This window comes from Pelmatolapia mariae, linkage group LG22, assembly GCF_036321145.2.
Source record: "Pelmatolapia mariae isolate MD_Pm_ZW linkage group LG22, Pm_UMD_F_2, whole genome shotgun sequence".
Taxonomy (NCBI): domain Eukaryota; kingdom Metazoa; phylum Chordata; class Actinopteri; order Cichliformes; family Cichlidae; genus Pelmatolapia; species Pelmatolapia mariae.
The window spans coordinates 2,018,068-2,090,156 of record NC_086245.2 but is presented as its reverse complement, the minus strand read 5'-3'; the positions used below and the strand labels follow the sequence as shown (position 1 = coordinate 2,090,156).

General features: G+C 41.3%; 2 gene segments (V, D, J or C); both read right to left on the bottom strand.

Annotated features, from left to right (window-relative positions):
• Positions 1-37,358: 37,358 nt before the first annotated feature.
• LOC134619794 (Ig kappa-b4 chain C region-like) lies at positions 37,359-38,683 on the bottom strand. The segment is given in 2 exon segments: positions 37,359-37,816; positions 38,632-38,683. A coding segment is annotated over 1 exon segment (264 nt).
• Positions 38,684-55,184: 16,501 nt separating this feature from the next.
• Positions 55,185-56,528, bottom strand: LOC134619868 (Ig kappa-b4 chain C region-like). The segment is given in 2 exon segments: positions 55,185-55,757; positions 56,446-56,528. A coding segment is annotated over 1 exon segment (267 nt).
• Between the last annotated feature and the right edge of the window lie 15,561 nt (positions 56,529-72,089).

The window sequence follows — 72,089 nt, the reverse complement described above, 5'->3', positions numbered from 1 at the left end:
TTATCCTTTAACTCTCACATCAATAATATCACTCGCTCAGCATATTTCCAACTCCGTAACATCAACCGCCTCCGCCCCTTCCTCACTCCACATGCCACTGCTATTCTCGTCCATAGTCTCGTTACCTCTCGGATTGACTTCTGTAACTCACTCTTATTTGGCCTTACACAAAAATCCATCAACAAGCTTCAACGTGTCCAGAACTCTGCTGCCTGTATTATTACTAGGACTCCCTCTACTCACCACATCACCCCTATCCTGAAGCAGCTTCACTGGCTCCCGGTTCAACTCCACATTAATTTTAAAATACTCCTTTACACATTTAAGGCTATTCATTCTCTCTCCCCACCATATCTCTCTGATTTGGTACAGATGTCCATCCCATCCCGGTGCCTCAGATCCTCCTCTTCTCTTCTTCTTTCTGTTCCTTCATTTCGTCTTATTACCATGGGGGCGGGGCTTTTAGTTGCTCTGCCCCTCGACTTTGGAATTCCTCACCCCCTGACCTCAGAAACATCAGTTCTTTCCCCCTTTTAAAGTCCACCCTCAAAACCCACCTGTTCAAGATAGCCTACTCTGTATAACTACTCCATGCTCTTACTTTGTTTTATTATTGTGTTCATTTCCTGCTTTTATGCTTGTTTTATTTGTTCTGTAAAGTGTCCTTGAGTGTTTTGAAAGGTGCTTTTAAATAAAATGTATTATTATTATTATTATTATTATTATTATTAATTGGACACTGTTGGTCAATATTATCATGAAGTGATTGATCCAATGATAGAAATCATCAGATTGATCCAAGTCTCTGTGTGAGTCAGATCATTGATCTGCAGGTCCTCAGTCATCCAGATCATGGTAGTGTGAGGAGCTTGAAAAGAAAACAGCTGGACTTCTTTAAGTTTCTTCAAGATGTTTCACCTCTCATCCAAGAAGCTTCTTCAGTTAAAATCATCTTTGTTAGAAATGTGTCTAAAATGTTTTCTCTGTTTATAGAGTTTCACCTTTTTCACTGGTGGAAATCAAATTTATGTTCTTCCACAAGATGCCATGAATTATTTAATCAATCAGGAACCACTGAGAGGGAAACAGTATGTTATGTTGAAGACAGCTGTCCTTCATATTATTGCTACATTAAGGAAGAACATCCTGCTGTACAAACGAACCTGAGGAAGAATCCAGAGATGTGCAGAATGGAAGTGCTGTCAGAGAGCTGACCGATGGAATCAGAATCTATTTATAGAACGAATGTTTGTGTCTGAAAAAAACAATAAGAGAGACAGATCTATATGCTATCATGTTCCTCATATTTTTATGTGACCAAAAATAACAATATCGAGAGTTGTTACAGAATACAAGAAAATAGTTGGACATTAAGTTTGTACGTCAGCTTTGTTCACCATAATTACCTCCACCTAATATAATATAAACTAATATACAGATGAAGAGACTGATCAACAATTTGCATTGAAATGAATATTTGTATTTCTCAATTCTTTATTTCTTTCTTTATTCATTTGTTTTTATACAAAGAAAAACAACATCATAAAATGTGTGAGTCAGTCAGATCATTTCCATAGAGAGGCACTTTGCATCAGCAGCACCATGCTCCAGTGCTCTGGGAGAGTTTATAGTCCTGAGAGTTGAACACTGGATGACTGACAGCTGTCCTTCATCACAACAGAAGCCACAGAAATCCTCCTCATCAAAAACATGACTTTGATCTGCGTCCTCATCTGGACTCTCCTCTGCTGCTGCTTCACAGGTAAAGTCCAGAGAATCAAACTCCTCTCCTCTATCAACATCTGTCCCTCTGAAATGAAGCCCACAAAACCATGAAGCTGCTTTATGTTTTTGTCTCTGTATCCTCAGAGTCCAGAGGACAGATCACAGTGACTCAGCCTGGAACAGTGAGCTCTGCTGTGGGAGGAACTGTGAGCATCAAGTGTAGGACCAGTCAGAATGCTTATACCAATTTAGCCTGGTACCAACAGAAAGATGGAGGAGTTCCTAAACTACTCATTTATGGTGCTAGCACTCGACAATCAGGGATTCCAGCTCGTTTTACAGGCAGTGGATCAAACTCTGACTTCACTCTGACCATCAGTGGAGTCCAGGCTGAAGATGCAGCAGTTTATTACTGTCAGAGTTATCACAACATCAACAGTCAGCGTGTGTTCACACAGTGAAAAACAGTCGTACAAAAACCTCCCTCAGTCAGACTGAACAGAAACTGAACTGACTGCTGCAGCTGGAAGATACTGCAGAGACTGATACAGTTCACTGAGGACACACACACACACACACACACACACACACACACTTTTTCAAAAGACTTCACTTACATTTATTCATGAACAGTTAAATGAACTTCAGTAAATATTTTCCCATCACTGCTTTTCTCAGTTGCTTTGGTGAAAGTCTTACATCAGTAACGTCATTCTCACCACTCTTAATGCAGTTCTCAAAATATGTAATCTATGCAAAAGACACTTCATAAAACACTTTCACCATCGTTTTAAGACATCAAAACCTTACCGACTTTGGAAAGAGTACTGCAAAAAATGTAGGCCTAATGTCACAAGGGGCCAAAGGCCTGTACGAAACTGGACTCAAGTGCTGGACCACATGTGGAGACGGTTGAGTTTGCTTTACACAAATCTTTATTTGGCACAAAAACACAGAGTTATACTTGACGTGGGATTCCTGACAAGAAAATGTAGCGTGGTGGCCTAAGGTGGTGTGGTGATCAAGAGGAAGAGAGGAAAAGGAGCTTAGCGGGTTCACAGACTTCTCCAGGTGTGGATGAATTTTAAAGAGGAGTATGGCTTATGTTGGAGGTGGAGTTGGTGGTTCTTTGAGGGGAGTAGGTGAAGGTCCAGGTGGGCTGAATAGATTTAAGATGGGCTGACCTGAGCTCCAAATGATCCTGTGTGAAGCAGTGGCAAGAGGGCAGACAGATGTGATATTGAAATCCTTCCCAGGAGACGGAGCATGAAACTGCAGTGAGTATGGCCGAGTGTCCGAGTGGCAATCTTAACTGAAGAGTGGAGCAGTGGTGTGACCAGAGAGCTGTAGCACATGAAAAACGAGGTAGGTACATAGACTTGGGCAAGGAGCATGAAGCATGGTAGCCTGTTACCACCGTGGGTAAGTTGGCAAACTAGCAGTGAAGAGACGGCAACGCTGGTCTTAAATATCCTGAGTAGATTGCTCCAGATTGGCTCCATGTGAGGAGATGACAGCTCTGCCCAGGGGCAGACACAGCAGAACATGGACTTAGTGGAAATTTACCAGCAGCTCACCCGGACTGTGACAGTTAATGAGAAGTTTAAAAAACTTTTTTCAGAAACAAAAATCAAATCTGATGTTTTTTTGTTTGTTTTTTTAACTTTACAAAACTGGTGAAATGGAGAAAAGCAAAATAATACTCATTAAACTATATGTGTCAGGAAAAGAAAATGTATACAATCTGAGACCACAGCACCAACTACTGTATAGTCCAGTAAAGTCATACTGCATGTGTTTATTAGGTTATTAAGTACACCTGTTAAACTGCTTGTTAATCCAAATATCAGCCAATCACATGTCAGCAGCTCATAGCATTTACACATGTAGACATGTTGAACACAGCCTGCTGAAGATTAACCCAAACATCATTAAGAAAGGTAATTAAAAGTGTCATGGTTGTTGATGCCAGACAGACTGATCTGCTGGGATTTCTTTACACAGCCATTTGTAGGGTTGATGGGGAATGGTCTGAAAAAGAGAAAATATCCAGTGAGCTGTAGTTTTCTGGGTGAAAATACCTCATTGATGTCAAAGGCCAGAGGAGAATGGCCAGGTCTAATGGCCTGCAACAGACTGGACAGGTTGTCAGTCTGTTGCAGTGTAACCTGTTCAGTTAAAATAGAATTAAGACTGACATTGTCATCAGGAACCTTAATGATCAGCAACATTGCAAACAAAACTAATGAAATGTTATGCTTAGTTTAAAAATGTGTTTCCATTAAGTCAAACAGCATGTCTCACTTAATAGTACTATATATACAGTGAGTATAACTGCATTTATACAAATAATATAGATGGATGGATATTACATTCTCTCCAAATACCAACACAGTGGCACAAGTGGTTTAGAAAACAGTTTCTTCACAAAGACTGTATTCCCATTGTGAAGCTTTCAGTTAGGTCACATGATCTTCACCAGCAAGTAGAATTTACTCAGAAAAGTTACTTGAATCAATGTAAATCTATAAATGTAAGTGTGACCCACCACTGTACACCACCATAAAGTCACTGACTAAATGCTTTCCATGAAATATTTAATTCTACAAACATGAAAGAAGGAATTCAGGAAAAACTTGAATTACTAACATCTCTGCATCTTGGCAAAGAGCAACTGTTAAATGAACTTATTTTAAATATAATTAATTAGTAGTTCTACACAACCCATCAGGACCTACATGGCGTACAGAATGTTGTAAAAACAAATGGAGAAGTCCAGACCTTTACTTTTTCACATTGTGCCTTTAAACTTGGTCAGATGATTTCCATAGAGAGGCACTTTGCATCAGCAGCACCATGCTCCAGTGCTCTGGGAGAGTTTATAGTCCTGAGAGTTGAACACTGGATGACTGACAGCTGTCCTTCATCACAACAGAAGCCACAGAAATCCTCCTCATCAAAAACATGACTTTGATCTGCGTCCTCATCTGGACTCTCCTCTGCTGCTGCTTCACAGGTAAAGTCCAGAGAATCAAACTCCTCTCCTCTATCAACATCTGTCCCTCTGAAATGAAGCCCACAAAACCATGAAGCTGCTTTATGTTTTTGTCTCTGTATCCTCAGAGTCCAGAGGACAGATCACAGTGACTCAGCCTGGAGCAGTGAGCTCTGCTGTGGGAGGAACTGTGAACATCAAGTGTAGGACCAGTCAGAATGTTTATTATGTTAGTGTGCATGAGTTACACTGGTACCAACAGAAAGATGGAGAAACCTTTAAACTGCTCATTTACCTTGCTAACAACCGAGCATCAGGGATTCCAGCTCGTTTTACAGGCAGTGGATCATATTCTGACTTCACTCTGACCATCAGTGGAGTCCAGGCTGAAGATGCAGCAGTTTATTATTGTCAGGGTACTCATATGATCAACAGTCAACGGGTGTTCACACAGTGAAAAACAGTCGTACAAAAACCTCCCTCAGTCAGACTGAACAGAAACTGAACTGACTGCTGCAGCTGACAGCTGTGCTTGTGTGTGAGAGCCACACGAGAGCGATGGTATTCTTTAAACACGTTATCACTCTACAGCAATGTCTTAAAAACTGGTAAGATTTACATAACTGTTTCTTTTGTTTAGTTTTTCATCATAAATCCATCACGATATCTGATTTTTAAATAAAAGGGAACTCATGAGAAAAGGCTTGGCCTTTGTTAAATATCCCAAATCTTTCATCTTTGGGCTGAAGGAAGAACAACACTCGGTGTATAAATGCTCAATCAACAATCTCTTTATTCAATATTACATACAACCCTTTGAGATCTGGTGGACACCCTCCGGTCCACATCTCCCGTCTGGACGTTTTTAAAGCTCAAAGTGTCTGACCGTTTCTCACATTTGTTAGAGTGAATTGTTAAATGGTTGTCATTTTTATGCTTACCATTTCTACATTGTTTAACTGTGGGATGAAAGCAGTTCCACAGTCCCCCTCCCCAGATTCTTGAGTTTTTGGGTGAGGGGCTGTAGGTTTGATTACAGACACATTCTATCTGGAAGGTCTGTTTGATGTAAGCTTCCTGCCCAGCAGGAGGTCTCACACACACACACACACACACACACACACACACACACACACACACTGCCTCGTCTTTGTAACCAAGGGGGGGTTAAGAGGGGAGGTACGTGTTGTAAACTATTGTGTGAACTGTAACAGTTTGTCAATAAATAGCTGCGAGGGAAGCTGCTCTTTGAAGGACTTTGGGCTGGAGACAGGTTAGGAGCGTGAGCTCCAAGAGCTGGTTCTTGACCAAAGGCCTCCCTTGCGCAAGTAAAAACGATCGATCGCTGTTGCCTTGTTTTTCTTTCATGGGAATAAGTCCTGGATACAGCGGGGTCTGAGTTTAGACCCAACAACATTCTTATAGCTTTGGCTCCCCTTCCAGAGTCATAAAACCTAAACATCCACATTCTTTCTCTCTCTCAGTGAGCCTAAGTTATGACCTTGGCTTCCTGTGCAGTATGTTCTGTTCTTTCTAATCAGACAAATAAGGCCATGATTCTGTGAAAACAGTATTTCTTATAAATCAGCAGTATAATGCATCATAAAACAATGTAATTCATTCACAATAAATCAGCAGTCTAATGTAATACAAATCAATCTAATAAATGTAATAGTTATCACCTTCTTCTAAGTCAGGAGAATAATGCAAACTAAAACTACATAATGATTTCACAATCTTTAAATAAAGGTATAACGTTGCATAAGATAGTATAATAATCTCACAGCCTTCACTTTTAATATCACTTTAGCATAACAACTGAGGTGCTTTGAATCACTTAAAAAAAACCTCCTGTCTCCTTTTCTTAACCAATTTTCCTTAACCTCAGTGGGAAATATTATAAAGTCAAGGAAAGGTGTATAGTTACGAAAGGTGATAGTGAAAAGAGCAACACTGTGGCTGTGTCCCAATTCAGGGTATGCACGCTTGAAGTACGCATTTCAAGTGCGAATACGTCACCGCCACGTGACGACGGCTGTCCCAATTCAAAGTGTACTTCAAATGCGCCGTCGATTTCCCCAAATATCAAGCGTGGTCCGGTGCACGCTTCGTGGTCCCATATATCCCACAATTCATAGCGCAGCGGTGGGTGTGGATAATTTGGCTGAAGAGTGAACTGGCAAAAGTAAGTACTGAATATTATGTCACTTATTTATGTGCGAATGTTTAATAATGAAGAACATGAAAACATTACTGTTGGCCACATGTCGGCAAAGTTATGTGACATTAGTGATGTTTGCACTTTCACTTGGTTTTAAAGCCTTTACTCCTATATATAAAAACACCCAGCACGCCCCTACGGGCGGTTTATCCTTCAAACTCGGGTCCTCTAACAGAGGCCTGGGAGCTTGAGGGTCCTGCGCAGTATCATAGCTGTTCCCAGGACTGCGCTCTTCTGGACAGAGATCTCCGATGTTGTTCCCGGGATCTGCTGGAGCCACTCGCCTAGCTTGGGAGTCACCGCACCTAGTGCTCCGATTACCACGGGGACCACCGTTACCTTCACCCTCCACATCCTCTCGAGCTCTTCTCTGAGCCCTTGGTATTTCTCCAGCTTCTCGTGTTCCTTCTTCCTGATGTTGCTGTCATTCAGAACCGCTATATCGATCACTACGGCCGTCTTCTTCTGTTTGTCTACCATCACTATGTCCGGTTGGTTAGCCACCACCATTTTGTCCGTCTGTATCTGGAAGTCCCACAGGATCTTAGCTCGGTCATTCTCCATCACCCTTGGGGGCATCTCCCATTTTGACCTCGGGACTTCCAGGTTATACTCGGCACAGATGTTCCTGTATACTATGCCGGCCACTTGGTTATGGCGCTCCATGTATGCCCTGCCTGCTAGCATCTTGCACCCTGCTGTTATGTGCTGGATTGTCTCAGGTGCATCTTTACACAGCCTGCACCTGGGGTCTTGCCTGGTGTGATAGACCCCAGCCTCTATGGATCTTGTGCTCAGAGCTTGTTCTTGTGCTGCCATGATTAGTGCCTCTGTGCTGTCTTTCAGTCCAGCTTTGTCCAGCCACTGGTAGGATTTCTGGATATCAGCCACTTCCTCTATCTGCCGGTGGTACATACCGTGCAGGGGCCTGTCTTTCCATGATGGTTCCTCACCTTCCTCCTCTTTCTTGGGTTTCTGCTGCCTGAGGTATTCACTGAGCACTCGGTCAGTTGGGGCCATCTTCCCAATGTATTGTTGGATGTTCGTTGTCTCATCCTGGACTGTGGTGCTGACACTCACCAGTCCTCGGCCCCCTTCCTTCCGCTTAGCGTACAGCCTCAGGGTGCTGGACTTGGGGTGAAACCCTCCATGCATGGTCAGGAGCTTTCTTGTCTTTATGTCAGTGGCTTCTATCTCCTCCTTTGGCCAGCCTATTACCCCAGCTGGGTACCTGATCACGGGCAGGGCGTAGGTGTTGATAGCCCGGATCTTGTTCTTACCGTTCAGCTGACTCCTCAGGACTTGCCTGACCCTCTGCAGGTACTTGGTGGTTGCAGCTTTTCTAGCGGCCTCTTCATGGTTCCCATTCGCCTGCGGGATCCCCAGGTACTTGTAACTGTCCTCTATGTCTGCAATGTTGCCTTCTGGTAGTTCGATCCCCTCAGTTCTGACTACCTTCCCTCTCTTTGTTACCATCCGACTACACTTCTCCAGCCCGAATGACATCCCGATGTCATTGCTGTATAGCCTGGTGGTGTGGATTAGTGAATCGATGTCTCGTTCACTCTTGGCATACAGCTTGATGTCATTCATGTACAGGAGGTGGCTGACAACCGCTCCGTTCCGTAGTCGGTATCCGTAGCCAGTCTTGTTAATGATCTCACTGAGGGGGTTCAGGCCTATGCAGAACAGCAGTGGGGACAGAGCATCTCCTTGGTAGATCCCGCACTTGATGGTGACTTGTGCTATGGGCTTGGAGTTGGCCTCTAGTGTTGTACGCCACATCCCCATTGAGTTCCTGATGAAGGCTCTTAGGGTCCTGTTGATCTTGGACAATTCTAGGCATTCCAGTATCCAGCTGTGGGGCATTGAGTCATAGGCCTTCTTGTAATCAATCCAGGCAGTGCACAGTTTGGTCAGTCTGGTCTTGCAGTCTCGGCTGACTGTTCTGTCTACCAGTAGCTGGTGTTTTGCGCCTCTGGTATTCTTGCCAATCCCTTTCTGTGCCCCGCTCATGTATTGACCCATGTGCCTGTTCATCTTAGCCGATATGATGCCTGACAGGAGCTTCCATGTAGTACTGAGGCATGTTATTGGTCGGTAGTTGGATGGGACCGGTCCCTTCTTGGGGTCCTTGGGGATCAGGACCGTCCGACCTTCGGTTAGCCATTCCAGGTGTCTCTCGTTAACTAGCAGCTGGTTCATTTGTGCTGCCAGACGCTCGTGGAGTGCAGTCAGCTTCTTCAGCCAGTAGGCGTGAACCATGTCGGGCCCTGGTGCTAGTCGACCTTAATCGTACAGAGAATGTGATGATTTTATGGATAATTAAAGTCAGTCCTATATTCACAAACACAACAAGCTGAAAGTCAGTGATGCTGCTCGGTTTGCATTCCTGAATATCACGGCACAAGCAGGATTCACTGCACTGTTAATGTTTTCTATGTTATATTGCTGCCTCTGTTCGGTGGTGTCGAGCCAAACGGACTTTAACGTGTGTTTGAACGAGCTGACGGTTCACTCGTTAAGCTGAAAGAAAGATGCTTTAATCACAGGAGTCACACATGTGTCCACTGTACCATCTGGGAACTCTTCTTGTTTAGCACTCCTAATAACAAAAACACTAAATCCTCCTTCTCTTGTGCTGTTTTGTAGCAGTGTATACACCTGAGACTGTCACCTGTCTGTCTGTCCTGCACGCTCTGTTTCTTTCTCTCTGATTGTGGAATAAAAGTATGAACATGTATTTATAAGTTACACTTGTGTTTGAATCCTGCAGCTTGTCACACATTTGATTTCCATGTGTGACAACTGCAATTGTCCAGAGTGAGGACAGACTGAGGGACCCACTGCTGCACATCATCTGTGAGGCTTTGCACCCCTGATGATCCACCAGGACAAACTCAGCAGTGTGTGAGGAAGAGGAGGAGGAAGAGCCAGCAGCAGCTGACAGATGGAGAGAATAGACAGACTGTTCCCTCTTTGTGAAGGACTGCTTGGAAATTTTTAAAAAACTAATTGTCTGTCCTGAATCAGTCTTATTAGGTAATGTTCAAATAATGTTATCATTCCAGTGTTTTCAGTGTGGGAGAAAGTACTCAGGGCCTTCAAGTTACACACTATGAAAGGCAGCAACAAGTTTAATATTCAGAAACCTAAAGTATGTATCAGCAGCAGAATGGAGCTAAAATAAATGTTTGTTTCAGTTCTATGAAGCTTTGAGTATTTTGGATTAGTAGTACTGCTGTGTTTGTTGCATCATATTGCTGTAATTGTTTATATGCTTTATATATTCTGAGGTAAGTTGATCTATAGTGTTACATCATATTCTATAAGGATGTTATGTGTTTGTATACTTTCTGCCCAGTTTGACCCATTTAGCAGAAGTCAGCCTGTTTACGGCTCTGATATATATTCTGTATGACTTAAAGCAGTTATGACATGGTCTGATTTTCTCACCCAATAAAGGAATATTCAATATATCAGTCTACTCTTCATTCTATCAGAAACAGTTTTCACAGCTCGTACATTTTCCTTTTTACACATATGTAAGCATTGAGCCAAATTTAGTAATGCCAACATATTAAACGAACAATATTTGTCTTTTATGTATAATACATCTATATATACACTGTCAAAGATACTTGTCTTTGAGTGAAGATTTAAGGTGATAGGAAATATAAATAACTGCAACTTTAATCTTTGACCCGGAGTTCAAGCTCACTACTGTAATATATACACACACACACACACACACACACACACACACACACACACACACACACACCATAATAATCTGACAATACATATAATATTGGCCATATTATATTTACATTACCACAGTGAGATGATTTTAGTCTCATGAACAACATTAGCTGATTGTTATTTACTAACTAATCTTGAAATGACTGTTCAGTACAGAAATGAGGCCCAGCTATCATGTTTTACAGTCCCGTGGTCTCAGCCTCAGATACTCCACTAATCAAAGTGATGTCATGACAAAAATGAAGGACCAACAGAACATTTTTTTCTCCTTCCTTTCTGTCAAACAAAGCTGTATGACACGTTTCTTGTGGTTAGCATCATGGTTGCTAGGCAACCTGAACAGCGCGACGAAGGCTAGACCGTCCCATTTCACAAGCCTCTCACTTCCGCACTTCCCGTACTTATAATACGCACCGTCTGTAGTACGGGTAGTGTGCGTACTTCAAGCGTGCAGACCCCGAATTGGGACACAGCCTGAGATTAGAAAATGCAACCACACTTAGACTAGACTCCTTAGCAACAGATATTTGCAATGTTAAAACTACATTAACCAGAATGGACTACAAAATGGTCACCTTACTTCACCCCAACGTGTCCTTACCATGTTTTTTTTATATGTTGGTAAATAATGCTTTGTGTGTTTCTAGACATCACACAGGTCAGTTGTTATACATAGATTTCAGGTTCATCTGTTGGAATAGTTTGTCATAATGCAGAACTGCATATTTGTATGTACAGTAAAGTAGTGCATGATAAGTATATCACTCTACCATTGTGTCACCATGTAAATGTGCCTCATAGCCAAATGCGGCCCACAAATGCGTCCTCCTTTTACCTGGATTTGAAGGACAGGTCGGGTGTATCCTTTGTGGCCCATCCCCTATCCCAGGATTCATAGCGCATCCTAGTCGATTGTCTTTCCAACAATTGTGTCAGCTACAGATGCAGTAGAGATGGTGTTGGAGGATACATACAAGTTTTACATACAAGTTATTTTCAAGATAGCAATAAAAATTTCAAGATGTTAAAGTGTTAATATACTTTTATTTTTAAATTTTAAGGTGAACATTACTGTAGATCCATGTACTGTACAAAGGTCAACCAGTAAACTCACTGGATTCTTGCTGATTAACCAAGGTGTGTTAGATGGTAGTAAAATAAATGTACTCCAGTGTCCTGTTATATTTTAGGAACCAAGGAGCAGATGGCAGGATTTATTAAACTCCACTGAGACACCGAGACTTTTCACTAGAGCCAAAAACTCGGCCACTGTAGCTTTGAGGTACAGCAACAGTATGCAGAAGGTGGAGCACGTTTCTTTCTAGTATTCCAAAGTCACAGAAGTATATTATGTTGTGCATGCTGTCCAAGGAATAACATGATTGACATGTTCTATTATTTTCTGTCTATAAGGGCAATTCTCAAGATGGGCCTGCAGGGGATTGTCACCCCTTACCTTTGCAGGCAAAAAAAGGGACAATTAAAAAAAAATTACGTTTGTTGAGTAGTATTCAAATTCAAACTTTTGATTTTCTCTGCCTTATAAGGCAATTTCAGGTGGGGGAGTGAGTAGGAAGTAGGGCTGGGTATCGTCACTGATTTCTAGATTCGATTCGATTCCGATTCACAAGGTCCCGAATCGATTCGATCCACGATTCGATTCACTTCGATTTGATTCGATTTTAATTTGGGAAATTTTGCCTCAGTCAGAAATATTACAATTCTGATCACGTATCAGTACATTTCCATCATTTCCATATTTTTAAATCTATAAAAAGAAAGCTGACACTTGCAAGACTTTATCAAAGGTGTAAGCATCACAGCAGATGCCCTTGTGTTAAAGTAACTGAGGATAAAACACAGAAAGCATGAAGGCGACTTTCCTGGCCTGGGATTTTATAGCAGATAACCTTAAAAATATTCTGCAGTAGATCAAAAACGAAAGAAAACCATTAATCAACATAACATTACCTGATGCTGCTGAAGTGAAGCAGAGCAAAGTTACAGAGGTTTTATTAGAGACACAACTAAGTGTTTTGCAATTTTGCATAATTTTAAGAAGTTTAAATTTGTTCAGTAGCCTATTGAACAGCAGAAATGAGGCTTTCTTTTCAGAAGTAAGTAAAATTTAAATCCATGTAGACATTGAGGGTTCTCGGGAGGGGCCGTGCTAACACCTGCTGCTCTCTGGCAGCAGCACCATGCCCTCCCTTGTTTTAAATGCACTTTAGAACAACACGCAGCACCACTACACATGAGCGGGAGGAGGGAGGTACGGGGTCTTCACACACCCCGGTTCTCTACTAGCCATCGGGGCGGGGGGCTGGGAGGAGGTGTTGGCTGTCCGATTGGCTTCCCTGCTGCCGCGGAGCCTGGGGCGGTCTGCTTGCCTCCACCCCGGGGGAAAGGGTCACATCTCTTGGGTCTGGGTGCCTTTTCCCCCTCTGCGGGCGAGGGTACCTGGACCCGGGGTATAGAGTATGTTTGGGGGAGTATGATTGTGTGTACATGTCCATGTATGTCTATCCCTGCGTTGGGTGAGTGCTGAGTGTTTGTATATGTGTGCATGAGGGTGGGAAAGCATGTTTGTGTCTGTGTGTGCCTGTTTGTCTGTGTCTATATGTCAGGTCGGGTCTAAGACTCCACCTCCCTGGGAACTCCCAGGCCCTCCAAAGTGTGGAGGCCTATCTCCCCTCACCACACTCCCTGCCGGTAACTGATGCCCTCAGGGGTTGGTGCATTGGTGGTTCTTGGTGTCCGGGGCTGGGCGCTCAGGTATACACCAGCTCACTCCCGGTGGCTACTTGGTGGGGCCTGGTGCCTGTCGCTCGGTCAGGCCTCTTCCGGGACAAAGGGGGCCCTCCGGCCTCGGGGCCTGCAACTAAGTTCACTCTGGCACAGCTGGCTGCCATGATGATCCATTTGGCAAAATAAATCCATTTGGCATCCTTGTTGGTCTTCAGACAACAATTCTGACGGCTAAAGAACCAAATGGGACAGACAAAAAAAAAAAAAAAGGAAGTAAAAGGGGAAAAAAACAGCAGCCAACAGCGCTGTAAACAACAGTAGACTTGTTCGTAATAAGCAAACAAATAATGCGTTTCCGCAGGTCCTTCCTCCCTGCAGCTGTCAGACTGTACAATCAGAACCGCTCCCGACAAACAGATGTTTACATCAGCACTGTAACTGCAATAAGTTAATTAACCGATTCGCACTACAACCTGGTTTGCCTCTTATCTGTAGTTATTTTTATTTAATTTAATAACTGTACAGTACTCTGTATATAGTAACCATTGTCCTTAATGTAAATATGTAAGAAAAATTGTGTATGTTTCTGTTCTGTGTCCTGTGTACTGTTTGTTTGTATATGTGTCTTTTTGGCTGCTGTTACAACCAAATTTCCCCTTGTGGGACAATTAAAGGATTATTCTATTCTATTCTTCTATTCTAAAAGATCTGATGTCTGTAATCAATTTGATATCAGTTGGAAGTGTGTTCCACAGATGGCAGGCCTTTATAGAAAAAGCTGACTGACCGAATGTAGATCTGCGATATAATATCTTGCAGTTGCCGTTCACCTTACTACTTAGTAATACGAATGCTATCTTGTCTCTGGATGTATCTATTGAGACACTCTGGGGCCATCCTATTTATACATTTAAAAACTAATTTAAGAAAACACAGATGATTAAAACTCTTAAAACTAAGTAGATTATATTTCTTTAAAATGTGACAGTGATGCCACCGAACAGATTTTTTTATCCATTATTTTTAAAGATTGGTTATATAAGGATACCACAGGCTGAATTGTAGATGGTGCTGCTTGGGTCCAAACTGTCATACAATATGAAAAATGAGAAAATATCATAGAATGCATAAATAACTGAGCTGCTGAAGTGGGTATATAGTGCCGAATTAACTTAAAACAATTCAGATTAGCCTTTACCGTCTTACGGTGCGTTCACACCGAACGCGATAGGCGCAAGCGAAAACGCCCCAAACGCCCCTAATTTGACGCGTGCACATTCACACCTCAACGCGTGTCCAAGAAAAATCCATCGCGCCGCAAAATTGCATCTTTTCACGCGCGTGAACCGGAAATGTGGGAGGAATGTGGGAGGAAGTTGTGCCAGATGTGTTGTGCTGCAGATGTCCTCTGAATAAACACATTATCTTGTTAGCGGAAAGGTATTTGTACATCAGTGGGAAAATAACGGGACAGTAGGCGGGCTTGCTAGCTTTTGCGCGGCTTCATCGGGTCAGTCTGAAAATTAAAAAGAAGAATGAATGAACTTACCAGGTTGCCCAATCTCCTCACTTATGTGCCTCCAAGCTAGGTCCTTTTTATTCCTGTCTCGGTAGAAGTAGCAGCTAGCATCATATAGCTCTGGATGATTAGCCACGGCACTGATGAGCTTTTCCTCCATACTGAATGACGAATGAAGGGCTTTGGCTGGATCTGCCCCTTTGACCTAGTTACAGCCACGTCACCAGGCTCCTGATTGGTTGTCGCGGCACGATTTGACGCCGGAGTTCAGATTTTCCAACTCGAGCGGTTGGCGCGATACGCGCGTGTGCACAAAATGCAACAAGATCTGACACGCGTGGTTCTCTTCGCGAGTCAAACGTGCCAGACGCGCTACACTGACGCGCGTTTCAGGCATTTTGGCGTTTTCGCGACGCAAATCTGCTTCCGAATTTTCGCCGGACGCGCAATCGCGTGTCATCGCGCTCTTTCCATTGACTTGACATGTAAACCTGACGCTCTGGCCGCCTCTATCGCGTTCGGTGTGAACTGAACCGTTAGAGATCTTCTTTACATGCTTGTCAAATTTAAGATGTGGATCTAAGATTACTCCTAAAAACTTAAAATCTTTGACCTCCTTTATTTCTTTGTTCCCTAGGTTGATTTTAAAATTATCAGATGAACTTCCTTTTCTATTCGTTTGGATCTTCTTTTGCTGCTGGTTCAGTCAATATTGTTTGGAGAGAGATAAAAAACTGCAACTTTTGAATCTAGCGCAAAAAGTACGTAAACACAAAGCACGAACCCGCTGACGGATCAGAATCAGTGAGCTGTCGGCTTTCATCCCCGACCGTCTCCGTGCCATCGGGTGAGAAAGCCACATCTCACTTATTCTGATGCGTCGATGCACTTTGTGTTTACATCTTTGTGCAGAATCCGTGTACCTGCGCTCATTTACTGTTTTAGCTGTTTGGTGGTTGTTGAAATTTTGTGAGGTTTAACCTGAGATTCTGGCGTTTCGGGCAAAATAAATGGAATCGAATCAAAATCGATTCAGGATTTTAATGAATCGACATCACGTTATCCAAGCTAGAATCAATTTTAATCAATAAATCGATAATCAAAACCCACCCCTAGTAGGAAGCCCACTGCTGCTACATGGCCCTTGTTTGTCCTCATGGATGAGGTGTTAGGACAGAGGCCTTCTACCAGGCCTCTGGTCCTAATTGCCTCCATCCAGGAGAACACTCCAGGGCCCAATTTGGGAATGGGTAACACTAAAGGCAGTTTAATCAAAACAAGATCTGATCTGTGAGAGTTATTAAGATAATGTTTAGGCATGATGGCTGTATGTTTAGCCACTCAGACTGAAATTAAAACACACATAAAGACAAAGATCAGCATCAGAATCCTTCACAGTCAGCAACACGAAAACGTAAGACTGTCGGCAAATGTTTTTTCACCTATATATATTTGCTAATATATAAACCTCGGTGTCAACCTGAGTCATGAAAAAGCAAAAGTTACCCCGTTTATGTTTAATATTTATTGAACATTTTGCTTACGGTCTAAACTTCTAAAGCTGTACACTCACACGTCATGGCTGCAAATGAAGAAACTAACAAACACAACAAGAAGATAAAAATATGAATAGTCGATTCAGTAGCTGCTGTGAAACCTACAGTTTGATTGTCCATAGTAACTGAAAAGTTATACATTAATAAAACACAATCATATATTTTGTCGTAAAGCTCCACAGAAACTGCTGCAAAGACCTGCCGTTTATTTTTGTATGTTCTCTTTCTAAATCACAGTCCACATGAAACATGAACACATAATTAACCTCATATCACACCCTCTGAATCTTCACATGTAACCATGAAACAGTCACCTCATGGATGTTCATCCACATGAAGCTTATGATCTCTGATGCTTGTCCAATCGTCCTTTGTGCTGCATTAGATACAAATATTCTCAGAGGATTTATATTTTCTACAACCTTCCCAAAAGTTCATGAAAACAATGGCATCTCCCACGCTGGGAAATAATTTCAAAATAAAACCTTTATGAATCTCGATGTGTGTTTATTTATGACGTATCATGGTGATGAAGTGCAGTCTTGTTCAACACACAGTGGTTTACATACAGAGTCTAGATCAGCGGTCCCCAACCCCCGGGCGACAGACCGGTACTGGTCCGTGAGCCTCAGGTGTAAAATTTATTTTTTTATCGTTAACTCGGTTTCCCTGAGTCTTTTCCCGTGTTGTAGGTGTGTGTCTTATTTTGAAAGAAATATTCACACGTTACCATAGCGACCAGAGAGCATTAAGGGGCAGAGAGGAGGATGTTACTCTCAATGTTGTTTGTGCGCTTCAGAAGGACTCTGCTAATAAAGTTACACAATTACACTGTGAATTCGTGTTTATTATTTACAAAATACCACATTTTTTGTCTGGGTTGTATCTTTTTTTTTTTTTGTTGTATTTATCTGCAGGCCGGCCCGTGAAAATATTGTCGGACAATAAACCAGTCCGTGGCGCAAAAAAGGTTGGGGACCGCTGGTCTAGATGGATACTAACATCATACTTGGTCATTTAGGCAAACTATTACAAGATTGAAACTATTTAAAGTGATTTGTTCTTCAAGGCTGTTTGATATCATCACAGATTTTAATGGATCCTATTATCCAGTCTTGTTAATAAGATTTTAAAGAACATATTATCATGGGAACAAATAACATTGCTGATTTAAATGTCTATTATGAAGTGGATCTAAAGTAACATCTGAAATGATGTGTCAGTCAAGTTAAAACTCAGAGTGAGTCTATGGATTTTTTTTTTTTTACATTTGGGTTCAGTGTACCACCTTCATCTGTATCTCCATTTTCTTTTGTCTCCAAAATATTTGTATGTAATGGTCAAACTTTACGCTGTGATTTAATGAACCTGTAAGTTTTATTCCATTGGCAGGTTAACTGGCATGAAGCTGGTTATAACTGTTCTTGGTGTCATGGTCCGGAGTCCGTGGACTCCGTGTTTATGTTTAAGTTTATTAATCTTCTGTGATTTTGTTTATTTTGGGTTGTTTTTTTATGATTATCCCTAGTGTTTTGTGTCCTTTGTACTCCTGTTCCATGTTTCACGTTCCTATGTTCTGTCTCCGCAGTCTGTGTTAAGTTTGCCTGTGTAGAGTTCAGTCAGTGTGTTTCCTGTTTTATTTTGAAGGTCCGTGTCTCTTGTCAGTGTTTCTAGTTTCGCTTCCCCTTGTCTGGTTATGTCCAATTAATCCCAGCAGTGTCTCCCTCCTGTCTCCCGTTCCCTGATTGCCCTGTGTGTTATTTAAGTCCTGTGTTTTCTGGTGTGCGTTGTTGGTTTTTCTGTGTGGTTCCCCCGCATCTGTCTACATCTCCCTGCATCTCTGTTTGTGTCTCAAGGTTTCAGGTTTGTTTTACTCTTAGCTTTCCCAGTTTAGGTTTTGTCAGTTCTGTTCTCGCCACCCTCACCTTTTGTTGTATGTCATCCTCCTCAATAAAGTTCACTCACATCAGCAGTGCCTGCATCTTGGGTCCTTTAATAATTCCCACACGGCTTACCTCTCAAAACGTGACACTTGGATGTTAAGATTATTGGTCTCAGTACTTTGATGCTATGTTGGTATGATTATTTAGCACTAAGTCAATCGCAGCGGCCATAATCTTCCATGATAATTAAGTTAAAGGACTGTTCTACTGTTTAGCTTAATTGATGCTTGCTTTACCATATTCATGCAGTACTATTAGCAACTTATAAGACGTGCGCTATGAAGGAAATCTATGCTCTACAGTGACCCCTTGTGGACATTGTGAGATATCACTTGTGTCGAGAAGATGACGTTATTGTGATTATAACGTCATCTACTAATTATAGAATTGCCTGTTTCTGTTTCCAGAAAACCATACTCATATTTTTACGTAGACTATGAAGCAATAAGTTCAATAATGGCTGCAATGAACTTTGCTTAAGCCTGGCAACCACTTTAATATAAAGAATTTGTCTGTGGGCATAGCTGGACTGGCTATTGGACATACCAGGTGGGCCGATGGTGATTTTTCGTTTTTATGGGCTGATGTTTTTTGTTTGTTTGGGGTTTTTTTGTTTGTTTTTTTGCAATGGCATAAACAAAGAAAGGTGGTGGATTGGCCAATGTGTCATGATCGACTCTGGGCTGGACCAATTACAGCCGAGGAGGTTGGATGCACCCGCCCCCTTGCTTGGGCAACGGCTCTGAAAGCAATCTTATCACAGACAAACAGAAGAAAATGGTATTAAGGGGAAAGGAACATGATTTGTCCCGGACTTCAGCTACAATGGAAAAAGACACAAAGCTGGAGTTATTCTGTGTCTTTGCTGCACAGCTGCCTCTTCTCCTCTCATTTTCTCCCCCCTCCCTCTCCTGTTGCTACTTCAATTATGAAACTGATCAATGATCATCTGATCGGCTTTTCTCTTTTGTTTGTTTATCTCCCACTTTGCGCCAGAAAAAGGAAACCAGCGGATGTTCGATAAACAACAGCAGCACGTTTAAGCTTGATAAGCTGTTGTTAGAATGTATTTAATATTACTTTCTAGTATCAGCTGATGTTTGCTGGAGCCACAGCTGTAAAAGCTGCTGGTCATGATGTCGGTTTGGTTATCTGGTGAGAGGGAAACATGAAGATGAAACCAGGAGATGTCCTTACTGAAGCATCAGAGCTGAATAGGTGATGGAAAGTTTACCTTTTCGGTGACATAACTGAGTTGAAGCTAAGTTATGAACTGTTTCTGAGAGACAAATAACGCCAGGATCCTTTTCTACGTATCTGACAGCTGGTAACTGTAAACACTGGTAACTATAAACACCAAAACAAGGCAAAGAAAGTGAAATTAAATAAATTAAACCAAATAAACCTAAAAAGTTGGTATAGCAGCTATTATAGCATCCCCAAAGCTTGACTGATTCACACTATGAAACACACTGGAAACATTGATGTTTTTTACTAACCGCATTTTAGAAACATCTAAAAATGCACACTTGCGGAGACTGCAACCATGCACACTATTCAATTCAAGTAAAACACACATGCTTGCTAAACTAACAGCAGTACATATACAAGATTGACTCCATTAAACACACATGCTCCGAAAGATCAGGCGAAAACAGGTGTATGTGACTCAATTCAGAAAGCACATGTGGTTTACTCCAACTAAGCAGGTGAAACACAAACGTCAATCCACCGTAAAACATACATATTGCTAACAGAACATCAGGTGACAAAGTTGATTACCAGCTCACTCCCGGTGGCTCCTTGGCGGGGCCTGGTGTCCGTGGCTCGGTCGGGCCCCTTCCGTGGGTGGGGGGCCGTCAGGCCTCGGGCCTCTGGGTCTGGGGCTTGGTCCACTCCGGTGCAGCTGGCAGCCAGCAGAGCCCACGGGAACGTCACTGTGCAGCCCCCTCTGGCTTCTGCTCCGTACTCTGGGGTGTCTGGATGTCTGGGGCCTGGATCTCCTCCATGACTGCTTCATAGCCCCTGGGGGACGGGGCTACGGCTCCCCACACCCTCTACCACGGAGAAACCTTACATTGAGAAACCTTTTGAATACAAGCGCTGTCATTTGGTGTTCGCTCTCTCTGCGGTAAAGTATCACTTTCTGTTCCTGCTCAACACACAGTGGTGTTTTTGAGTAGCTTATCTGCTCAGATACCTTCTTTTTTTATAGTATAGTCTTCACGTGCTTCATCCGAAGCACACTCTCTGTGTACTCACTACCTAATTTATAGCCAAAGCATTCACTCACTGTGTGAAGACTCGGCTTCGCAACCTTGAGTCACCCTGTAGCTGGTGCAGCCGCAGATAGCGTAGGCCCCGCTAGCTGTTCCCCGGTAGACCCCAAGCAGCTGGGGAAAGAGGGCGGCTGGGTGACGGTGAGGAGGAAGCATAGTCTTGAACAGAAGCCCCAGGTACACCACCAACCTGTTCATGTGTCTAACCGTTTTTCCCCACTCTGCGACACACCCGCCGGGGGTCAAACTCTGGTAATTGGAGATTCTGTTCTCAGACATGTGAAGCTAGAGACACCAGCAACCATAGTCAATTGTCTTCCAGGGGCCAGATCAGGCGACATTGAGGGAACTGCTGGCTAAGGGTAAACATAAATACAGTAAGATCATAATTCACGTCGGCAGTAATGACACCAGGTTACGCCAATCGGAGGTCACTGAAATCAATATTGAATCGGTGTGTAACGTTTAGCCGCATGTTCTCCTTAAATTGCTGGCTGTCTGAGGTGTCCCAGAAACGATGTGGGCTTCATAGATAATTGGCAAACCTTCTGGAGGAAACCTGGTCTTGTTAGGAGAGACTGCATCCATCCCACTTTGGATGGAGCAGCTCTCATTTCTAGAAATATGGACAAATTTATTAAACCCCCCAAAATATGACTATCCAGAGTTGGGACCAGGAAGCAGAGTTGCAGTCTTACACGCCTCTCTGCAGCTTCTCTCCTCCTGTTACCCCCCCAAAAATCCATCTCCATTGAGACTGTGTCAGCTCCCAAACAGACGAAAAACAAACTAAAAACCAGCGAAAAACGACTTAAACATTAAAAAAAAAAAAAAAAAAAAAAAAAATCACAAAGAAAGAACAATACAGTATCCACATCTGAACCAAAGAGTAAAACAGTGAAATGTGGATTATTAAATATTAGGTCTCTCTCCTCTAAGTCTCTGTTAGTACATGACTTAATAATTGACCAACAAATCGATTTACTCTGCCTTACAGAAACCTGGTTGCAGCCGGATGATTATGTTAGTTTAAATGAATCAACACCCCCGAGTCATTCTAACTACCAGAAACCTCGAAGCACAGGCCGAGGGGGCGGTGTGGCAGCAATTTTTCACACCAGTCTATTTATCAGCGAAAGACCAAGACAGACTTTTAATTCATTTGAAAGCCTGATGCTTAGCCTTGTCCACCCCAGCTGTGAAACTCAGAAACCAGTCTTACTTGTTATCATATATCGTCCACCTGGGCCTTACACAGAGTTTCTCTCTGATTTCTCAGACTTTTTATCTGATTTAGTGCTCAGCTCTGATAAAATAATTATTGTGGGTGATTTTAACATCCATGTAGATGCTAAAAATGACAGCCTCAACATGGCATTTAATCTGTTATTAGACTCAATTGGCTTCTCTCAAAATGTAAAAGAACCCACCCACCACTTTAATCACACTCTAGATCTTGTTTTAACATATGGCATAGAAACTGAACATTTAACAGTGTTTCCTGAAAACCCTCTGCTGTCTGATCATTTCCTGATAACATTTACATTTACAATAATTGATTATACAGCAGTGGAGAGTAGACTTTATCAAAGTAGATGTCTTTCTGAAAGTGCTGTAACTAAGTTTAAGAATATAATCCACCCACTGTTATCATCTTCAATGCCCTGTACCAACATAGAGCAGAGCAGCTATCTGAACGCTACTCCAACAGAGGTCGATTATCTTGTTAATAATTTTACCTCCTCACTACGTACGACTCTGGATACTGTAGCTACTGTGAAAACTAAGGCCTCAAATCCGAAGTACCTGACTCCGTGGTATAATTCTCAAACACGTAGCCTAAAGCAGATGACTCGTAAGCTGGAGAGGAAATGGCGTGTCACAAATTTAGAGGATCATCATTTAGCCTGGAGAAATAGTTTGTTGCTTTATAAGAAAGCCCTCCGCAAAACCAGAACATCTTACTATTCATCACTGACTGAAGAAAATAAGAACCCCAGGTTTCTCTTCAGCACTGTAGCCAGGTTGACAAAAAGTCAGAGCTCTACTGAGCCAACAATCCCTTTAACGTTAACTAGTAATGACTTCATGAACTTTTAATCATTAGAGAAAAAATTACCAATAATCATCCCACAGATGTAATATTATCTACAGCTATTTTCAGTACCATTGATATTCATTTAGACTCTTTTTCTCCAATTGATCTCTCTGAGTTAACTTCAATAATTACTTCCTCCAAACCATCAATGTGTCTTTTAGACCCCATTCCTACAAAACTCCTCAAAGAAGTCCTGCCATTAATTAATGCTTCAATCTTAAATCTGATCAACCTATCTAATAATCAGCTATGTGCCACAGGCCTTCAAGGTGGCTCTTCTTATGGCCTCTGACAGTGGACTCATCTCTGTGCTTGTCCTGCTAGACCTCAGTGCAGCGTTCGATACTGTTGACCATAATATTCTATTAGCGCGATTAGAACATGCTGTAGGTATTACAGGTACTGCGCTGCAGTGGTTTGTATCATATCTATCTAATAGACTCCAGTTTGTGCATGTAAATGGAGAGTCCTCTTCACACACTAAGGCCAATTATGGTGTTCCACAGGGTTCAGTGCTAGGACCAATTCTGTTTACATTATACATGCTTCCCTTAGGCAGCATCATTAGAAGACATAGTATAAATTTTCACTGCTATGCTGATGACACCCAGCTCTATCTATCCATGAAGCCAGGTAACACACACCAATTAGTTAAACTGCAGGAATGTCTTAAAGACATAAAGACCTGGATGGCCGCTAACTTTCTGCTTCTTGATTCAGATAAAACTGAGGTTATTGTACTCGGCCCTGAAAATCTTAGAAATATGGTATCTAACCAGATTCTTACTCTGGATGGCATTACCTTGGCCTCCAGTAACACTGTGAGGAACCTTGGAGTCATTTTTGACCAAGACATGTCATTCAATGCACATATTAAACAAATATGTAAGACTGCTTTCTTCCATTTGCGCAACATCTCTAAAATTAGAAATATCCTGTCTCAGAGTGATGCTGATAAACTAGTTCATGCATTTATTTATGCATGCATTTAACTTCCAGGCTGGACTACTGTAATTCATTATTATCAGGATGTCCTAAAAACTCGCTGAAAAGCCTTCAGTTAATCCAAAATGCTGCAGCAAGAGTCCTGACAGGGACTAGAAAGAGAGAGCAGATTTCTCCTGTATTGGCTTCCCTTCATTGGCTTCCTGTTAAATCCAGAATTGAATTCAAAATCCTGCTCCTCACATACAAGGTCTTAAATAATCAGGCCCCATCTTATCTTAATGACCTTGTAGTACCATATCACCCTATTACAGCACTTTGCTCTCACACTGCAGGCTTACTTGTTGTTCCTAGAGTATTTAAAAGTAGAATGGGAGGCAGAGCCTTCAGTTTTCAGGCCCCTCTTCTGTGGAACCAGCTTCCAGTTTGGATTCAGGAGACAGACACTATCTCTACTTTCAAGATTAGGCTTCAAACTTTCCTTTTTGCTAAAGCATATAGTTAGGGCTGGACCAGGTGAATCCTCCCTTAGTTATGCTGCAATAGACGTAGGCTGCCGGGGATTCCCATGATGCTGTGAGTTTTTCCTTTCCAGTCACCTTTCTCACTCACTATGTGTTAATAGACCTCTCTGCATTGAATCATACTTGTTATTAATCTCTGTCTCTCTTCCACAGCATGTCTTTCATCCTGTTTTCCTTCTCTCACCCCAACCGGTCGCAGCAGATGGCCCCGCCCCTCCCTGAGCCTGGTTCTGCCGGATGTTTCTTCCTGTTAAAAGGGAGTTTTTCCCTTCCCACTGTCGCCAAAGTGCTTGCTCATAGGGGGTCATATGATTGTTGGGTTTTTCTCTGTATCTATTATTGTAGGATCGACTGTTACAGTCAGCCAAATTATTGCGGTGGTTGTTGTGTTTATTATGTTGCTCTTTTGCTTGTTTTCTTTTTTTTCCTTCTCTCAACAGGTGATTCCAGTGATTTTTTTAAATGCCCTTTCTTACTGTCCCTCTTCCCCTCTGTTTTTCTTCCCTTCCCTCTCTTTCTTTCTTTCTTTCTTTCTTTCTTTCTTTCTCTCTCCCTTTCCTATCCCCCAGTCATGTCTGTCCCGTCAACTGAAAATAAAATAAAATAAATAAATAATAATAACAAAGCTCAATCACATGGACCAATATGGCAAGGCCATGATGATCCACTTGGTAAAGTATATCCAATGGGCATCTTTCTCGGCCTTCAGACAATAATTCTGATGGCTAAAGAACCAAACAGGACAGGCAAAACATTTTGGATAAAACATTGGTGCATCGGATTTGTTAAAAACACACTACCCTGGTCAGTTATACTACCTAAAAGCAGCTTTTGCGAAATGCAGCTGAATAGTAAGCTGAATTTTCTAAATAGTAAAGAAAGATGCTTCAGTACTTCCTTACACTGGGCCATCCTTTAAGAACATGCAAACCCATTATTAACAGTGATACACTATGAAGTGGTACAGATCATGTCAATATTAATTAACACTGAATTGTCCCTGGTGTGCCATAACCTCTTGTTATGTTCTGCACTTTCGATAATAGAAGAACTCTGAACAATAAGTGACTGTGATCAGTGTTGGGGAGTAACGGAATACATGTACGTTAAGTACTTAAAAATACAAAATATGAGTACCTGTATTCCGTTACAGTTACCGTTTAAAAGGGTGGTATTGAGAATACAGTTACTTTGTTGAAATAAATGGACTACATGACGGTCTTTCCTGTTTCATATGTTAGGCTATGCCCTCTATATTTTTGGTAATTCCACGCCGGTTGAAACCCAAACAAAACATGCATTAAGAGGCTCTAATGTCTGTGTCTCAATCTCGCGGCCCATGTCAGCTCTACTTGATGGGCCTACATAATGATGTGAATAAATATTTTTAAAAAGTATTATTCAAAAAATTATTTAATATGAAGGCAATAAGCAGAGTGTTACAGGCATAGCATGTATGAAGCACGTAAATATAACCATAACCACTGCAGCCAAAAAGAGTGCCTGACGAGCCCAGTTGTAAGTAAGCTGTTAAGACTCGACTGTACACTGTGTTCGTGTTTTCCTTCGAAACAGTAAGTTCTGTTGGAGCAGCCTTTCAACGCCTCTCTCTGTCTCTCGCTAGCAAAGTTAACCCAGACAACAAAGTAAAGCTAGTTTTCGGCTATGAGCCCGACACGGAACCCGACCTATTAGCCAGATGTCCTTTTACTACGGTTCGGAGCCGCGGACCTGTTTTATATACGCGCGGAATAGTTTTCTATACGAGATCGCAAAATAGTGCAGCCTTACCTAATGTCCACCCTAATGTTACTCATTTATATTAAGATTTAAAAATCTAGTTGGTATTGGTATGGCGAGTAGCCTTCAGTAATAGTAATAAATCACACAGCAATAGTACATTCATGTAGTTGTAAAAAGCATGATAATATACTAAGTAATCCAAAGTATTCAGAATACATTACTCTCATTGAATAACGTAACGGAATACGTTACAAAATACATTTTGGGGCATGTATTCTGTAATCTGTAATGGAATACATTGTATAAGTAACCTTCCCAACACTGACTGTGATGAACATATAATAACGTGTATTCATTTCTAATGACAGTTTGTATTGCTCTGTTTAAAAACAAAGTAAATCAGATGGATCCAAGTACCTGTTGGAGTCAGTCAGAGGCGAGGCTGAGATAGTTTGGAATATGTGCAGAGAAGGGATAGCAGCTTTACTGGACAGTGATGATGAAGATGTTGAAGAAAGCTGGCAGACAAACGGTAGTGAAAAAATGTCTCATCTCAGCTCCTTAAAGCTCCACCTACAATAAACTTTTAGTGTTTAAGGCTGATAAACAAGTCACTTCATTTAGTGGCCTTAGCTATAAACCTGCCAAAATGATCTTTTTGAGTGTTTGATCTTAATCTAAAAAGCTGAATCTAGACGTCGTTGGCTGGATAAAGTTCACCACACCACTACAACACTACAACATCAGTTATAAAACAAACACTATAATTGTCTAATATTGCTAAATATGTACACACTGGTGACGTTTCTGGCTAGAAAGGTTAGAAAAGGTTAGAAAAACCCAAGTAATTATTTAGCAAATTATTTTGCTAATTGTATTACGATTGATAACAAACAGCAGTGCTGCAGCACTTTGTCAAATTCTTTATTTTGTGTTTTGTGATGAGTCGAAAAAAAATTCTGTCACAGATACAAATTCTGGTGCTGCTGAATGTGAAACAAATACAACTGCAGAATTATCCAGCGCATATAGAGGGAAATGATGATTGCAAACATCAACCGAATTGGCTGTCGTGGTCCTGGGTCGGTGACCCAGCGCTTTAAGTTTATTATTATCCTTTTTCTAGTTTATTCTGATTTTGTATTTGTTCTTAGGGTTTGAGTTGTGTGTTTCTTTCATCCCTACCTCTGTCTCTCCTCTGTGTTCTGTTCGTGTCCCCAGTTGGTTGTGTAAAACAGTCTTTGAGTTTCCTGTTTTACTTTGTAGGTTTGTGTCTCGTTATGTCCATCAGTTCCAGCTGTGTCCCCGCCTGTCTGCCATTTCCTAATTAACTGGTGTGTGTATTTATACTGTGTGTCTGCCTGTGCTCCTCGTCGCGTCGTCTGTGTTTCTCTGTGAACCTTCTGTGTATTCAACGTAGTTCCATGTTTCTTCTCTGCTCCTCGCTCCATGTCCTCTCTTTTGTATTAGTTTTTCCCAGTTTAGGGTTTTGTTCGGTTCTGCCCACTCCTTGGTTATTGTGCACTGAAAATAAACCCACTTGCATCTCCGCCACTGTCTGCTTTTGGATCCTCCTTCCTCACCTCCACACAACAACCAGCCGAGTTGTGACATTGGCATTTATAAAAATCGTGTTTTTAAAATATATTGATGTTACTAATTGCTGCATGTATAAGGATGTTCATGTAAAATTTAGTTGAGATTGGCCCATCTGTTAAAGATTGGTATGGCCATATATATGTATGTTCATATGTGAAGACATATGAACATACATACACTAAAATCATTAAAATTGATTATAAAAATGTAATAATAATAATTAATTCAAGACCAAAAAGGTTTAGACAGGCAACATTTGAATAAAAACAAATAGATAAGACTACATCCTTAACGCCTTTACAAATTCTGTGAAATTGAAGCCCAAACAACAGAAAAAAAAAAAACATCAGTCAGATCATTTCCATAGAGAGGCACTTTGCATCAGCAGCACCATGCTCCAGTGCTCTGGGAGAGTTTATAGTCCTGAGAGTTGAACACTGGATGACTGACAGCTGTCTTTCATCACAACAGAAGCCACAGAAATCCTCCTCATCAAAAACATGACTTTGATCTGCGTCCTCATCTGGACTCTCCTCTGCTGCTGCTTCACAGGTAAAGTCCAGAGAATCAAACTCCTCTCCTCTATCAACATCTGTCCCTCTGAAATGAAGCCCACAAAACCATGAAGCTGCTTTATGTTTTTGTCTCTGTCTCCTCAGAGTCCAGAGGACAGATCACAGTGACTCAGCCTGGAGCAGTGAGCTCTGCTGTGGGAGGATCTGTGAGCATCAAGTGTAGGACCAGTCAGAATGTTAATAGTAATCGTTTACACTGGTACCAACAGAAAGAGGGAGGAGTTCCTAAACTGCTCATTACCTATGCTAGCACTCGAGCATCAGGGATTCCAGCTCATTTTACAGGCAGTGGATCAAACTCTGACTTCACTCTGACTGTCAGTGGAGTCCAGGCTGAAGATGCAGCAGTTTATTAGTGTATGGGTGAATTTGATGGCAGCTACTGGGAGTGGTTCACACAGTGAAAATCTGTCGTACAAAAACCTCCCTCAGTCAGACTGAACAGAAACTGCAGTAACTTCCAGCTGCAGCAGAGACTGACACAGTTCAATGAGCACACACACAATTTCATGAAGGGACTGAATTTTAAATCGTAAAACTTAAAAATCAAAAGTTCACTGTTAAATGATTATTATGGTGGAAACTGCTTTCTACTCACTCAAAACTCAGGAATTCTCAAACTGACACAGTTGTTGCCGTGAATCTTTCAGTGCTTGATCATGACCTTTGACCTCAGCTTCATAATAGATCACAGAACATCCAGAAATATGGGATCACTTTGTCCTTATTTCTGTCCTTCAGCAGAACAAATATCATTCCCAAAATCCTCCAGTGGATGGAAACTGGTTTTTCACATCTTTTCCATGTCCATGCAGGATGTTTCACATGTTCATAGTGTCAGTCTCTCCTTTTTTCACACTGTCAGGCTGCACACTGTGAGTCACGCCTGTGATAAAGAAATTAACAGAAAAACTCACCTAAAAATGTTAAAACTGGGACGTGGAAATTAGATTAGTAAATGTTACTAAACTGCAGTACCTGTGTATGTTTGTAGATTACTCAGCTGCAGTCATTCATTCTCTATTTCCAGCTTGCACTGCACTTCTTCAAGTTTCACTCCCACTCCATGGTGGATTAACAAGTATTTGCAGACAAGTCAGTGACTAAAGTGATCTGCTAGTGACCAGCACCATCAACTCTAAAAAGAAATAATCTTGATATTTCTGTACCCTTGGCATGTTGGTACCCTTGGAATCAGTTATTTTGTACAAACAATCAGTCGAGTTATTGATCTCAGTATCACTGCACATGATTAGAGGAGGTACAGGTGATCAATGCGAAAATAAACTTTTATTTAATAAAATACAATAATTAATGGAAAGGCAAGGTCACCCATGGAGGAAAAAAAGGGCACACACACAATACTTTAAAGTTATTTTATAAGATCATATACTTTAATGACTCAAAGCAAAAGAGCCATTGCAATCTTCTCTGACTGTTATCCAGTCTTGTTAATGCGAGGTTAAAAGCACATCATGTATTCATATTTAGTATTGGGGGAAGAAATAACACTGCTGATATAAACGTTTTTCATAAAGTGGATCTAAAGCAGCATCTAAAACAATAAGTGTGAGTCTGAGCTGGTTGGAAGGTTGAAAACTGGATTAAACACAGACTAGAAACTCTTTCATGTGAGAAACAGGATTGAGGCTGTGAAACACAAAGAAAATGGCATAGTAAGGAGTCAGATTATTTACAGAATTAACTTTTGTTGATTACCTTAAATACTTTTCTTCTCATACCAACTCTTAAATAATCAGGCCCCATCTTATCTTAATGACCTTGTAGTACCATATCACCCTATTAGAGCACTTCACTCTCGCACTGCAGGCTTACTTGTTGTTTCTAGAGTATTTAAAAGTAGAATGGGAGGCAGAGCCTTCAGTTTTCAGGCCCCTCTTCTGTGGAACCAGCTTCCAGTTTGGATTCGTGAGACAGACACTATCTCTACTTTTAAGATTAGGCTTCAAACTTTCCTTTCTGGTAAATCACATAGTTAAGACTGGATCAGGTGACCCTGAATCCTCCCTTAGTTACACTACAATAGGTCTAAGCTGCTGGGGGATTCTCATGATGAATTGAATGTTTCATCTTCACTCACTATGTGTTTCTAGACCTCTCTGCATTTAACCATTAGTTATTATTAATCTCTGTCTCTCTTCCACAGCATGTCTTTTTTATTTATATCTATATTTCTAAATTAATACTAAGGACTAATTTTGTAAAAATTATGGCTTAGCACTTACTAATATCTTACTAATGCTTTTTACTGTGTCAATTATATAAAGTGTTACAAATTCAGTGATGTTAGAACTGTGTCTTCTGTTCTGTTGTTCATGATGTTTCTGAATAATTATCAGCTTTTCTCAGGAGCAGAAATCAAAACTATTTCTCTCCACTACATGTCATAAATGATTGAATTATTCAGTTTTCACTGAGGGTAAAACATCCTGTTATGTTGAGGACAGCTGCAGCTGACTGACTCTGTGTGTTTGCATATGTGTCCTGCCTCTCTGCTCACAGCTGTTAAGAGGCCAGTGTTGATCAGTGGCTGTCCAGGCCTTTCAGAGCCACTCACACACCAGCAGCACAATGATGATGTCACTGACTCTACTGCTGGCCACCCTGGGGCTCCTTGTTCAGGGTGAGACTCTCTGTGAAAACTTTGCTTCAGCATGCAGCCAGGTTCACCACAATGATGTTCTGCTATGATGGAGAAACTCTGAAACAAGCAGCACTGACCTTCTTCCATCTGTTCTCTATGTTAGAGAAATGATCCTCTAATGTTTGGATGTTGATCATCTCAATAACTTTTTTATGTTTTCAGGTTCATCAGGACAAAAAGTCCTGACTCAGACTCCTGGATCTCAGTCTGTTGTTCCAGGACAGACTGTCTCTGTCAGATGTCATGTAAGTCCCAGTACTGGTTACTGCTTCAGCTGGTACTGTCAGAAACCTGGAGAAGCTCCAAAACTGCTCATTGCCTGCGCTTCAACCCTTCAGCCTGGGATTCCAGATCGCTTTAGTGGGACAAAATCTGGTAATGCTGATTACTCTCTGACCATCAGTGGAGTCCAGGCTGAAGATGCAGCAGTTTATTACTGTCAGAGTGCTCACTGGTTGAACAGTCAGTATGTGTTCACACAGTGAAAAACAGTCGTATAAAAACCTCCCTCAGTCAGACTGAACAGAAACTGAACTGACGGCTGCAGCTGGAAGATACTGCAGAGACTGATACAGTTCACTGAGGACACACACACACACACACACACACAGCTTTTCAGACAACTTGCACAAAATGCAATGATATCCAAGTCTTATAATCGTATTGAATTAAACCAGGACATTTTTGTTTTTCATTAAATAAATGTTAGATTTTTATTTTGATTTTTGATAAAGTCAAAATAATTAAAGTCTTGTAAAAACAATGAGTCTCCAAACACTTTACAGATGGCTGATCCCCTAATCAAATAGCAATAATGATAACTACTGGTATGACCTTTTTGACAACACAAAAGAAGCTAAAATGTTCTTATGTAATATTTGCTTCATTCATTAAAATGTTGAAATAATCAGTTTTAATAAGCAGTGAAAAATCAAGGGAGAAATTAGCGAGTGAGAAGGTAAATAGTATAGTGTGCAGTGTTGGGGTCATTATTCAAAGAAAGTAATGTATTACACATGTTCAAAAGTAATGCAGAGAATTACTTAAATACTTGACAGAGAAAGTACTTAGTTACACTACTTATTACATTACTTCATTGTTGCTCTGAAATGCATTGACACTAAATTACCAGTTAATAATATAATGTAAAGGCTACAGTCCGAGCTGTACACCAACACAAATCCATATCTTAAAGATGATACAGATACAATCTGTCTTTTTAGTGTGTAATTATAAACACAATGCTAACACCACAAAGCAAAGATGAAAAGCAGCCCAAAGAGACCTCAGAGCGATCACCACAGTGGTTCTACTGAAACATGAACAGATAGAAACAGAGGCTTCAAGCCTGACTGCTCATCATTGCTTTTGTTACCTGTTGGAGTTCAGAGTCTGGATGCTGGGCTGGTGTTGGCTTCACTCAGCTTTAAAATCACTCTGGGTTCTTGGCTAGCTTTGCATTCAAATGCTGTCTGTGCAGATACATGCAGAGAGCTGAGGTTGTGTTAGCAGTCATTGTTTCTGTCTCTGATGTAGTTTTCACTTTATCATCGCACACTTGTCCTTTTCTGAAATCAAATTGAAAGTAGATATCTCCACTTCTCAAAAGCTGTATATCTGTGCTTCTGCACACAATCTGAAATCAGCTGATTGTAGTGCAAGTGTACGAGAATATGAAAAAAAAAACATGTCTGTTTTATTTTTTTTTTCTATCCACCTGCCACACATATAACTGAAGACGCTTTGTAAAGGTAATAACACCATTATAGTAACTTCAATATAATCACTGAGTTTAGTACATCAATGTGTTATATTACTGCATTAGTGAAAAATGTAATGTGATTACCACAACAGAGTCCCAGCATCCCAGTTCAAGAGCAGCAACACTGTCCTGAGAGTGGAGTGTGGGAGCACATCTGTTTTTCTGAAATCAGGTCACAAATTAGGACAAGAATCCCAAACACAGCAGCAAATTTAGAAGAGAATGACTTAAGAAGATGAAATATGAAGGTGTTGCAATGGTCCAGTCAAAGTCCAGATCTCAGTACACCTGAAATCCTGTAATGAGAGAGTTTGTTTGACTTTGGGACCTGAGGTGGACAGAGTTTTAGACGCAGAACTTCCGCGAGGCTCCTGACTACGGTAGCCGTGATTCTCCAACAATCCATCAACCGGTGCGGCTTCGCAGCTTACCAAAGTCGTAGTAAAACATTTTTTGCAGCTTTTTGGGCGCAGTGTACCACGTAAAATCGGTTCGTGTTTGGTAAGCACAACCAGAATTCATACATAAGACGCACTGTCGATTTTTGAGAGTATAAAAGATTTTAGATGTTCTACAAACCTTTGACAATAACCATCTTTACACAATGTGTCACAGTTTAATATGTTTTGTTGATATTCATCTGACATTCTGTTTACACAATATTCTAACATGATAAGGAGCCACAGTTTTCTGATGTATAAGACCTTTGAATTGATAGATGTTGAATTGTTTTCATGATCACAGCATGTTCTTTACAAAATGACAACCATTATCCCAGACTAGAGAAGCCTTGTTATGCATTGTTATATTTGATGATGTTTTAACATTAATTGTACATCACATATTAACCTGTGTCAAGCAAACACATTTCAATTTGCTCCAAGTACTTGTGTGAGTCAGTCAGATGATTTCCATAGAGAGGCACTTTGCATCAGCAGCACCATGCTCCAGTGCTCTGGGAGAGTTTATAGTCCTGAGAGTTGAACACTGGATGACTGACAGCTGTCCTTCATCACAACAGAAGCCACAGAAATCCTCCTCATCAAAAACATGACTTTGATCTGCGTCCTCATCTGGACTCTCCTCTGCTGCTGCTTCACAGGTAAAGTCCAGAGAATCAAACTCCTCTCCTCTATCAACATCTGTCCCTCTGAAATGAAGCCCACAAAACCATGAAGCTGCTTTATGTTTTTGTCTCTGTATCCTCAGAGTCCAGAGGACAGATCACAGTGACTCAGCCTGGAGCAGTGAGCTCTGCCGTGGGAGGATCTGTGAACATCAAGTGTAGGACCAGTCAGGATGTTTATAACTCCAACTGTTTAGCTTGGTACCAACAGAAAGATGGAGGAGTTCCTAAACGTCTCATTTACTGGTCTAGCATTCGAGATTCAGGGACTTCAGCTCGTTTTAGAGGCAGTGGATCAAACTCTGACTTTACTCTGACCATCAGTGGAGTCCAGGCTGTAGATACAGCAGTTTATTACTGTCAGGGTCAGCATTATCCTAACAGTCAGTGGGTGTTCACACAGTGAAAAACAGTCGTACAAAAACCTCCCTCAGACAGACTGAACAGAAACTGAACTGACTGCTGCAGCTGGAAGATACTGCAGAGACTGATACAGTTCACTGAGGACACACACACACACACACACACACACACACACACACACACACACACACACACACACACACAAGCATATACATTAAGTGTATTGCTACAAATTAAAAGACCACCAAATACTCCAAACGCACAGAAAACATCAGTAGATAAATTAAATATTTATTCAAGAGCTGCTGTAGAAATTTAAGTCTTATCAATTATGTTTTAGCAAACATTTGAATCCAGTATTCATTTCCTACTTCCTATAATTGCTTAGACTCCACTTTGCTAATTTGCTTTATCGGAGCATAATTGTGAAATGGTTTTGTCGACAAACTCTGTGCTCAGTTCTTCAACATGATTTGTCCTTATCAAAGTTAAATGTTTTTATCAGTTTGAACTTGAATTCAGTATGAATTAACACACATTTTATATGAGTGATGCTGGTTCGTGACTTAAACTTGGAAGCTGATCTTCTCTGAGTTGAAGACTCTGCCTCTCATTCCACTTTTGGAAACGAGTAACATGGTCGTCTCTCAGTAATCTGACAGTCTGAGAGTGAGTGCTCTGTTGGGATAATTTGATGAAACTGCATATAATTAAATTTTGTCTTCTCTCTCTGTGATTTATGTTTTGTACTTGTCTCATCTGTATCATCTCATTATTGATACTACAATATTTCTCTCAAATATTACATGTTTTTCTGTCAGTATAAAACCCCTTGAGTCGACATTAGACAAATGTTACATTGAACTGATTTTTATATAAACAAAACTTACTTTGAAGAAATGAGTTTATCATTTTATCATAACAAAATAATTATACAATCTTTGTAACATACTCCCCATAACACACCAACTTTATCATAATCACTTTATAAACAGACTTCATACAAAGTGCTGTACATAAAAATGACTAAATACACTGAAAATGATGAAAAGAAAAAAAAAAAAACATAATGGGAAAAAAGCAAAAAGCCTACAGGAAGCATTGAAGAATGCTGTGTCACTCTGACCCTGCGCTTAGATTTCGTTGACCTGCTCTCTTGGGGGTTATGGTCAGGGACCTCTTCCTCACCGAGGTCGGCTCTCCCTCGTGCTAGGTGGTCCTTGGGCATCTAGGACACTGTTCTCAGCATACAACCGATGCCTGCTGCCTCTGGTTCTCTGTGGGCGCCCCACAGCCAAAGGGCTTCTCTTGCTGGGAGCTCCAGCTGGCCTGAATCTCCTGGATCTCTGTCTGCCTCTGACTCCTCAGGGGCATTAACACACACACACACACACACACACACACTGCAAAAAGATTGTTGATTTTTGTGTCCATGCATTTTCATATCTTTGTGTTCCAGGTGCTGTATGATTTTTTCCTTCTGTTTCTTCTTACAGGTGCAGCAGTTGGTGACACTTCGTGCTTTTCTTTGTGCTCGATCCTTTTATTATATTTTCACCTGTTTTCTTCCCTCTTCCTTTTTTCTTTCCTGTCTGTCAACTGAAAAATGGTCATACTGCACATGAAACGTAATAACTGAAATAACACTAAAAGAAATGAATAAATACACAGATAAAGGAAAACCTATAGAGCATTTATAGAGCTGATCTTGGAAAGTCATAATGTTTCTGGCACCACAGTGCATTCAGATCATAATTCAGATTGCAGAACCTGCCAGACAGGACAGGATTAAACTATAAATATTAATAATATGTTTCTGGAGTGTGGGGGTAAAGCAGCTCAGAGATAAGGCTGGACAAAACCATTTAATGATTTAAAAACAAACACAAAAACATTAAATTACCAGGACAATGTGTCTCTTTCCCATTTTAAAATCAAGATTTAAATATGAAATAAATTTGTAAACATTTAGATATAAAATGAACTAAACTGAAGCAAAGTGGTAAAAAGTTAAGTTAAGAATGAACTGTCTTCATGTCTGACCTCATAAACTCTTCCAGTCCTTCTAAATATAAGTTTTTACATTTTGTCATTTTATTTTCCCACTTTCAGGCTCTCGGACTCTAAAGGTTCAAATACACTGATTTACTGGAAAGATGAAATTTATATGGATATCGTAAATAATTTAATCAAGTGCTCACTCAGGTTAAAACACCATCACATCACACTTCTACATCTGGCTGACTCTGTGTGTACTAATAATTTTATTAAATGTCTGTTTCTAAACAGAATGCTGAAATTTAAACAGAAACACAAGTTTAGTATTACGAATTTTAATTATTTCCAGACATCCAGTCTGGTTCCTGAAAGAAAAGAGTTTGTATCATAACAACTGAGATTGAGCAAAAACCTCTGACTGTAAAGAGACACAGCATTCTGTCTCAATCAACCAAGCTCACTTAAATGATTTATTGATTGTAATATTTGGGTGTCTGAAATCAAAGATTCGGTGCGCCCCAGGGTGGCTGTGGCAACAATGTAGCTTGCCATCACCAGTGTGTGAATGTGTGTGTGAATGGGTGGATGACTGGATGTGTAAAGCGCTTTGGGGTCCTTAGGGACTAGTAAAGCGCTATACAAATACAGGTCATTTACCATTCAATAATAGTAATAAATAAATTAAAATTAAGAAGCTAATTTAATATTTTGGCACAATATCCACATTATGACATGTTAATAATTTGACAATAATGTCATGGTCCTGGGTGAGACCCAGTGTTTTGTGTTTAATTTATATTTCTCATTATTGTTATTCATGGTATCATACAGATGATACCCTGCTCTTTAATTTTAATTATCAGGTTTTAGATCAGATTAAAATGTAGATCGTAAAACAGCTTTGAGACTGGAAATTATAAAGAGCACACAGATAATCTATGGTTGACATGACCTCAACATCTTAAAAATATTGCGTGTATAAGAATATATGTAACCATATTACTATACTTTACACTCAGTGTGTTTGTAGACATTTTTTTTCTTTTAGTCTGTCTAAATAAATCTTTTGAAATCTTTATTTTTTTTGATGTGCATTTATTAAATTTGCAAAGTCAAAAAACATGTTTCCTCGTTACATTTTTATTCTTTTAAGAGTTTGAAATATCAGCTTTACAACAGACACAAAAGGATGAAACTAGAGGAGATTGTTGATATGATTGTTGTCATTTTGAGATGAAAATATGACAATTTAATGTGTTTATTTTTTAAAAATCTGCAAACAAAAAGAAAGACAGAGACAGAAGAAAAACAGCATGAAAGACTCAGTGATTGACATCAGGACTGGGAACACTGGTCTCTCCTCAGTATCTCTGAGACCAGAGTCTGGGAGCCCTGGGTGGCCTCACAGGTCACAGAGCCCACCTTCCCCCACTGGTCTGCAGTGAGCGTCAGGGTGCTGCTCCAGCTGTAGAGGCCGTCATTCTGCAGCACTCCAGGAGTCCTGCTCTCCTCCCCTCTGATGCTGCTGCTGCCACTGCTGTCGCTCGTCTTCCAGGACAGACTCCAGTCTGAGGGGAAGCCCTTGTTGGCCACACACATGAGCGTGGCCTTCCCATTCTCCAGCTCCTTGTTGGAGGGACCCAGCACCTTCAGGGCAGGGCGGGTATCACCTAGGAAACACCAATCAGCTTAGAGGACAGGAACCACAATTTGAATTTCTCCATTAAGAAGTTTCTGTCAGGTGTTTTTTCTGCTCCACCAGTCATTCACTCACACATTGTTTCACTTCCCTCAGAAACATCTGACACGATAAAAACATCAGAAAGCAAACTTTAACTCATCCAAACAGCAGCTGATGTGGTGGAAATTTACAAACTAATCATAAGATGAAGTTTACTCTTGTCTACATATATTTTACTATGACAGAAATGTAGATTAAACAAGAGAAACTTGCAGAGCTAATCTGACTTCAGTCCAGTAAAAAGGAGAAATATCAAAAAACAAAATTATTTTAATAAAAAAATACTTTTCTCTCATCTAAGCAATCTAATAAGTAGTTATAAAGTAAAATGATAAAATATTTCATAACAAACACATTTTAATTAACTTACTTCCAACATTCAGTCTGGTTCCTCCACCAAAAGTCCACCACAGTGATACAAACTCATTGAGCCGCCGTACAAAAACCTCTGACTGTAGAGAGACACGGCTCTCTGACTCTGTCAGACTGAACTAAACCTACAAGCCCTCAAATACAACTTTATCATCAGAACCAGAAATAATAATTAATAATATGAAAAATCCCAGATTTTCATTGGAAATTGAGGTTTTGAATATACATTTCCAAAGCTGACTTTTTTTCTTAGGATAAAATTAATGTCTAAAATAATTTATCAGTTACACAAAAAGTTTCCTCGCCTTTCCTATTAAATGAAATGGAAGAAAAGAAAAATACATTTTAAAAATGGCTCTAAGACTGACTTACTTCCAATATCCAGTCTGGTTCCTCCACCGAACGTCCACCACAGTGATACGAACTCATTCAGCCGCCGAACAAAAACCTCTGACTGTAGAGAGACACGGCTCTCTGACTCTGAAACAAACAAACTCAACAAAATCATTCACTGTTTGCATTATTTTTCAGCTGCTGTGAAAACTGAAAATATTACAGTGCATCACATTTAAATAATAAATAATTTATTTGGAATGTAAAACTTTTGACTTTGATGTCTTTGGACTTTTTCTGATATCAAAATCTCAGAATAACACAGTGGATCCAATTTCCAGAATCTTAAATGTTAATTAATATGCATCAGTGTAAATTAAGACTAAATTGATTCCCTACATTTTTAGAGATTATATTCATAAATATAGAAAAATCAGATATATTTGTGTTTGATGCTCTGATAAATTGGCTGATCCACTCCATACAAAGATGCATCTATATTGACACAGGACACAAACATACAATGGTATTGAGCCACCGCTGAACAACAAGACTAAGACTGTGAACTCTGCTGGAAGGATGAAGGCCATTCTCCAAAATCATGTAGAGACCTCTGTCTAACACATCGCTCCACAATCTCCCAGAGATGTTCAACTGTGTTGAGCTCAGGTGACTGTAGAAAACAGCACGAGAATCACATCATTTTTATTCTCATTCAAACATTCATTGGTCTCTAGTGCTTCCTGTCATCCTGGAAGAGATCACTCAGCTCAAGACTGAACTGTTTAATGACATTAGTGATCACTGGGAACAAATCGTGTATCTTAATATTAAAAGAAAGATCATATGTACGTCTTTATTAGGGATTTTTTTTTTGTTTTTCCTTGCTAGATATGGGACAGGGGAAAAGAAAAGGGAGAAAGAAAGAGGGGGAGAAAAAAAAAAAAACAGCGGAGAAGAGGGACGGGGATAAAGGGCAAAAAACAAAAAGCAACAAAATAAGCAGACAAAAAATGCATATATCGATCACCTGGATCACCTGTTGAGAAAGAAAAAAGAAAACAAGCAGAAGAAAACGAGAGTAATAGAATAAACAACATCACAATGATATATGGGGATATAACACTAAATACTTAATATTAAACATTATTGTGCAGCACGTAAGATCGACAGCGCACAGTGTGCTTTGAGGTAGGAGCCAAAAAGGGTGTAGTTTGTATGTGTGATCACCTGTGTGTACACCTGTGAGCATGAGCGCGCTTGTATTTAAAAGGTTCCTTCATGTAATGATCTGCTAGAGGGTGTGGGGGGCCACAGTCCCATTCTCCAGGGCATGAAGCAGGTATGGAGGAGATCAAAACTCCAGACATCCAGAGGCCCCCAGAACACAAGAGGCCAAGGAAGACCAACAGAGGGGCAGCCGCGCCACTATCCCAGAAAGAGCCGAGGAGAGTCCCAGATGAGGGATCATTCAGCAGCCGCGGAGCAGAAGCCAGGGGGGGTTGCAGTGACGTGCCCGTGAGCTCCGCCGGCAGTCAGCTGTGCCTGAGTGACCGAGCCCCAGGCCGAGAGGCCGAGGGCACCCCACCCCCCAAGTGGCCCGAGCGAGCCCCAGGTTTCAGGCCCCGATAAGCAGCCACCAGGAGTGAGCCGGTGTGTACCCGGACGCCCACCCCCGGACACAAGGAACCACCAACGTCTGAGGGCGTCTGCCACCGGCAGGGGAAGTGGTGGGGGGAGATAGGCCTCCAAACCTTGGAGGGCCTGAGATGTCCCCAGAGAGGTGGCGTCTGATACCCAACCTGACATATAGACACAGACATACAGGCACACTCAAATACAAACATCCATTCCCACCCTCATGCTCTCATAGGCAATTACTTCACACTCAACCAACGTGGAGACAGACGTAAAGAGACGCTGTACACACAATCACACTCCCCAAGCGTACTCTAAGAACCGGGTCTAGGTACCCTTGCCCCTGGAGGGGGAAACTGCACCCAGACCCAGGTGGTGTTACCCTTTTCCCTGCAGTGGGGAGAAGCAGACTGCCCCGACTCCGCAGCAGCAGGGAGGCCCCACACACCAGACCCCAGTCGGACGGCCAACTCCTCCTCCTAGCCCCCCCGCTCCAGCAGGCCGCAGAGACCGGGGGTGTGAGAAGACTCCAAACCTCCCTCTACCCGCTCATATATAGTGTTGATGCATGTGTGTTCTAAGGTGCAATTAAAACCCAGGAGGGCATGGAGCTGCCTGCCAGAGCAGCAGCAGGTAAGCGCATAGCCCCTCCTGATAGCCCTCAATGTCTACGTGTATTTAAAATTGAGAGGTAGGCAACGACGCCAGGGGTGAGGTGTACACCCTGATGGTAATTTGGAGTCCGTGTTGTGAACCCACCCCCAAGATCCTATATGTATGTGTTATGAGAGTGTGAGTAATGTGAATGTCTAAGTTGTGAGATAAAATTGAGGCAGAGGCAGCCAGAAGGGGACAGAGGGGGGGGATGCCTCCTCTGCACCCTGGTGACACACCCCTACCCCAAGGCCCTGCATGTGTGGGTGATTGTGGTGGAGCGGGAAGAGGGAGGCAGCTGGAGATGGGGAGGGAAGAAAGGGAGGGGCAAGTGACCCCTCCCTGGGGCCAGCTCCCCCGCTGACCCCAGTAGGCACCCCCATACTCTGCAACCCGCCAGGGAAAGGGGGCCCAGGCCCATCCGGACCAGGGCCCAGTGCAGCAGCGCCGCCCGGCCCCACAGAGCCCGGGACAGCCCACCCGACCCCACTACAGAGAAAACTGCACCCACCCCATCATCCACTCATCTTCCAGACTACACAAGACAATAGACGCCCAGGCTGAGATCTTCCTCCACCTCTCCTATATCTCCCCCTCCTGCAGAGAGAGTTCCTGAGGAGAGGAAAGTTCCTGCAAGATGTGACAACCTCCCCCACCAGTTGAAGAGTCCCCCAGGTGGCTCGATGCACCGGCGGCGCCCTGCGCCAGGACTGGGCCCCCATATACCCACCTGCCCACAACCCCAGCAACACACCAACCAGGACCCGAGCCCCGGCCAGGGCCCCAGCCCAGAGACGGAGCGCCCCCAGAACCTCACGCCCGTCCCGGACCCACCCAGGGGCAGCCAGGCTACCAGGTCAGTAACCCACGTCCACAGACCCTCCCCTAGCCCCGCTGCACGCAGCCACGAGGAAACCGTCACCTAAGAGCCAACAGAGCCCTTAATTGGCCATGACCGCTACCCCAGGTTGAGCCCCCCAAGGAAGATGCTCCTGGGGAACCCCCCGACGCCCTAAGCCTGTCCCTACCCCCACACCAATGACAACAGTGAAGGTGGGACCAAACTATGACCCCCCACCCCCACTAGGTGATGGAGCTGATCAAAGGAGCCCAGAGCAATTGATCTGATGTGGTGGCAGAGGCTGTATCAAGACTAATGTAATCTAATAGATAATTTCTATACTGGTTAGAATTAAGATTATTTTTATTTTTCCAGTTCATGAGGACTGTTTTCTTGGCTATGCATAGGGCAGTGAAAACCATGTGGGCTATATTCTTTTCTGAAGTGACATTGTCTAAGCTGCCCAACAAACACACTAAAAGGGAAGTTGGAATGTTACATTTCAGACACTTCGATAAGTCTTCACATATCTCACGCCAAAACTTCTGAACTGGTGGACAGAACCAAAGAGCGTGGATATAATTGTCCGGTGAATTGGTTTGGCAGTGTGAGCAGTTGTTGGTAGACGTAAAGCCCATCTTGAACATCCGATGACCTGTATAGTGCACTCTATGTAGTATTTTGTATTGAATTAATTGAAGACTGGGATTTCTAATTAGATGAAAGGTTTTTAAGCAAATCTGAGACCAGAAGTTTTCAAATTAAAAATCCTTGACGGAAAGGGATTGTCTGAAATACCGGAAGTGACACAGGGGGCGTGGCCAGGATTTTTGGTTGAGGCGCCATGTTTCTGGGCCGAACAAAGTGCTAGCGAAAGAGGAGCGAAAGTACACGGATAACACCAGCTATGGTTCGTACTTGCTGTGCGGTCGGTTGTAAAGTTAGATCGCACGACCGGCAAGGGAATAAGGTTGAAAATGGTTTATCTTTTCATTCTTTCCCCACCTGGAAGCAACATGAGGCACCTCATGGATTGGATGTTACCAAAAGAAGGCGTCTAGTCTGGATAGCAGCTGTGAGACGAGCTGATATCCAGTTCTCTTCCATCTCCAAATATCTGTTGGTGTGCTCCAGACATTTTCATTCCGGTAAGTTATAGATATGTTCATATCACTCTTTATCCGGTCTTTAAGTCTGACGTCACTAGCCGTGTCTGGGCTCAAACTCCGCTGCAGGTCCATAAATCACACGATCACTGTGGCATCACTGAGAGTTGAAAAACTATCTAAAGTCTTTCATCTGTAATAAAATGATCAGCGTTCTGCTCTACCATGTGTAACAATTGAGTTTATCATCCAAGCATCCATGAAAACGAAATTAGCAGGAAGTTAGCTCGCTAGCTTCCATCTAAATACAATATAGCATGTCCTAACTGAGGGATTTTGGAAACAAATTCAAACGTACAGCTCTGCTATCACTTCCAACATAAATGAAGACAGAAAACTAAACAGCAGTGACGTTTGTAGGGTTACTGAAGTTTGGCTAGCTGGTGTATAACAATAAAAAATGTATTTTTTGTGATACAGGACAAACATGGAACCAAGATATGTAATTAGGATTATTTCTAATAAATATGAATAAATAATTGCAATTTCTTTAACCACTGAGAATAACTAAATCCTTCAGGACAATGTCACATCAATGCACTGAACTCACTATGGCTACGTTCACACTGCAGGTCTTAATGCTCAATTCCGATTCTTTTATTTAAATCTGATTTTTTGTCTGCTTGTTCACACTACAAATAAAATGTGACAGCAAATGCGCTCCTTTGTGAACCTTCAAAGTGGCCCGCATATGCAAAAGCAGACGTCACACACAACACGTTCTGTTTAGACCCAGACCAAACAGTATTGTTTGACTGATGGCACTTAATATAAAGACTTGTTTCAGACTTTGCTTTAAGTTATTTTGTTATTTACATATGGCCTAATAATTATCCTTATTACCGTTTTAGAGAGGAGCGGTGCTTCAAAGGATAGTTGCAGATTTCTGTCAGAATCTGCAGATTATACAGTATAAATAAAATGTTCACGTTGTCTTCCCAACAGTTTCACTAACATCTACACGGGATGGACACGAAGCGCTCATGTGTTCTCAATGTCTTCTCAGACGCTTCTCCAGCGCTGATAATTAGCATATGTTTTGTGTCAGTGACATAAAAGACAGATTTAATGCGACATGACCGTTCAAACAGCAGTTGCTTTCTAAAACATGTGTGATATGTATCAGATTCAGTACCACATACGAAAGTGACCCAGATCGGATTTGAAAATATCGGATTTGTGCTGTTTTTACACTGTCATACCATGATTGGATATGGGTCGCATACGGTCAAAAAAGTCCGATTTGATGCGCTTTCGTGTGCAGTGTGAACATACACAGCAAATCCAGCATGTCCAAATTAACACTGTCAGATTTGATTTCAACTCTTTTAAAGTGTCTATATGGGTCCACACCAGAGAGAGTTAATTTAACTCTTATTGGAGAGTTGGTACGTTAACTCTGATTTAGTGTTAAGTACCAAATCTGTCTGGAGTTGATAATTTAACACTTATTAATGCTAACTAGGTGTTAAGAGTTTATATACTAACTCTCACAGAGTATTCTAGTTTAACTACATAAGAGTTATCTTCTAATTAATTCTAAAAAGTTTGAATTTTACTCTTCTGAACTTCTAGAAATTCCTTTGGAAATAAACATTTATTACAAAGAGGCAATGGTTTTTGAAAAACATTTATTTTGAACTGTGCACTACAATTTCAAAACATTTTCTGAAACATGTAACAATATGGAGCAATGTACATGTTCTCACTTTCATTAGAATATTGTTTATCAAACGGTCTGACATAGGTAAATGCAACAGCATGCTCATTGTTCTTTTCTTCAATACAATATGCATTTCCTCCATTCATCACTTCTGCTCTCCCCCATATTCCACCTTCACAAGCATATCCTGTGTGGAGATTCAATAAAAATTAGTCGTGCACTAATTAATTGCAGAAATAATCTGGTAATCAATTGCAGCACAGTAAAAAAAAGAAAGAAAGAAAAAAAAAGAATCATTTTTAAGCTATAACTTGTATTTTCCCAAAAGATTCCAGATCCAATGACCATATTTAAAGGCAATATTCTACCCGAACATGTTTGTTAAAATGGTGCTCTCTCAAACAACTGAAGAACACAGACAACAGTTAATGTTGAACTAAATTTAAAAACTCAATCTTTTTCATTTTTACCTAAACCGTGTGTGCAAAACTGGAGGGATCTAAACGTACAACCCATTCAGGACATCTGCTACTGCTGTTTGCTCATTTTTTTGTGGGAGATCGTTTTCAGGCTTGAAGTAGCACCATTATACCAACATTTCACAATCTAGACATTGTTTTAGGTGTATTTAAGTTAACCAAAAACTTGACTGAAAATTCATATGCAAGCTTTTTTCAAGGCTGTACTATATGCCCGCAGACAATACATTTCAGCTAGCTAAAACAGATTATTATGCTATCACCGAGCATGTGGCTAATGCCTTTCACACAGCTTTGTCTCAACTCCAAAAAGCCACAGAAGTAAAAGCTAATAATAATAATTGAAACAATCTCACAAAAAAATGACTTACCAAGCATGGCAAACAACTCAGAAATATGTAGAGCAAAATGTTCTGAAACGGCTTCACTTCAGCTTGGTTCGGAATCTGTGGTGCTGGGGGTGGAGTCTGTGAATTTACTCCATTAGTGTCATACCCCCTCTAGGAGTTCGGAGTTAAGAGGTCAAGAGTTAATGTTTCCATTGTAACACCTCCAGATTTGACATAGAAACACTAATTTTTAACACTCGATTTTAACTACTATCATTTTACACCTCGGAGTTACATTAAAAGAATGTGACTCTACTTAGAGTAAAGTTAACTCTACTTTTGCAAGAAGTCTACTAACACCAAAATATTTGACACTTTTGAATTTGCTGTGTAGCCAGAGCCTCCACATGCTCTCACTGTAATTTATCCCTCATGAATGAATTTATGATTGCACTAATTTTTAATGTTCGGGGGAAAATCAGACGCATTTTACTCACAGTACCCTACAAACGTCACTGCTGTTTAGTTTTCTGTCTTCATTTATGTTGGAAGTGATAGCAGAGCTGTACGTTTGAATTTGTTTCCAAAATCCCTCAGTTAGGACATGCTATATTGTATTTAGATGGAAGCTAGCGAGCTAACTTCCTGCTAATTTCGTTTTCATGGATGCTTGGATGATAAACTCAATTGTTACACATGGTAGAGCAGAACGCTGATCATTTTATTACAGATGAAAGACTTTAGATAGTTTTTCAACTCTCAGTGATGCCACAGTGATCGTGTGATTTATGGACCTGCAGCGGAGTTTGAGCCCAGACACGGCTAGTGACGTCAGACTTAAAGACCGGATAAAGAGTGATATGAACATATCTATAACTTACCGGAATGAAAATGTCTGGAGCACACCAACAGATATTTGGAGATGGAAGAGAACTGGATATCAGCTCGTCTCACAGCTGCTATCCAGACTAGACGCCTTCTTTTGGTAACATCCAATACATGAGCTGCCTCGTGTTGCTTCCAGGTGGGGAAAGAATGAAAAGATAAACCATTTTCAACCTTATTCCCTTGCCGGTCGTGCGATCTAACTTTACAACCGACCGCACAGCAAGTACGAACCATAGCTGGTGTTATCCGTGTACTTTCGCTCCTCTTTCGCTAGCGCTTTGTTCAGCCCAGAAACATGGCGCCTCAACCAAAAATCCTGGCCACACCCCCTGTGTCACTTCCGGTATTTCAGACAATCCCTTTCCGTCAAGGATTTTTAATTTGTTGTGGATTTTTAATTTGTTGTGGATTTTTAAGTTGTTGTGGATTTTTAATTTGTTGTGGATTTTTAATTTGTTGCGGTTTTTTAATTTGTTGCGGATTTTTAATTTGTTGTGGATTTTTAATTTGTTGTGGTTTTTTAATTTGTTGTGGATTTTTAATTTGTTGCGGTTTTTTAATTTGTTGTGGATTTTTAATTTGTTGCGGTTTTTTAATTTGTTGTGATTTTTTAATTTGTCGTGGATTTTTAATTTGTTGCGGTTTTTTAATTTGTTGTGGATTTTTAATTTGTTGTGATTTTTTAATTTGTTGCGCTTTGCACTTCCCAGCCACCGTAGCTGGGGGCCAGGACTCTACTCTTCGGGTTCTTGGGGGATGTTGCTAACTCCGGGTCCGATAACAGACACCACACCCGCAGTAGATGTGCTCCGTGTGAGGTCTTGCAGCAAGCTATCAAATACGGTGCATTTCTCGGCTTTTAAAAAAAATGCTATGCGTCGCCAGGTGTTTCATCAGATTCGAGGTGTTACCTCCTTTGCACAATATCACCTTAAAGCACTTGTTGCAGGCTGCTGAGTTTGCATCTTTTGCTGTGAAGTACAGCCAGACTTTTGACCGTTTCGCCTTGGGCATTTTTAATCTGTAGCTCTGCTCTAAAAGAACTTACGTACCTGGGCCCGCCTACTATCCTTGGAAAGGTAAAATGATTGGCTAGAATCCAAAGTGCATGACATCTCAGGGGGAAAAAAGCACCGAAATAAAGCACCGAAATGTGCGCTTCTTTTCGGTCTGGTTACTACCGTTTATGTCAGAACCGATACCGGTACCCATCCCTAGTCGCAGGCGTGCCCCAGGGATCAAACTCAATAGTAACAAATATGAGCTTCACCTGGAAGGCACTAAACAAACACTATCCAGAACTAATAGCTTTTCTATTACAATCAATAACTCGCCAGTCTCCATTTCCCCATGTTTGAAAAGTGTCATCCTTGATAGTACTCTATTTTTTAACTCACACATCAATAACATCACTCGGTCTGCATATTTCAAACTCCGTAACATTAATCAACTCCGTCCTTTTCTCTCCCCACATGCCACTGCCATTCTTGTTCATAGCCAGGTCACTTCCCAGATCGATTACTGCAACTCTCTTCTTTTTGGTCTTATTCAAAAATCTATCCATAAGCTTCAACGTGTCCAGAACTCTGCTGCCTGTATTATTTTGTAAATTGTTATGTTTGTTGTTGTTATTGCTTGTGTACAGTGTCCTTGAGTGTTTTGAAGGGCGCTTTCTTAAATAAAATGTATTATTATTATTATTATTAGACCAAGATGGCGGTGCGTGAACAACGCGAGGCTCAGTGTCTCTCCAGAATCTGCTCTTTAGCGTTTTTTTTGACCGGATTATTCATCCAGAATTGCTGTGCTCCAATAGTTTTATCGCCGATCTCCGACTCATCCCAGAGATCTGCAGAACACTGGAGGCTGCCCACTCTTCCCGGCTGGGCGGAAGTGCACGCATGCGGCGCCGAGAATGTAAACAAAGGCGAGGTAGGTGTAGAGGGCTACAAGCTAAACTAAAGCTAACACCACACTGGCTGCCTTTACCCAGTATTTTCAAAACACTGCGTCAAAAGGACCCAGGACCATGACATTACTGCTTTGCAGTAATGGATCCAGAGAAACTGGCAACTCAGTGGTAATAAGCTTGCCACTGCATTTGCGAAAGACAGATATAGCAAGAACCTGGCACTGCAGAGCTAGAAGGGTTTACTGCTGCTTTTGCGATCATAGATGCGGAGAAACTGGCAACTCATTGGTAGAAAAGCTTGCTGCTGTGTTTGCAAATAAGGGATAAAGGAAAACGTTGCAACTTGGCGCCTTTTTTTTCCCCCAATCTATGCAGAGAAACTGGCAGTGGTGGGAAGCTTGCTGCTGTGTTTGCAAATGAAGAATCTGGCATCCCCATGCCAACTTGCTTCAGCACTTGGGATGGAGGGAAACATCAAAACTGGCATTACATGGCTAGCAGAGATAAACAGCAATGGAGGAGCAGCAGAGCATGGAACTAGGGATTGATTTCCACCTTAGCATTAAATGGTATTAGGAGGCAGGAGCAGAGTGTGATTGTAAGCGAATGGAAGGGTAAGTAAAACTATGTTACTCTTGTGGGATAACTCCCAAAATTCAAATACTTTATTTCCAATTAAGGAAGAACATCCTGCTGTACAAACAAACCTGAGGAAGCATCTAGAGATGTGCAGAATGGAAGTGCTGTCAGAGAGCTGACCGATGAAATCAGAATAGGTTGAATGTTTACCGGGTGAAAATAATACAATGAACAGATTCGCAAAATAAACAACAGAAAAAAAGCCATTTGACATTAACTGCATATTTGTATTTGTCATGCGCATAATCATAAACATGAAATACTGTTCAAAAGAACAGCATAAAAACAAACAAAAAAACAAAAAAATCAATTGACTGTGTGAGTCAGTCAGATCATTTCCATAGAGAGGCACTTTGCATCAGCAGCACCATGCTCCAGTGCTCTGGGAGAGTTTATAGTCCTGAGAGTTGAACACTGGATGACTGACAGCTGTCCTTCATCACAACAGAAGCCACAGAAATCCTCCTCATCAAAAACATGACTTTGATCTGCGTCCTCATCTGGACTCTCCTCTGCTGCTGCTTCACAGGTAAAGTCCAGAGAATCAAACTCCTCTCCTCTATCAACATCTGTCCCTCTGAAATGAAGCCCACAAAACCATGAAGCTGCTTTATGTTTTTGTCTCTGTATCCTCAGAGTCCAGAGGACAGATCACAGTGACTCAGCCTGGAGCAGTGAGCTCTGCTGTGGGAGGAACTGTGAGCATCAAGTGTAGGACCAGTCAGAATGTTTATAACTCTAACCGTTTAGCCTGGTACCAACAGAAAGATGGAGGAGTTCCTAAACTGCTCATTTACTTTGCTAGCACTCGAGAATCAGGGATTCCAGCTCGTTTTACAGGCAGTGGATCAAACTCTGACTTCACTCTGACCATCAGTGGAGTCCAGGCTGAAGATGCAGCAGTTTATTACTGTCAGAGTTTTCACTGGCCTGGCAGTCTACAAGTGTTCACACAGTGAAAAACAGTCGTACAAAAACCTCCCTCAGTCAGACTGAACAGAAACTGAACTGACTGCTGCAGCTGGAAGATACTGCAGAGACTGATACAGTTCACTGAGGACACACACACACACACACACACACACACACACCTTATTTTAAACTACCTTTAAACTCAAACTCTTCACACTAAAACTGAATTTAACTTCATCTTATTTATCAGCAGAAGTTGAAAAATGCAATAAAATATGCACCTCTGGTTCATCACCCATCATCACAGCTTCCCCCAAAGTAAATAATACACATATAAACACACAGATCAAACAATAAACCTTCACGTTTAACTATGACACAGAAAATTATGAATTCTTCAAATATTTGAAAATCACATGTTTAATATGTTTTGAAAATTATATCTCGCACACCTAACTATTACAGCCACGGTCCCCGTTAGGTCTCACTTTCTCCTGTCTTTTTACTCTTTTCCTTTCCGTTTCCTCTCTTGGAGTCCTTCCAATTTTGATGTGTCTGTCGACATGGCAGGTCCTCGCCAGCCTTGGGAGGTCCAGCTGCTTCCTGACTGACTCACCTGTTTCTCATTAACTCATCACTCACCTGTAGTAAAAGGACTGACTCTTTTTTTCTGTCATTGCTGTTACTAAATTATTGGCCCTGGTCTATCAAGATTATCACAAATGTGATCGTTAATAGCGATGGGCAAATGAAAAAGGGTTCATTACTCAAAGCTTTTCAACACAGAGCTCTTTCGTGGCATCTGGTAACAAAATTTAAAGAGCAGTTTGAATCTATAACTTTAAATGAACCACTTTATTAGAATTGCCCACTCCAGAGAGCTGAGTTGGCTTCTGTTTAATATCATGTGACAGTTCTACCTGACTTTGGGCTACTTATTTATGTTATGTTTATGTGATTAACAATAATTCTGATGAATAAATAAACCTTCCTTGATTAAACATGTGCAATGATATAGAGATTGAAAATGTGACGTCATTCAGGGGTAAAACCGCAAAGGATTCTGGGAACTCGTGGCAAGAGGTACTAGCGCACGCAGGCTTTCAATTGAAATCAGTCACACAGCGATAAAAAGAAACACAAAAAATGGCAAGAAGCTGTTGTATTATTAACTGCAATAGCCGGTCGCATGACAGCCACGGGAAGCCGACTGATAAAGAGATCGTTTGTTATCGGATTAAGTCGTTGAAGAGGAATTGTTCGAGCCATGTTTCCGAAGTAACAAAGAGCCGACAGATGTCCTGGATTGCAGCCATTCAAAGACCAAATATAACGTCTCAGAACACTCCAGCTCACATGTTAGTCTGCTCCAAGCATTTCCACAAAGGTCAGTGTTTTGTAGTAGTTAATACGTCATTTTTCATAACATAATTGGTGATATAGGTTACAAGCAAGTCTGGCGCTGAACAGAAATTGTCGCGCTATGCTCCTTTATTTATTGTGCATAAATAGTGAATTGTCCTGACACAATATTGCGTTTCGCTTCTGTTATTACCATGGTACATTGACAAAAACATATACTTTTATTCACAGGATAAAACAGTTGTTTTGTATCACTAATTGTCCAGTGCGATTACAACATACAATATTATTGTCACTGCTACATTTCTGTAATGCGTACCAGAAATTATTTCCACTACCAATTAATTACCGTTGAGCTCAAAGGTTATATTAATAAACGGTTAACGAATGTGTATTTATGAAGACGATTTGTGAGACTGGTAAACTGACCTTTGTTTGTACGATGGTCTTTCGTTCTACACGGTGCATTTCAAGGTCCTGTACCCATCCGTCGGTAAACTGTACATGGGCTTGTTGCAGTGACCTGAAGTTACTAAACTTCATGAGTGTATGCACTCACTCCAAGAACCGTATAATTATAAATCTGAGCGTGGTGAAAGTTGGGCAGCACGCTGACGTCTTTTGTCCACTCTGTGTGCTCGTAAGGGTCTGACCCTTTCACTCCTTTGATTTTTTCCTCGCCTTTTCATCGAGTCTGTCTTTGTACGGTCCGGCATTGTTCTCCTTCGTTTTGTACGTTCCTTTTTTGGGGGCAAAGAAAAACCAAGAAGGTATTGGAACCGGAGAATGAACGTTTTGCGGTGCTGCAAATGCTTGCATTTGATGCGGTACTTAGATTGTTTTGCCACCAGTTCCCGGCATGCAATGCGCCAAAGTCACGTGGTCTGTCAATCTCTATTGTTTCTCTTTGCTTGTGACTTCTTGACATCTGTAAACATAATAGATAAAAATACATTAAGTATAATGTTGTACAACACTCTGTTATGATAGGTTGGGAATGTGCTGTGCTGTGAGGTCCTGGCTCCAAGCAGTTGTGTAATTAACTAGTTGACAGGTACCTTTAAATATAAGCTATATTGACTTATGTATAGTGTATTTCTTAGGTACATTTTACCTGGAGGTAAGATTGCTTGTGAACTGGTAAAATAAAAACAATTTGGTTGCTACTTAAGGATAGGCAGAACGTCCTTACTTTCTCTGTGATTCTCAACATCTCGCACAAAATCGCCACCAAAACAAAACACAAATTCAACCAATGATTCACTTCCTTAAACCACTGAATCAGGTACTGAAGCAGTGATGTAACAAATAAAGCTTCAGACGTCACTGATCAGGTGACTCTGGCTGGATGAACCAACCCTCGGCACAGTTAATTTTCGTTTAAAACTTCATGTGCTGAGGAAGATCATGTCATACAAACCTGAAGACCAGATTCTGAATGGTTGTTGTGTTTAAATAGTTTTATTGACATGTGTGAACATCTTCACAAAACCTACTTTTAAAGCTGACCTGGACTAATAACAAAGAAATCTTTTCAACTGTAACAGAAAATTAACTTCATTTTTTGTGGCTGTTCACACATTCATTCTGTATGGTTGTAATTTATTGAGAATGTTTTTTCAGCTCTTCAGCCTCAACATCATATTACTTGTTAACTTGGTGAAAGTGCCACAAAACAAACGCTTAACTATGTCACACCTGGCATCATATAGCACAGAAAAAAATTGGAAAACAGCTCCAGCTGACTGACTCTGTGTGTTTGCATATGTGTCCTGCCTCTCTGCTCACAGCTGTTAAGAGGCCAGTGTTGATCAGTGGCTGTCCAGGCCTTTCAGAGCCACTCACACACCAGCAGCACAATGATGATGTCACTGACTCTACTGCTGGCCACCCTGGGGCTCCTTGTTCAGGGTGAGACTCTCTGTGAAAACTTTGCTTCAGCATGCAGCCAGGTTCACCACAATGATGTTCTGCTATGATGGAGAAACTCTGAAACCAGCAGCACTGACCTTCTTCCATCTGTTCTCCATGTTAGATAAATGATCCTCTAATGTTTGATCATCTTTCTCTGAGCTCGATTTGTCTCAATAACTTTTATCCTGTTTTTATGTTTCAGGTTCATCAGCTGAAATCATCCTGACTCAGACTCCTAAAGCTCAGTCTGTTGTTCTAGGACAGACTGTCTCTATCAGATGTAAAGCCAGTTCAAGTATGAGTAACTACCTCCACTGGTATCTTCAGAAACCCTCAGAAGCTCCTAAACTGCTAGTTTATTATGCAACAAACCGTCAGTCTGGAGTTTCTGATCTTTTCAGTGGAAGTGGATCTGGACTGATTTCACTTTGACCATCAGTGGAGTTCAGGCTGAAGATGCAGGAGTTTATTACTGTCATCAGAGTTACAGCTTCCCGTTCACACAGTGAAAAACTGTCGTACAAAAACCTCTCAGCTGAAGAGGAACTGATCTGAAGCAACAGCTGCAGAACAAACTCAAAGACTGGGAGGAACAATTACTTTAATATTTACTGCGAAATTTTATTTGTGTACACGCATTTCAAGTTTAACGTTCATAAATTTATCGAAAAAGTTTTTAATAACATGAAAAAAACAAAACAAAAAAACATGAAGTGGTGTCCCCAAATAAAAACATAAATGTTTAATGAGTTACAGAATACAGACACAACACTGGCTCCAGATTTTTAACACATGAACATTATTTTTAGATGACTATTGTTCTCTGTAGTCTGACTCATTCTTAGTTTCTACATTTATAACAATGAGTTCCAATGAAAAGACGTAACTGGAAGGTCTACAAAGAAAAAAAATGTTGTTTTTGCTCATTAAATATTTTTATATTAATCCAAGTTGTAAAATACAACAAGCTGTTATTAACAATACAAATACTGTTGTCAGTGTTTCTGCACAGTTAAGTAGCTCTTTTCTATTTGTAAGCTGTTAAATATTAAACTGATCCTTCTGTGGAGCTCAGCTGCAGTCCTTCATCACACAAATCCAAAAAATCACTGTAGTCACATCACAACTAGTGTCTATAATATTCTAATATTCTGCTGATTAACAAATCAAGCAGGCTGTTATAACAGTATTTGTAGGGAATGTGTTCACTCTCATGTCAGTGACGATTTAGCCTCATTTGGATATTTCCAACACAAAAGAATCACTGTTAGTGTTGCAAAAACCTAAAGTTATTTAGTCAGTTTGGTCAATTTCCAAAGTATTAATGTAGACAGAACAACGAACTAAAACGTTTCTCTTTAAAATAATACCTTACTAATGCTTAAAAGTGTGACATTATTATAAAGTCCTACCTAAATCTGAAACCAATGAAAATGAGATGTGATCATCCTCCTCACAGACTGTGGTCTTTGTCTTGTGTTAAGAGGTTTAGTGAAGTGAGTTTCTCTCATTTTGCTGTAAAAACTAGAAGAGATTAACTTCTATGTAAGTTGATTAAAGCAGACCTGTAGTCTCTCACCTGCCTGCATTCCTGTGTGTTTGTTCTGTTAGTCTGTTCTTAATATCATGTCCACTTCAAGCTCAATTCTGTCGTCATTATTTGAGTCCAGTTATTGTCTCGCCGCCTTCTGTGAGTTACTCAGCCTCTGTTTTGTGTGCTTTAAATCTCAGACTCCTTATCGCCACCTCATCCTGACAATTAGAGATCCTCAACTAAGTCTCCACCTGCTTCATCTCTGCCACCACCAGCTTCTAGACTCTTCTCTGCTTTGTTGCTTCATCAGAGTTTCACTGCCAAATAGTTCATTAATCAAACTTCAATAGATCTTCATTTAAACTTGATTTAAATGATCTCTGTTTAAACATACAGATGACACCCTGCTCTTTCATTTTACGTATTAGGTTTTAGATCAGATTAAAATGTAGATCATAAAACAGCTTTGAGACTGGAAATTATGAAGAACACACAGATAATCTATGGTTGACATGACCTCAACATCTTATTGAAAATATTAGATGTGTGTATAAAAATATATTTAACTATTTAATTGTACTTTACACTCGGTGTGTCTGTTTACATTTTTCTTTTGGTCTGATTTAATAAATATTACAAAATCTTTATTTTTAATGTGCATTTATTAAACTCACAGAGTCAAAGAACATGTTTCCTCGTTACATTTTTATTGTTTTAAGAGTTTGAAATATCAGCTTTACAACAGACACAAAAGGATGAAACTAGAGGAGATTGTTGATATGATTGTTGTCATTTTGAGATGAAAATATGACAATTTAATGTGTTTATTTTTTTTAAAATCTGCAAACACAAAGAAACAAAGAGACAGAAGAAAAACAGCATCAAAGACTCAGTGATTGACATCAGGACTGGGAACACTGGTCTCTCCTCAGTATCTCTGAGACCAGAGTCTGGGAGCCCTGGGTGGCCTCACAGGTCACAGAGCCCACCTTCCCCCACTGGTCTGCAGTGAGCGTCAGGGTGCTGCTCCAGCTGTAGAGGCCGTCATTCTCCACTCCAGGAGTCCTGCTCTCCTCCCCTCTGATGCTGCTGCTGCCACTGCTGTCGCTCGTCTTCCAGGACAGACTCCAGTCTGAGGGGAAGCCCTTGTTGGCCACACACATGAGCATGGCCTTCCCATTCTCCAGCTCCTTGTTGGAGGGGGGCAGCACTGTCAGGGCGGGGCGGGTATCACCTAGGAAACACCAATCAGCTTAGAGGGCAGGAACCACAATTTGAATTTCTCCTTTAAAAAGTTTCTGTCAGGTGTTTTTTCTGCTCCACCAGTCATTCACTCACACATTGTTTCACTTCCCTTTAAGAAACCTCTCATGCATATCAGCACAGAGAGAATCATCACACAGTTTGACCTGAAATATGTTCAAACTACACTGGAAATAAAAGAAGCAGATGTGGAAACATTTACAGCAGAAGTTTGGCTTTAAAATGATTAGAAGTCTAAATCATGGATGACTGAAGAAATGAGTGGACACAAGCACAGAGCAGCTACTCATTCATATAGATTTGAAATGTTATTGAACAGCTCACATGATTTCAAACTAAATCTGAAACATCTGACACGATAAAAACATCAGAAAGCAAACTTTAACTCGTCCAAACAGCAGCTGATGTGGTGGAAATTTACAAACTAATCATAAGATGAAGTTTACTCTTGTCTACATATATTTTACTATGACAGAAATGTAGATTAAACAAGAGAAACTTGCAGAGCTAATCTGAATTAGTCCAGTAAAAAGGACAAACATCGGTAACTAAATTATTTTAAATAAAAAAATACTTTTCTCTTAACCAAGCAGCCTAACAGATAATTATTAAATAAAATGATAAAACATTTAATAATAAACACAGTTTAATTAACTTACTTCCAACATCCAGTCTGGTTCCTCCACCAAAAGTCCACCACAGTGATACAAACTCATTGAGCAGCTGTACAAAAACCTCGACTGTAGAGAGACACGGCTCTCTGACTGTCAGACTGAACTAAACCTACAAGCCCTCAAATACAACTTTATCATCAGAACCAGAAATAATAATTAATGCTATGAAACAGCCCAGATTTTTATCTGAAATTGTAGTGAGTTTTTGAATATACATTTCCAAAGCTGACTTTCTTTCTTAGCACAAAATTAATGTCTAAAATAATTTATCAGTTACACAAAAAGTTTCCTAGCCTTTCCTATTAAATGAAATGGAAGAAAAGAAAAATACATTTTAAAAATGGCTCCAAGACTGACTTACTTCCAACATCCAGTCTGGTTCCTCCACCGAACGTGAACCACAGTGATACAAACTCATTGAGCCGCCGTACAAAAACCTCTGACTGTAGAGAGACACGGCTCTCTGACTCTGAAACAAACAAACTCAACAAAATAATTTAATCATTTCTTCTCAGTTTTGTCAACTATTCTGGAAACTGGAAGTATTGCAGTGCTACACATTTGAATAAGAGATATTTTTATTTTGAATATAGGAGTTTTCAAAATGAGTGAAATTGATTTTTGGGACTTCTTTCTCTGATGATATCAAATCAATCAATAATGAAATCATCAATTTAAAATTGAATTTTAAACTTGATTTAAAATGTTTCAGTATAAACTGAGATGTCTTTGATTCTCTAAAATATTTTTTTTTCATTTTTTCCATTTTATACAGTATAGTTTAATTGTAATAAATGCCTAAATACTGAAAAATACATACAGACATATTTGCATCCAATAAACTGAAAGTTACATACATACATAAAAAATAAAGTAGTATTGTTGAGTTGCCACTGAAAAGAACAGCTTCAGTGCTCCTTGGCACTGATTCTCAAAGCATTTGAACTGTACTGGAGGGATGAAGCCCTTTCTCCCAAAACATGCAGATGGAGAGCTCTGTATAACACATCGGCCCAAAATCTCCTTGACATTTAGATCAAACTTTAATGATTATAAAAACATAAATTCACATAATTTCCATCTTCATTCAAACATTCATCGATCCCTAGTTCCTCCCGTCATCCTGGAAAAGCTCACTCAGCAATTTTGCCTTATAAAATCACATTAACTAAAGAAAGAGCAAAAAAGACAAAACATAAAATTTTTCTGGTTAGTTTTGTTAAGCTTGAGGATAGGATCAGAGATTAGAACTTTTTTCTCAGAGAGCTGATCCAGACTTCCTGTATTGGGGTGCTGGTCCTGCAGATAGACAATATGTCTTTATTGGGTTATGGATTGGCACTGATGTGTGGGATTGTAGTATCAGGGTTATGCTGATACATTTTCAACAAATGTAACAATTGATGTGAAATAAAGTGACCATCATGTCTGTTTGGCCAACAAGTCTAACAACCCAGGGTCACAATTTATGAGAATCTGTGTGATCGACTTGAACACACATCTGAAGTACAGCCAGCTAAACTATATGACAGATATCAACAGATCTTCATTATTAAAGTTTATCCAAACCTATCTCACAGCTTATTATTAAAATATTATTTCCTTCTTAAGTTAAAACCTGAAGCAAACCCAATACTTAATAATAAAAAGGAAAAACACATTTGTCTCTATATAAAACTGTTTGTATATGTTTTTATACTGATTTATAATTCTTTTATTTTATTTATAAATTATTTTATAATTTATTTCATTTATATTACATGAGTCATCACTCACTCTCTGAAAGGAAATTATGAAATATATGGGAAAAGAATATTTGTTCAGTTTTAACCTTGTAAACACAAGTTGACAAAACATTGTGGAGCTGTGGATACTTAAGTAAATATACATTTTCCTGTGTGCTGAAATATCTATAATTAGTAAATACAAATTAAATTTAAATAAAAGACAAAGGAAAAAGCATTGTATTGACTAAAGGATAAACATGTCACATGACACAGGATGACATGATGAGGAAAGATGACTGACTCTGTGTGTTTGCATATGTGTCCTGCCTCTCTGCTCACAGCTGTTAAGAGGCCAGTGTTGATCAGTGGCTGTCCAGGCCTTTCAGAGCCACTCACACACCAGCAGCACAATGATGATGTCACTGACTCTACTGCTGGCCACCCTGGGGCTCCTTGTTCAGGGTGAGACTCTCTGTGAAAACTTTGCTTCAGCATGCAGCCAGGTTCACCACAATGATGTTCTGCTATGATGGAGAAACTCTGAAACCAGCAGCACTGACCTTCTTCCATCTGTTCTCCATGTTAAACAAATGATCCTCTAATGTTTGGATATTGATCATCTTTCTCTACACTGGATTTGTCTCAATAACTTTTCTCCTCTTTTCATGTTTTCAGGTTCATCTGGAGAAATTGTCCTGACTCAGTCTCCTGGATCTCAGTCTGTTGTTCTAGGACAGACTGTCTCTGTCAGATGTAAAGTCAGTTCAAGTATTAGCAACCACCTCCACTGGTACCTTCAAAAGGACGGAGAATCTCCAAAACTCTTAATTTATTATGCTACCAGCCGTCAGTCTGGAGTTTCTGATCGTTTCAGTGGAAGTGGATCTGGGACTGACTTCACTCTGACTATCAGTAGAGTTCAGGTTGAAGATGCAGGAGTTTATTACTGTCAGCAGTGTAACAGCTTCCCGTTCACACAGTGATACAACACTGTACAAAAACCTCACACAGCTGGAGAGGAACTGAGAAAAAGATAATCTGAACTGACAGCTGCTCAGAAACACACATTATTTTATGTTTAAAAAATAATTAGATAATTTTAACAATAAATACATATTTTGTTATAATAACATTTTATAAATGTTAATATCATCAGTTCTTTATGCTCAAAGTAAAATTTTATTGCTACAATTAATTTTCTGTAAAACAGAGAATATCGATACAAGCAGTGATTGAAAGGAATCATTTAAGATATTTTATCTTTGGATTATAAAACCTAAAAACTTTTTTTTTGAAACTCAAAGACTAATGACTAATTCATGCAGCTTTAAGTTCTACAGAAAAACAAATATTTAAGATTACCATGTAATCATCTTTAAATTAAAAACTTCAGGCAACGTGTCTCTGAAGTGTTTTAGGTGCATACACGCTCTACATTATATATTACTACATTTCAATTTAATTTAGCAATACATGTTGACAGTTATATATACAGTGGGATGCAAAAGGTTGGGCAACCTTGTTAATAGTCATTATTTTCCTGTATAAATCGTTGGTTGTTACAATAAAAAATGTCAGTTAAATATATCATATAGGAGACACACACAGTGATATTTGAGAAGTGAAATGAAGTTTATTGGATTTAGAGAAAGTGTGCAATAATTGTTTAAACAGGCAGGTGCATAAATTTGGGCACCACAAAAAAGGAAATGAAATCAATATTTAACAGATCTGCCTTTTGCAGAAATTACAGCCTCTAAACGCTTCCTGTAGGTTCCAGTGAGAGTCTGGATTGTGGTTGAAGATATTTTGGACCATTCCTCTTTGCAAAACATCTCTAGTGCATTCAGGTTTGATGGCTTCCGAGCCTGGACAGCTCACTCTAACTCACACCACAGATTTTCAATAATATTCAGGTCTGGGACTGAGATGGCCATTCCAGAACGTTGTACTTGTTCCTCTGCATGAATGTCTTAGTCGGTTTTGAGCAGTGTTTCGGGTCGTTGTCTTGTTGAAAGATCCAGATCCAGATCCATCCATAGTAAAAAAGAAATTTAAACCGGGTCAAGTTGAACTACAAACACCACCAAGTGTGGTTCAATTTCTTACTCTTAAAACCCCCAAATTACTATCCAAAATATACAGAATGCTTTCTAAAATAGATGAATCAATATCACTTCCTATTGCAAAATGGGAAGCGGATTTATCAGTTAACTTAGACCAAAACTTCTGGTCTCAGATTTGCTTAAAAACCTTTCATCTAATTAGAAATCCCAGTCTTCAATTAATTCAATACAAAATACTACATAGAGTGCACTATACAGGTCATCGGATGTTCAAGATGGGCTTTACGTCTACCAACAACTGCTCACACTGCCAAACCAATTCACCGGACAATTATATCCACGCTCTTTGGTTCTGTCCACCAGTTCAGAAGTTTTGGCGTGAGATATGTGAAGACTTATCGAAGTGTCTGAAATGTAACATTCCAACTTCTCCTTTAGTGTGTTTGTTGGGCAGCTTAGATAATGTCACTTCAGAAAAGAATATAGCCCACATGGTTTTCACTGCCCTATGCATAGCCAAGAAAACAGTCCTCATGAACTGGAAAAATAAAAATAATCTTAATTCTAACCAGTATAGAAATTATCTATTAGATTACATTAGTCTTGATACAGCCTCTGCCACCACATCAGATCAATTGCTCTGGGCTCCTTTGATCAGCTCCATCACCTAGTGGGGGTGGGGGGTCATAGTTTGGTCCCACCTTCACTGTTGTGATTGGTGTGGGGGTAGGGACAGGCTTAGGGCGTCGGGGGGTTCCCCAGGAGCATCTTCCTTGGGGGGCTCAACCCGGGGTAGCGGTCATGGCCAATTAAGGGCTCTGTTGGCTCTTAGGTGACGGTTTCCTCGTGGCTGCGTGCAGCGGGGCTAGGGGAGGGTCTGTGCTGACGGACGTGGGTTACTGACCTGGTAGCCTGGCTGCCCCTGGGTGGGTCCGGGACGGGCGTGAGGTTCTGGGGGCGCTCCGTCTCTGGGCTGGGGCCCTGGCCGGGCCTCGGGGGCTCGGGTCCTGGTTGGTGTGTTGCTGGGGTTGTGGGCGGGTGGGTATATGGGGGCCCAGTCCTGGCGCAGGGCGCCGCCAGCGCATCAAGCCACCTGGGGGACTCTTCAACTGGTGGGGGAGGTTGTCACATCTTGCAGGAGCTTTCCTCTCCTCAGGAATTCTCTCTGCAGGAGGGGGAGATATAGGAGAGGTGGAGGAAGATCTCAGCCTGGGCGTCTATTGTCTTGTGTAGTCTGGAAGATGAGTGGATGATGGGGTGGGTGCAGTTTTCTCTGTAGTGGGGTCGGGTGGGCTGTCCCGGGCTCTGTGGGGCCGGGCGGCGCTGCTGCACTGGGCCCTGGTCCGGATGGGCCTGGGCCCCCTTTCCCTGGCGGGTCGCAGAGCATGGGGGTGCCTACTGGGGTCAGCGGGGGAGCTGGCCCCAGGGAGGGGTCACTTGCCCCTCCCTTTCTTCCCTCCCCATCTCCAGCTGCCTCCCTCTTCCCGCTCCACCACAATCACCCACACATGCAGGGCCTTGGGGTAGGGGTGTGTCACCAGGGTGCAGAGGAGGCATCCCCCCCCTCTGTCCCCTTCTGGCTGCCTCTGCCTCAATTTTATCTCACAACTTAGACATTCACATTACTCACACTCTCATAACACATACATATAGGATCTTGGGGGTGGGCTCACAACACGGACTCCAAATTACCATCAGGCTGTACACCTCACCCCTGGCGTCGTTGCCCACCTCTCAATTTTAAATACATGTAGACATTGAGGGCTAGCAGGAGGGGCTATGCGCTTACCTGCTGCTCTCTGGCAGGTAGCTCCATGCCCTCCTGGGTTTTAATTGCACCTTAGAACACATATACATCAACACTACATATGAGCGGGTAGAGGGAGGTTTGGAGTCTTCTCACACCCCCGGTCTCTGCGGCCTGCTGGAGCGGGGGGGCTAGGAGGAGGAGTTGGCCGTCCGACTGGGGTCTGGTGTGTGGGGCCTCCCTGCTGCTGCGGAGTCAGGGCAGTCTGCTTCTCCCCACTGCAGGGAAAAGGGTAACACCACCTGGGTCTGGGTGCAGTTTCCCCCTCCAGGGGCAAGGGTACCTAGACCCGGTTCTTAGAGTACGCTTGGGGAGTGTGATTGTGTGTACAGCGTCTCTTTATGTCTGTCTCCACGTTGGTTGAGTGTGGAGTAATTGCCTATGAGAGCATGAGGGTGGGAATGGATGTTTGTATTTGAGTGTGCCTGTATGTCTGTGTCTATATGTCAGGTTGGGTATCAGACGCCACCTCTCTGGGGACATCTCAGGCCCTCCAAGGTTTGGAGGCCTATCTCCCCCCACCACTTCCCCTGCCGGTGGCAGACGCCCTCAGACATCGATGCGTTGGTGGTTCTTTGTGTCCGGGGGTGGGCGTCCGGGTACACACCGGCTCACTCCTTGGTGGCTGCTTATCGGGGCCTGGAACCTGGGGCATGCTCGGGCCACTTCGGGGGTGGGGTGCCCTCGGCCTCTCGGCCTGGGGCTCGGTCACTCAGGCACAGCTGGCTGCCGGCGGAGCTCACGGGCACGTCACTGCAACCCCCCCTGGCTTCTGCTCCGCGGCTGCTGAGTGATCCCTCATCTGGGACTCTCCTCAGCTCTTTCTGGGACAGTGGCGCGGCTGCCCCTCTGTTGGTCTTCCTTGGTCTCTTGTGTTCTGGGGGCCTCTGGATGTCTGGAGTTTTGATCTCCTCCATACCTGCTTCATGCCCTGGAGGATGGGACTGTGGCCCCCCACACCCTCTAGCAGATCATTACATTAAGGAACCTTTTAAATACAAGCGCGCTCATGCTCACAGGTGTACACACAGGTGATCACACACACAAACTACACCCTTTTTGGCTCCTACCTCAAAGCACACTGTGCGCTGTCGATCTTACGTGCTGCACAATAATGTTTAATATTAAGTATTTAGTGTTATATTCCCATATATCATTGTGATGTTCATTATTCTATTACTCTCATTTTCTTCTGCTTGTTTTCTTTTTTCTTTCTCAACAGGTGATCCAGGTGATCGATATATGTATTTTTTGTCTGCTTATTTTGTTGCTTTTTGTTTTTTGCCCTTTATCCCCGTCCCTCTTCTCCGCTGTTTTTTTTTTGTTTTGTTTTGTTTTTTCCCCCCTCTTTCTTTCTCCCTTTTCTTTTCCCCTGCCCCGTGTCTAGCAAGTAAAAAAAATAAAATAAAATAAAATAAAATAAACAATAAAAGGTAAATCAAATGGACCATTACGGCAAGGCTGGGATGGTCCATTTGGTAAAGTAAATCCATTGGGCATCTTTCTTCGCCTTTAGACAATAATTCTGATGGCAAAAGAACCAAACGGGACAGGTTTAAAAAAAAAAAAAAAAAAAAAAAAAAAAAAAGAAAGATCCAGACCCGGCGCAGCTTCAGCTTTGTCACTGATTCCTGGACATTGGTCTCCAGAATCTGCTGATACTGAGTGGAATCCATGTGTCCCTCAACTTTGACAAGATTCTCAGTCCCTGCACTGGCATGATGGAACCACCACCATATTTTACTGTAGATACCAGGTGTTTTTCCTCCATGCATAACGCCCCTTATTATGCCCAAATAACTCAATTTTAGTTTCATCAGTCCACAGCACCTTATTCCAGAATGAAGCTGGCTTGTCCAAATGTGCTTTTGCATACCTCAAGTGGCTCTGTTTGTGCTGTGGGCGGAGAAAAGGCTTCCTCTGCATCACTCTCGCATACAGCATCTCCTTGTGTAAAGTGCACCGAATGGTTGAACGATGCACAGTAACTCCAACTGCTGCAAGATGATGTTGTAGGTCTTTGGTGCTGGTCTGTGGGTTAACTCTGACTGTTCTCACCATTCGTTGCTTCTGTCTATCCGAGATTTTTCTTGGTCTGCCACTTTGAGCCTTAACTTGAACTGAGCCTGTGGTCTTCCATTTTCTCAATATGTTCCTAACTGTGGAAACAGACGGCTTAAATTTCTGAGACAGCTTTCTGTATCCTTCCCCTAAACCATGATGTTGAACAATCTTTGTCTTCAGGTCATTTGAGAGTTGTTTTGAGACCCCCATGTTGCTACTCTTCAGAGAAAATTAAAAGAGGAGGGAAACTTACAATTGACCCCCTTAAATACTCTTTCTCATTATTGGATTCACCTGTGTATGTATGTCAGGGGTCACTGAGCTTACCAAGCCAATTTGAGTTCCAATAATTAGTTCTGAAAGTTTTGGAATCAATAAAATGACAACAGTACCCAAATTTATGCACCTGCCTGATTTTGTTTAACAATTATTGCACACTTTCTGTAAATCCAATAAACTTCATTTCACTTCTCAAATATCACTGTGTGTGTCTCCTATATGATATATTTAACTGACATTTTTTATTGCAACAACCAACAATTTATACAGGAAAAGAATGACTATTAACAAGGTTGCCCAAACTTTTGCATCCCACTGTATTTGACAGTGGGGATGGTGTGTTCAGAGTGATGTGCAGTTCCATTTTGGTCTCATCTGACCAGAGCACCTTCTTCCACATGTTTGCTGTGTCCCCCACATGGCTTGTGGCAAACCGCAAATGGGACTTCTTATGGTTTTCTGTTAACAATGGCTTTCTTCTTGCCACTCTTCCACAAAGGCCAACTTTGTGCAGTGCACGACTAATAGTTGTCCTATGGACAGATTCCCCCACCTGAGCTGTAGATCTCTGCAGCTCGTCCAGAGTCACCATGGGCCTCTTGGCTGCATTTCTGATCAGCGCTCTCCTTGTTCGGCCTGTGAGTTTAGGTGGACGGCCTTGTCTTGGTAGGTTTACAGTTGTGCCATACTCCTTCCATTTCTGAATGATGGCTTGAACAGTGCTCCGTGGGATGTTCAAGGCTTGGGAAATCTTTTTGTAGCCTAAGCCTGCTTTAAATTTCTCAATAACTTTATCCCTGACCTGTCTGGTGTCTAAATCCAATCGAGAATCTGTGGCAAAATCTGAAAACTGCTGTTCACAAACGCTGTCCATCTTTTCTGACTGAGCTGGAGCTGTTTTGCAAAGAAGAATGGGCAAGGATTTCAGTCGCTAGATGTGCAAAGCTGGTAGAGACATACCCTAAAAGACTGGCAGCTGGAATTGCAGCAAAAGGTGGTTCTACAAAGTATTGACTCGGGGGGCTGAATAATTACGCACACCCCACTTTTTAGTTATTTATTTGTAAAAAATGTTTGGAATCATGTATGATTTTCGTTCCACTTCTCACATGTACACCACTTTGTATTGGTCTTTCATGTGGAATTCCAATAAAATTGATTCATGTTTGTGGCTGTAATGTGACAAAATGTGGGAAAGTTCAAGGGGGCCGAATACTTTTGCAAGCCACTGTAGTTCACATTTTTTGATATTAAGAGATAAACCAGAAGCTTTAGAGAAGGTTGAAATAATACTTAACGTTGGTTTATCTTTCAGAAAGATAGACGTATGACAGGGGATTTCTTTAAATCACCTTGCCGTTCTTCAGCTGAGACATCTGAGTTAGAAAACACAAACACTGCAGAAGTTTTTTTACTCGCAAGGGCAGCCATATAACGCAAGGTCTGCGTCTCATCACTGTCTGCGTTCTTCATTTATACAGTTCTGTGTCTGTGTGTGTGTGTGTGTGTGTGTGTGTGCAAAGATAACAAAGTTATTCTCAGAACTCAGAGCTGAGGTTCCCCTTTTCTAAATATGTATGTTCTAGAACAGAAAGAGGAAGTTGTAAGTTGTTTATCACAGAAGAGTTCATGTCAAAAGTTATTAGGTGAAAAGTCACGTAGACATGTGGATTGCTTAGTGATCAATAAAAGAATACATTTCATGTAGCTGATCACATATACACGATTTTCCTTTGACATTCCCTCCTGTTCATCAGAGGAATGAAATGTACAATTCATCAGTTAGTAACTACTTGTCTTTCACATTTCCAGTTACTACATCATTAGTTACACTTCATCTTCATAAAACAAATACAAAAAGAAGTCTCCATGATCTTCATCGGTTTGTGATGCATCTGCGTATGCTGTGAGTGACAAACTTATCATCTGTGAGATTACAGCTTTTAAACAAGGAATAACATAAGTAAAGAAAAATAAAACCAGTTATTAATGCTCGGCATGTGTGAGCAGACGTAACAGTCTTTCTCTGTGGTTTTGTTAAACACATATCTGTATCAGGCATTGCCCATCCAAGGATGGATGTGATATTGTGTCATGTTCATTAGGTGGAAGTTGTCGTACGTCCATCTTCTCTGTCTACCTCGTGCTAGGGTCCTGTAAGGGTGAGCTTTGTAGTCAAGGTAACCGGGAGGGTTTCTCTTCACACCTACACCTGGCTGCCTAAAGTTGATCGGATAGAGATTGGAGTGCGGGCTTACCCGATGGGGGCCCAAGAACGCACTTGCCACCCTCACCCCCGAAACAACCAAGCGTAGGCGCTTCCTCCTTGGTGTCGGGGCTTCCTGGGACCTCAACCTTTTTGCAGTGGCTCTGATGTATCCAAGATGGTCTCTCTGCAATTTTACAGGCTGTGGGTGTTGTCAATAACACTTGGTATTGGCCCTCCAAGTGCACCCCTTTCGCCTGGTTTCAACCTGCAAGAGACTGGAGAAGAGTCTTACGGCAGTTTATTGTTCAAAACAATATCCGTATTTTCTAGTAGTTTTGCCATCCATTCTGCCAGAGTTGTTTCTCTGACGGATTTGTCTAAGGGTTCACTTGTCACTGGGAGTGGAAAAGGTCTCCCATGAACAACCTCAAAAGGTGTCAGTTTTTGGGAGCCTTGTGTTAATCTCATCCACATTTTTACTAGGCCTATGCATTCAGGCCATGGTCTTCCTGTTTCTTCCATGCATTTTCTGAGTCTCTGTTTTATGGTGCCGTTAGTTCTCTCTACTAACCCTGCACTTTGTGGGTGATAAGCACAATGGTTTCTTATGCTGAATCCTAGTGCTTCAGAGACTTTACTAATCACATCATTGACAAAATGTGTCCCATTATCTGATCTTATCAGAGTAGGGATGCCATATGTTGGGATGAAATGATTGCATAAACATTTTGCAACTGAGATTGCATCTGCTTTTTCCACTGGATAAATCTCTGGCCATTTTGGGAATACGTCTATAATCACTAGAGCGTATTTTGAGCCTTGACTTTCACTTAATTCAATAAAGTCCATGTGAATGGTGTGAAATGGATGAGGTGGTGTGGGGAAATGTCCTCAGATTGCCTTGTGAGTTCCAAAATTTAGAGTATAAAAGTGTGTATCATCTGTATCATCCGTAAATCATCTGTATCATCCCTGCCGATGACACATGGGTAACCGCATGGGTCACTAATGCTGCTGTTCTGTCAAGGGATTTGGGAAGTATTGGTTTAACTTCACAAGTCATCAGATCATATTCTAGTTGTGCTCCACACTTTAACCATTTCTTCTGGTCTGTGATTGGCGCTGCTTTTTGTTCATCTTTAAGTACATCAAGTGGTATTTGCATAATGGATGCAGACATTAATGAGTCTACAGTTTGTTGTGCGGCTAACTTTGCTGCTTGATCTGCAAAGTTATTGCCTTTGGTTATTTCTGATTTATCTTTCTGATGTGCAGCACATTTACACAATGCTAACTGTTTTGGCAATGTTATCACTTCTAATAGTGTCTTTAGAAGATCTCCATGTTGTACTGGGTTTCCAGTAGATTCAATCATTCCTCTGTACTGCCAAATTTTTGCAAAGTAATGTACTGCTGAAGACGCAACAACATTGTCATCCCCTATGTAGCCGGTGTATCAGAGAAACTCAGGAGAGTTTTCTCCAAGCACGACATCCCAGTGTACTTCAGACCCAGCAACACACTCAGACAGAAACTGGTTCACCCGAAAGACAAAACTCCAAAACACAGACTTAACAACGTGGTGTATCCTGTACAGTGCAGCGAGGAATGCCCAGACCTCTACATTGGAGAGACCAAACAGCCACTTCACAAGCGCATGGCACAACATAGAAGAGCCAGCTCCACAGGTCAAGACTCAGCAGTCCATCTGCATCTTAAGGATTAAGGTCACTCTTTCGAGGATGCCAATGTTCACATTTTGGACAGAGAGGACAGATGGTTTGAAAGAGGAGTGAAAGAGGCCATCTATGTCCACTGTGAGTGACCATCTTTGAACAGAGGCCGTGGTTTACGACACCAACTGTCTGCCATCTATAATCCAGTTTTGAGTTCCCTCCCCAGACGCCTTAATGCCCACTCACATCCTGGGCCATCTGACCTCAGGAATTCACATGACAAGGTGGGGCCAGGTTTCACAATGAGCTCACCCGAAACCCTGGCTGATTAGGTCCCACACCCGCTTTCACACCTTGGCTCATGTGATTAGAGGATCACCAGGGGGTCCTTTGTCCCTCTTTGGGGGGACACTCCCACTGGGTTTAAATCTGGGACTCTCGGCCATTTGACCTTAGAACTGAAGAAGCTTCTCGGATGAGAGGTGAAACGTCTTCAAGCAACTTAAAGAAGTCCGGACGCTTTTCTTTGCAAACTCCTTTGACAACATTATTTGAACATTACCTAATAAGACTGATTCAGGACAGACAATTAGTTATTCTAAACTTTTCTAGCAGTCCTTCACAAACAGGGAACAGTCTGTCTATTCTCTCCATCTGTCAGCTGCTGCTGGCTCTTCCTCCTCCTCTTCCTCACACACTGCTGAGTTTGTCCTGGTGGATCATCAGGGGTGCAAAGCCTCACAGATGATGTGCAGCAGTGGGTCCCTCAGTCTGTCCTCACTCTGGACACTTGCAGTTGTCACACATGGAAATCAAATGTGTGATAAGCTGCAGGATTCAAACACAAGTGTAACTTATAAATACATGTTTATACTTTTATTCCACAATCAGAGAGAGAGTGCAGGACAGACAGACAGGGGACAGTCTCAGGTGTAAACACTGCTACAAAACAGCACAAGAGAAGGAGGATTTAGTGTTTGTGTTATTACGAGTACTAAACAAGAAGAGTTCCCAGATGGTACAGTGGACACATGTGTGACTCCTGTGATTAAAGCATCTTTCTTTCAGCTTAACGAGTGAACCGTCAGCTCGTTCAAACACACGTTAAAGTCCGTTTGGCTCGACACCACCGAACAGAGGCAGCAATATAACATAGCTAACATTAACAGTGCAGTGAATCCTGCTTGTGCCGTGATATTCAGGACTGCAAACCGAGCAGCATCACTGACTTTCAGCTTGTTGTGTTTGTGGATATATGACTGACTTTAATTATCCATAAAATCATCACATTCTCTGTAAGATTAAGGTCGACTATTGAACGGCGTATATTTTAAACTAAAGGCTTTAAAACCAACTTAGTACAAACATCACTAATGTCACATAACTTTGCCGACATCTGGCCAACAATGTTCTTTGTTATTAAACATTTGCACATAAATAAGTGACATAATATTCAGTACTTACTTTCAAAAGTTTACTGTTCGACACCCGCTTCAGCCATCCGGCATTTTTTTTTTTCGGAAAAAATATGAACACCACCGATGCGCTATGAATCCTGGGACGAAGCGTACACGACCCATCCTTCAAATTGAGGTAAATAAGGGACACATTTGTCGGCTGCATTTGGAGCAGCCTTCAAATTGGGACAGCCTTCGTCGCATTCCTGTTGCGTAATCGGCCTTCAAGGCTGCGGACCCTGAATTGTGATACAGCCTGTTTCCTGTTTTAATTTAAAGAGGTCTGGTGTTCCATGTTCAATGCGTTTTGTTTCCCCTGTGGTGTCATTATGTTCATTCTAATCAGCTGTTTCCCCTTATGTTTCCAGTTCCCCTGATCACCTCCTGTGTGCATTTAGTCTGTGTGTTTTCATTCAATCCTCATCCGGTGTCCTGGGAATCCTTCCTACCTCACAAACCATCCTACCTGTTGTTTCTGCGCATACGCTGCACATGCACACAACACAAAACCCAGATTTACTTCATTTTTTCAAGTCATTGTGAATATTTGTTATTGTTATGGTTAGGGTTAGGCCCATGGCTCAGGTGGGCCCTTTCCGGGGGGTGGGGGGCACGGGGGCTCGGTCTTCTCTGGCATAGTCAGCTGTGGTTACATCGCCCCTGGTGCTGTATTAGATAGTTACATGGAGAAACCTTTTGAATACAAACGTGCTCACACATAGGTTTGCACACAGGTACTCACAGACACACACTCTCTTGGTCAGCTGCTGCCTCTAAGCATATCGTGCATTATTGGTCTTGTGTGCTGCTCAGTAACATTCAGTATTTATTATTTACTGTTATGCTTATCTTGGTTGTTGCTGAGGTTTCCCTGTTGTGTTGTTCTCTTTTTGCTTGTTTTCTTCTTTTTTTCCCAGCAGCTGATTTAGTGTCTTTTCTCTCTGTCCCTCTTTTTTATTCTGAAAAAAAATAAAGAAATAAATAATAAAATAATAAAAATCAATCAAGTGGACCAGTATGGCAAAGCCATAATGATCCACTCGGGAAAATAAATCTTCAGCATCTTTCTTTGGCCTTCAGACAATAATTCTGATTGCAACAGTGCCAGACAGGACAGTGAAAAAATAATAATAATACTAATTTTATAGAAGCATCTGTTGCTGCCCATTAACCTGGGAATGGTTATAAGACCATTTTCAAAGAATCTGAAGTTCATTATTCAGCAGTGACAAAATAAGATAAGTCCCAACAAAGGAGCCAAAAAAGGAAAAATCAAAATAAAGTGTTAAGTGATTAGTGGTTGTGAGCCACCACTGAACATAACAGCTTCACTGCTCCTTGTTACTGATTCTCCAATTATTTGAACACTGCTGAAGAGCAGACAACCATTCGTGTAAAAGATATCCCCGTATACCATAATAATGGTGGTGACACAAAGCTCTAACACATCTATCCATGGTTTGAACTGTCTGGTATCCTTGAAGTACACAGCATATGATTCATGACATTTCCATTCTCACTAGAGTATTCAGTGATCCCTCAGACATTTTAATCCAAGAAGACACCATTCATACTTCATTTAGACGAACTGTAATGGAATAAGTGGTTCAGGAAAATGCCCCCTGAAACAGAACAGCCTGATGGATTATGAATGGCTTGTGTAAGTCACATGCCAAAGATCAAGTGAAAAATTCTCTCTTTAGTAAACAGCATCATCAGATTGATACACATTTCTGTATCAGTCAGTCAGATGATTTCCATAGAGAGTCACTTTGCATCAGCAGCACCATGCTCCAGTGCTCTGGGAGAGTTTATAGTCCTGAGAGTTGAACACTGGATGACTGACAGCTGTCCTTCATCACAACAGAAGCCACAGAAATCCTCCTCATCAAAAACATGACTTTGATCTGCGTCCTCATCTGGACTCTCCTCTGCTGCTGCTTCACAGGTAAAGTCCAGAGAATCAAACTCCTCTCCTCTATCAACATCTGTCCCTCTGAAATGAAGCCCACAAAACCATGAAGCTGCTTTATGTTTTTGTCTCTGTATCCTCAGAGTCCAGAGGACAATACACAGTTACTCAGTCTGGAGCAGTGAGCTCTGCTGTGGGAGGAACTGTGAGCATCAAGTGTAGGACCAGTCAGGATGTTTATAACAACGACTTTTTGAACTGGTACCAACAGAAAGATGGAGGAGTTCCTAAACTGCTCATTTATCATGCTAGCACTCGACAATCAGGGATTCCAGCTCGTTTTACAGGCAGTGGATCAAACACTGACTTAACTCTGACCATCAGTGGAGTCCAGGCTGAAGATGCAGCAGTTTATTACTGTCAGTGTTGGCA